This window comes from Juglans regia, chromosome 7, assembly GCF_001411555.2.
Source record: "Juglans regia cultivar Chandler chromosome 7, Walnut 2.0, whole genome shotgun sequence".
Classification (NCBI taxonomy): Eukaryota; Viridiplantae; Streptophyta; class Magnoliopsida; order Fagales; family Juglandaceae; genus Juglans; species Juglans regia.
Window position 1 is genome coordinate 24,074,881 of NC_049907.1, and position 72,089 is coordinate 24,146,969.

The 72,089-nt window shown below is 37.2% G+C and overlaps 2 protein-coding genes across 2 annotated transcripts; both read left to right on the plus strand.

Annotated features, from left to right (window-relative positions):
• The first annotated feature begins 44,068 nt into the window (after positions 1-44,068).
• LOC118348905 lies at positions 44,069-44,677 on the plus strand. The gene has a single exon (XM_035691474.1). It carries the CDS (start codon positions 44,069-44,071, stop codon positions 44,675-44,677), a length of 609 nt encoding a protein of 202 aa, XP_035547367.1.
• Positions 44,678-66,448: 21,771 nt separating this feature from the next.
• LOC108986137 lies at positions 66,449-68,176 on the plus strand. The gene has a single exon (XM_018958660.1). It carries the CDS (start codon positions 66,449-66,451, stop codon positions 68,174-68,176), a length of 1,728 nt encoding a protein of 575 aa, XP_018814205.1.
• The last annotated feature ends 3,913 nt before the right edge of the window (positions 68,177-72,089 follow it).

The window sequence follows — 72,089 nt, forward strand, 5'->3', positions numbered from 1 at the left end:
ATGTCAGCATACTAGGGAGCTCTATTAATCACAAACAGCTGCTCATCCGGAAAACTATCGTCAAGAGGAAGGCTGACATTTGAAGATGAGGATGATGTCAATCTAGAGAGGTGGTCAGCTACCACGTTTTCAACTCCTTTTTTGTTCTTAATGTTGATGTTGACCTCTTTAAGTAGTAAAATCCAACGAATCAAGCGTAGTTTTGCTTCTTTCTTAGCCAACAAATACTTAAGAGCAGAGTGGTCAGTGAAAATAGTAACAGGAGAACCAAGAATATAAGCCCGAAATTTGTCAAGTGCACAACCCACTTCAAGCAATTCTTTTTCAGCAGTGGTGTAATGGTTTTGAGCATCATTCAAGGTTCTACTGGAATAATAAATCACTGTGCACAAATCCTACAAAAAGTTTGCATAGGAAGGCACTTGTTGTATGTCATCCAAGAATGGAATATTAATATTTACTTGCTTGAAAATCTCCTGAATCTTAGTGTGATATTTGTTCTTTTGGACAGCTGCGAATCTCTGAGGATAAGGAACTATAGGTTGGTACCCTTACTAGTTTCAGCATATGCACTCACAGGCTTCTTCAGCTCTGGGCTCACTACCTCTGGTTCTTTTTTAGGTCTCTATTGCATCTTCAGGTGTAGGAGCAACTACCTGTGTGTCTATAGTCATCTTTGGTTGGGGAACTTCCTTTCCACTTCTCAAAGTAAGAACGACCTTCGCTGTCTCAAAAACCTCCCCTAAGACATTATGCACTTGCTATTGTTGTTGCCGGTATACTTAAGGATTAGGCTGAGGTTGTGCTAAGAATTTTTCTTTCTCTAGAGTGCTCAATGTTGTGCTCATCTTATTGATGGTGCCCCGCAAGTCATTTATGGCCTGAGTGTTCTAATTGTTTGTGGTGGCCTGAATGAGCATGAATTGCTTAAGTGTATTAGCCATCTGTGCGATACTGTCACGAAGAGACTTCTTCATAGATGATTGAGGCTGATAACTCTGTGCAGCTACATGAGACAGAAATCCTGGAGGTGCTACAAAAGGATAGCTCTGAGAACTCTAATATGGTTGATACTGGTGCTAAGGAGCAGCTTGATGAAATGGCTACTGAGAAGGTGGCGGAGATCGGCTAGGCTGATCATTCCTCCATGAGAAATTTGGGTAATTCCTCCACCCCGGATTATATGTATTGGAGAAAGGTTGATTTTGTGCTCTGTTTACCCAGTTCGCTGATTGCATCTGCTCAGAGCCACTCTCCTGAATACAGGCATAATAGGGCAATCTTTGGTCTTGTGGTTTGAATCAGCGCATATAGAGCATGTCTCTACTGTTTTCAGGGCCTTCACCTTTTCTATCTCCATGACTTCTAATCTTCTAGTCAATGCAGCTATTCGGGCTTGAACGTCAGTGTCCTCCTTAAGCTCATATATGCCCTCACCAGCAATGGCCCTCAATGGCTGTGCTATCAATGAAACTCGATCAGTGCAACTGTTCCATTATTGTGCGCTCTCAGCAAGATAGCCAAAAAATGGTAATGCTTCACTAGGTTCCTTGCTAAAGAAGTTTCCGTTGCACATAGTCTGAACAAACTGCTTGCATCGTGGAGTGAGACCAGTGTAAAAATAATTCATCAACCTCCAGGATTCAAAATCGTGATGTGGACAGATGTTCACCAAGTCCTTAAACCTTTCCCAGCTAGCCTGGAAAGTCTCGTAAGATTTCTGATTGAATGGACTAATCTGCTCTTGTAAATACCGAGTTCTCTAAAAAGGAAATTTTTTTTGTAAGAACTCACGTTGCATATCAGACTAATTAGAGATAGAATTAGGCCTCAAAGAATTAAACATAATCTTCGCTTTATCCTTTAAAGAGAAAGGAAATAAATAAAGTCTAATAAATTCATCAGTAGTGGCTCTATTGATAAAAGTAATACATGCCAACTCAAAATCTATCAAGTACTGATAAGGACTCTCAGAATCCATCCCGTGGAACTGAGGTATCACTGACATCATGCCATGCATAATAGAAAAACTAGGTTCATCGTCAGGTAAAATAATGCATGATGGTGTAATGGTGCAAGTGGGCTGCAAATAATCCCTAAGAGTGCGTGATGCAGGTGCAGCTATGGTTTGTTCAATTTCAATGTCCTTGTCTGTAGAAAAAATAGAAGAGCTATCTATCTCTGGGCTGTGTATACTACTCTCAGTGCTCGATGTAACTCTAACCAATCTATTTGAATTGTCCCTCATCCATAACATGAAACATCAGTCCACATAGCATAAGTAAGGTTCAAGTGACTGAGTAGTAGGTGACAAGTGAAATGTGTAATCAGAGATAAGATAGTGAAAGAAATATTTGAGATAAAAAATAAAAAATAATGAGTCTAAATTTATGTCAAGCAACTATTCCCCAGCAATGGAGCTAAAAACTTGACTCACTAAAAAATGAGTAGCACAAAGGCTATCCCAAGTGCAGGAGGATGTCACGTAATAATTAGGAATAAATTCCTAGATCGTCTCCTTAGGGAAAGTTACTTAAAATCAAACTCATTTAAAATGGTGAAAATATTCACAAAGAGAAAATACAAATGATGGCATGTGCAATTAATGGAAGAGTGTAACAAGAATGAAAAGGGCACTAGTCATGGATTAGATTCATATTTTTTTATTTTTGAGTGTCGAAATGAAATGTAAAAGACTAACAAATTGAAATTAACAATAAAAAAAAATCAACTAAACTAAACAATCTTAATTAATCTGAAAATTAAACAATAAAACAGAAAATATTTAAGTTTCAATTAAGGTTTAATTAATCTAATATGCAATGGAACTAAGAGATTAAAAAAACTAATCTAAAAATTAAACTAGATTAGAAAGTAATTGAAAAAAATACGAATTGAGAATTGAAAAGTCCCAAAATTAAGATTCTAGAGTTGACCATTGTATTCAAATCACAAATTCTCAAAATTAATCCATAGCAATTGTAATCACTGTTAAATGAAAGCTTAAAGAAGCGAGAAAAATGAATAACACAAAGCAAATAAATAGCAAATAAATTGCCCAAACTTCTTAAGCCAAAAATCTAAAAAATATTCTATAAACTTTAAACTGAAATTAAATAAAAAGTAGAGAATAAAAAGAGCAAGCTAAATAGATGGAGATGAAGATGGTAGGCAATGAAGGAGGCGGCTGGAGCGGCAATTGGACCCTGGAGGAGTTTGTCAAATGTGCGGCGCTGCTGTGCAAAAAGTCCCGAAAAGAAAATATATATATCTCTCCCGTTTGCGTATTCCCCTCAAATCACCTTACGGAAACTCCATGCTTTTCAAAATACCCCTAGCGTCAGTTTTAGTTGCGTGTGTGCATGTGTGAGTTTCTTTTTTTTTGACTTTTCTTGCTCCTTTTTTTTTTTCCAGCCTTTTCTTTTGGTACTTTTTGACTTTTTATTTCATGCCTTTTCATTTCTTGATCTATAAAAATAATAGAAATTAAAAATAAAATAAAAAAGAATAATAGAATATGAAAAATATGTTGTGCATGTGAATGAACATTGTCCAATTAAATCACAAGTTATAAAATTAAGCACAAATCATGCTATTAACCAATTTAAATCACAACTCAGATTTATTCATCATAACCATTTTTTCATCTAAAACCAATAGTAAGGTAATGAAATAAATAAAATATATTAGTTCTAAATATATAAAATATGTAATAATTTAGCTCAATCACACTCCCCAACTAGTTTTTTGCTAATCCTTGAGCAAAATAGTGAAAATTAATTGAGATGAATATTGCATAAAAATCGAAATCTAAATAGAAACAATCAAACACAATTATGAATTCTCACAAAAGTGACATGTTGCTACTCAACCCTAGGGGTTATACCCGCCAAGACTATCTCAACAATCTTTTACATAGAATTGAGGCAAATATCTCAGAACTCAAATGTGTGTGTGGAGCTAAACTGACTGTGTGTTTTTCTTTTTTTTTTCTTGTCCTTTCTTTTTTTTTTTTTTTTTTTTTTATGCATGGCTCAGTAGTCCTGCAGTTTATTTCTCCTGTGTTAAATCAGTAAACAGTAAATAAGGAATACTACAAGCGTGAGCATGTGCAAAATGTCATTCAAAATTTGCCCTTTGTTCTACAAAAATCTTATCAAGTCTAATCTCAATAAGTACAGCATCCCGATGTTTCAAGCTACACATCAACAAAATATGATGCATAAAAAATCATGCTCTATGCTTAAGCTTGAAAATAAATTTCACAAAATATTTATGCTCAACTACTCCACCAAGATGCTCAGATTTCACAAAATACTATAAATAAAGTGTGTCAATCATATGTGTATAAATGCACATTACATTAATGCAATTTTTTTTTTGTGCACACACTACCCCCCAACTAGTGAGAGACATGGTCCTCAATGAATCGAATGAAAGAAAATAAAGTGTACAGAAATAAGCAAGCAAAAAAAAAAAAAAAAATCAACAGAAAATATAAAATCAAAGCAAAATAACAAATAATAATAATAAAAAAAAATGCAAGTAAAGAAAACTGTAAAAAAAAGATCAAAACACTTCCCTGGAATCTTGCACAAGCTAGATCCCTTCGTGTGGATCAAAGATCTTCAGAAACGACTTTAGACGTTGTCCATTGATAGTGAAACTATTGTCATTATTCGGATTGAATATGTCTACCGTCCCGTGAGGATGAACCTTCTTCACAATGTATGGTCCACTCCATCGGGATTTCAATTTTCCAGGAAAAATATGTAAGCGAGAGTTGTAAAGAACTTCTTGGCTAAGTGTGAAATGCTTTGGATGAATTCTCAGATCATGTAGAATTTTCATGCGTTCCTTCGCCAGTTGAGCATTGTCATAAGCGAGCTTCATCCAATTCATTGATCTGCAATTTTTTCAACCCTGAAGCTTCATCAAATGACATGTTAACATGTTTTATAGCCCAAAGAGCTCGATGCTAAATATCAACAGGTAAATGACAAGCTTTACCATAAATTAATCGATAAGAGGACATCTCTAGTTTTGTTTTAAAAGTTGTCCTATAAGCCCACAAAGCATTAAGAAGCTTAACTGACCAACCTTTCCTATTAGGATTGATAGTTTTCTCTAAAATGATTTTGATCTCTCTGTTTGCCAATTTTGCTTTCCCATTTGTTTGAGGGTGATAAAGGGTAGAAACTTAGTGTGTGATACCATATTTCTTCAGGAGTGTAGAAAATGGTTTGCTGCAAAAATGAGAACCCTCATCACTAATGATAACTTTGGGTATGCCAAAGCGAATAAACAGAGATTGCAAAAATTTTAGGACAACACGTGGTCATTTGTTTTGCAAGCGACGACCTCCACCCATTTTGAAACATAATCCACATCTAATAAAATATATGTGTTTCCAAAGGAAACTGGAAATGGTCCCATGAAGTCTATCCTCCAACAATAAAAAATTTCTAATTTAAGAATAGGGGAAAGAGGCATCATGTCTCTTTTGCTGATGGATCCCAATTTTTGACAAGGCTCACAAGCCTTACAAAAATTATAAGCATCTTTAAACAAGTAAGGCCAGTAAAAACCACTTTGCAAAATTTTAGCGACTGTTTTCTTTGCTGAAAAATGACCACCACATGCACTCATATGACAAAATCTCAACCCAGAAGAAAACTTATCGTCAGGAATGCATCTTCGAATCAATTGGCCTGAACAATATTTGAAAAGATATGGATCATCAAAGTAAAAGTGTCGTACCTCAAAGAGAAATCGACGCTTATCTTGGGTGGACCATTCAGAAGGCATTCGCTCAGTCACCAGATAGTTGACTATGTCAGCATACCATGGAGCTCTATTAATCACAAACAGCTGCTCATCCGGAAAACTATCGTCAAGAAGAAGGCTGACATTTGAAGAGGAGGATGATGTCAATCTAGAGAGGTGGTCAACTACCACGTTTTCAACTCTTTTATTGTCCTTAATGTTGATGTTGAACTCTTGTAGTAGTAAAATCCAACGAATCAAGCTTGGTTTTGCATCTTTCTTAGCCAACAAATACTTAAGAGCAGAGTGGTTAGTGAAAATAGTAACAAGAGAACCAAGAATATAAACCTGAAATTTATCAAGTGTAAAAACCACTACAAGCAATACTTTTTCAGTAGTGGTGTAATTGTTTTGAGCCTCATTCAAGGTTGTACTAACATAATAAATTACAAAAGGTCTATTATCCATAAGGCATAATCACTTGCATCAGTCATGATTTCATAGGGAAGGTCCCACTGTGGGGGTTGCATAATAGGGGTAGTGGTAAGCGATTCTTTTAGGGTATCAAAAGCTTTTTGATACTCATCAATCCAAACAAATTCAATATTATTTTGTAAAAGAGTGCACAAAGGTTTTGCAATAGAACTGAACCCTTGAATAAATTGCCTACAAAAGCTAGCATGGCCAAGAAAAGAACAAATATCCTTAACCATCCTAGGGATAGGAAGTTTAGATATAAATTCAATTTTTACCTTGTTGACCTTTATACTTTCAGAAGAAACAATATGTCCCAAGACAATGCCCTGAGTAACCATAAATTGACATTTCTCCCAATTAAGTAAAAGATTTTTTTCCTCACATCTCTGGAGAATACGTGCCAAATTATGCAAATAACAATCAAAAGATTTCTCAAAAACAGAGAAGTAATCCATGAATATTTTACAAATATTATCAATCATGTCAGAAAAAAGACTCATCATGCATGTCTGAGAAGTAGCTGGAGCATTACACAAACCAAAAGGCATTCTAGTAAAAGCAAAGGTGCCAAAAGGACAGGTGAAAGTGGTTTTTTCCTGGTCCTCAGGCGCTACAGCAATTTGATAATAACCAGAGTATCCATCCAAGATGCAATAAAATGCATTACCAGCCACTTTTTCTAAAATTTGATTCAAGAATGGTAAAGGAAAATGATCCTTCCTACTGGCTGAATTAAGTTTTCTATAATCAATGCACATTCTCCAACCAGTAACCATTATAGTTGGAATCAACTCATTTTTATTTTATTTTTGACAACAGTTAAACCAGATTTGTTTGGTACCACTTGAGTTGGACTTACCAACTTACTGTCTGAGATTGGGTAAATGATACCCACTGTGGGCAGTTTAAGCACTTCCTCTTTGCCAAATTCCTTCGTGGTAGGATTGAGCCTACGTTGAGCATCACGAAACGGTCTAGCATCATCTTCAAGATGGATTCTGTGGGTACAAACAGCAGCATCAATATCTTTGATGTCGACTATTGTCCAACCAATTGCACCTCGATGCTTTTTTAAGACTTCAATCAAATGGGCTTTATCCTTCTGATTTAACTTTGAGGAAATCACCACAGGAAAAGTGCATTCTTCAGGACAAGAAACACATACTTTAAATCTTGCGGAAGTGGTTTCAGTTCCAACTGGGGAACTTCTACTACTAAAGATTTAAGTATATCTGGTGGTGGTTGAGTTTCAAACTAGGGTTTCCATCTCTCGCCTACAAATTGTACTTCAAGTGGTAAAGAAGAATCTGCAAAATAATCCAAAAATTCAAAGAAATTTTCATCAACATGGTCAGTTTTTTCATCAAGTAAGAATTCAGGTGTTTAAAAAATAGAATCATTATCAGAGAAAGGAAAAGTTGAGCAAATAAATTATGTTGGTGTCAAACTCTCCACAACATTCAAATCACTTGTGTCATCAAAATGTGCTGGCATCTTGCAAGCATTGAAAACGTTCAACTCAAGTGCCATGTTCCCAAAAGTAAGCTTCATAACTCCACTTCTACAATTAATCAAAGCATTTGATGTAGCTAGAAATGGTCTTCCAAGAATGACAGGAGCTTGGTAAATTGTGGAGGCTAGCTGCTGCATATCAAGAACTACAAAATCCATTAGGTGGTAAAATTTGTCCACCTGGACCAGCACATCCTCAACAATACCCCTTGGCTCTTTAACTGATCTGTCAGCCAACTGTAGTATGATGGAGGTCTTTTTCAGCTCACCGAATCCCAACTACTCATATATTGAGAATGGTAGCAAGTTTACACTACTCTCCAAATCAAGTAAAGATTTCCTAATGCGTGACTCACCGATCATAATGGAAATGTTGGGAGAGTTGGGATCTCCGAACTTCTGAGGAGTCTCACTCAATATCAATGCACTGAATTGCTCTGTTAGGAAAGCCTTTTTCTTTACATTTAACTTCCTCTTCACTGTATACAAATAAATTGCCCAAACTTCTAAGCCAAAAATCTCAAAAATATTCCATAAACTTTAAACTGAAATTAAATAAAAAGTAGAGAATAAAAAGAGCAAGCCAAATAGATGGAGATGAAGATGGTAGGCAATGAAGGAGGCAGCTGGAGCGGCAATTAGACCCTAGAAGAGTTTTTCAAATGTGTGGCGCTGCTGTGCAAAAAGTCCCAAAAAGAAAATATATATATCTCTCCCGTTTGCATAGTCCCCTCAAATCACCTTACGGAAACTCCCTGCATTTCAAAATACCCCCAGCGTCACTTTTAGTTGCATGCGTGGGTTTTTTTTTTTTTCCTTCTGAGTGTGCCATTGCCCAGTTGCCTTTTTGGACTTTTCTTGCTCCTTTTTTTTTCAGCCTTTTCTTTTATTGCTTTTTGACTTTTTATTTCATTCCTTTTCATTTCTTGATCTATAAAAATAATAGAAATTATAAATAAAATAAAAAAGAATAATAGATTATCAAAAATATATTATGTATGTGAATGAACATTATCCAATTAAATCACAAGTTATAAAATTAAACATAAATCATACTATTAACTAATTTAAATCACAACTCGGATTTATTCATCTTAATAATTTTTTCATCTAAAACCAATAACAATGTAATGAAATAAATAAAATATATTATTTTTAAATATATAAAATATGCAATAATTTAACTCAATCATGCACACTTTCGACCTAAATAAAAAACTCTATTTTTTTTTCTTTTATTGTGGATCCTACTTTTATTTAAATGATTGCACTAAACTTGCATTCATGGACATAATAGGCAGATGAAGAACTTATCTCGCTTCTTTCTAAATGTTAGCTCTAATGTCTTTGCCATTGAAATGTAGTCAATTCATTGCTCACATTTTTAATTACTTCTACTATCTTCTTGTTTTTTTTTTCCTTTTTAAAGGTACGTTTGGACTTAAAATATTTCAAAATTTTGTGAATAGTAGTGAAAGTGTTTGAGTAAAAATGTTTTATTGGGTCTTAGGAAATGAGAGAGAAAAAATTAAATAAAAATAAATTTTGTATTGGAGTTTGTGAAATTGAAAAACCAATATTAAAAAATTATTTGAATGTAATTTTTTAATATTATTTTTATTTTGAAGTTAGTAAAAATTTTGTTAATTTTTGTGTTTTGTTTTGAAGCTTGTAAAAGTTGCATTATTTCTCTGTTTTGTTTTGAAGTTGATAAAAGTTTATGATATGAAATGAATACACACTAGTACTTTGATTTCCCCAACTTATAATTAATTTCCAAACTTTGTGTTGACGTGTTATTTTTCAGATGGTCATAACGATCGAGGTCTGAGTAGATCATCTAAGGAGTGGTCGCAAAAGCACAAGTACTACAAGTTTTTGGACAAGCCTATACGCACAAAAAAGAATCTTATAGAGGATCGTTACAAGTTCTAGCTACACTATAACAAATTAACCTTTTTTACACAGTAGTTTTGTCACAATTAGTCCATATTTTTGTTGAAAATAATTTTTTCCCACCACTTCAAGTTGTAACTAACTCTCTGAAAATCTGTGGCAACATATAGTATTCAAACCCGTGAGCAAAATGTACGTTGGAAATACTCTTCCTGCAATTTTTGTCCTAAAAAAAAGTGTAAAATTTCATTGCAAAAAGTGTGCCAACCATGGTTAACAGGGGTCGAAAAAAGTAAATTTTTTTTTTCCAGTGATTTTTTTGTCAGTGGAAAATTTAAACCATAACGTTAAGAGTCTTGTTCGGAAATGCATTTTTGCAGCGATTTTAATAACCACAACTACTAATCTACCACGATGAAAATTGTCGCAAACGTATATTTGCAACAAAAAATAGTCTTTTATGAAAAACAAAATACTAGCAAAACAATATCACTGTAACACCCAGACCCAATCAAGCTCAATATTTTTTATTTATTTACTTTTAGTTCATTTTATTTTTTTTTATTTTCTTCACACGTTAATTTTTTTTATCCCACACGTTTATTTATTTATTTATTTTCTTTCCATCTATATTTCTTTTTCACCCGTAAGTCTTCCTTTCGTCGACTCCATGCACACGCACAACACAACCTTTCATCCGCACACACGTCTCCCTTGTCTCTCAAGGGTTTCAACTCACATATATTTATAGATGCATATGTTATTCCATGCTATTAAAACTACCCAAACACTAGCCGCCGCACCACCTTAGAATCGCAAGCCCAATCCCCTTGGTCTCATGCACTCCCATACCGAGAGTCACCCCACATAAACCAGCCCTCTGTCGTCCATACTGCCACCACCAGTACACCCCCTAGTAAGCCTCTGATCAACCAACCCATCTCCACTGTGTACCAATCAAAATTCACGCTGCCCTCCATACAAAAATCGACGCAACCGTACATTCATTGCATCTCCACGAATCGCAACTCCACCTCGCCGTGCGTCACTTCCACTTGACCATCACTGGTAGTCCAGCTCCTCCGCCGTATACCGTTGCAACACCACCAGAGTGCCGAGAACAACCATTTACGAAGTGATCCGAAACTCCTTTGTTTTGGGTCTGAAAAATAGAGTAGTCCTTGCTCAAGCCGTTCCACTGAGCTCCTCCGCCAGCAACTCCCTCTCCTTGCACCCCTCGGTTTTTCAGCCACGTTACACGACAGAAACCATTGCACGTAGCTCCCGACCAGTCGCACGCCTTCTTGCTGTCCCTCGGTGAGCTCTCTCCCCTTCCACATGCCATACTCTTGCATCGTGTTTCCCTCTCTCACCTATCTCTCTCTCTCTCTCAGAGCCTCACCACTGTGACCTTCTTCGCCGCATCGCACGCAGCTCCTCCCTTCGCGGTGAGTACCTCGCGCCCCTGTCCTTGCTGATGGTTGCACCGAGACTGAATGAATGCGTTTCCTTTATAGTCTACGTAAACTTAGATTTTTGCATAGCATTTGAATATGGAATTACAGTTTTACCCTTATTATTGAATGGGTTCAAGTTGAAATTTTTGGTTATATCAAGTATGTTTTTACGTGGTTTATGCAGGTGGTATAAGAAGTTTTTGCAGAAAATAAATAGGATTTCCAAATTGTACTAATGGTAGTATATTATTTTTACAGTAAGTGTGAAATTTTATTTTAACATTTTTAATTATGATTAATGAAAATCACTTAAGTATTTTCACATGTTATTAAGTAAAGATTTATTTTAAGAGTAAACAATATTGGAGTAATATTGTTTTTACACTTTAGATATTATTTAGTCTATTTAAAAAATAGTTATGGTTTATTTTAAAAATATTTTGGGATAATTATATTATCCAGTATGAAACTTTATAGTTGATTTTCAATAATAAATAGGTTTGACTTTTAAATATTTTTGTCAAAGTTATTAAATCAACAGTGATGATTTTAGAAAGTGATGATTTGGAATTTTAGGTTTTGAGGAATTTAATAGGTTATTTTAGAAGTGTATGATTGAATATCGAAATATGAGATTAATTGAAAATTTACGATAATTATGTGATTATTTTATAGGTGACAATTAATTATTGTTCGACATTTTCGAGGAAAATTCTGAAAAAGATAAAAAGTCAAGGTAAGTGGTGTTCCTATGCTAGACTTTGCATTAAAATAAAATGAGCTGAGGATTATTTTTGGAAAATATACATATTTGGTTATGAAAATAAATTTGAACTACCTTAGTTATTTGTTTTGCATTATTCATGAGATTCTGTTTAAGAAGAAAATATTTTCTATCATGATTGGTGTAGGCATAAATTATGTTGTGATATGATTTTGTTCAGTTCAGAAGATATTCTGTACTCGGATATGATCTGATGTAATTTCTAAAAGCCTTTGGCATAACATTCTATTTCTGTTTCTGTTCCGTTCTGACCTTACCATGGGTGTAAAACTATGGCCTCTGTTCGGGTTGGTACCAACTTTTTTGTTTCTAGTGCACCCACTTTGGAAACAAAGTGGTTTTCTGCGTGGTCTTTCCTATGTGCACACATGGGGCTCCGAGAATTTTTAAGGGGAAGATTCACATTTTGTTTCTGCTCAATTAGCTACCGGGGTTTGCACAACCCTACCACGGGGGTTAAACATAGTATTTGTTCTGATATGATAAGATAAGATGTGATATTTCAGTTTATGTTATGCCAAAGGGATTTTGATTATGAATATTTTCGAACTTTCGCTCTAATATTTTTAATAACATGTTCTTACGCTGCATTTTGAAAACATTATTTTGATTCTGCATTCTGAAAGAAAATATTTTTGTTCTGCATTCTGAACTGTGTAAATGCTCATGTTTACACACTAGTATATGTCCTCTGCTTACTGAGTTGTTGATAACTCACCCCTTATCTCCAATTATTTTTCAGATAATTTTGATAGTTCAGTTGGGGATCAAGAGTAGGAAGTTTTAGCAAGGTGTGATGTTTGTAATGGAATAAGTGCCCGATGGTACAAGTGCTTACTTGAGAGTCGTAGTTAGAAAACTGTTTTATTTTTTGTTATTATGATTTGATGAGTTAAGCACATTTTCAAGTTTTGGAGGGTTTTAATTTATGTTATTGAAAATTTCAGGGTTGTTCCCATGAAGGAACATAGATTTTCGAGTTGATTAAATGGATTAACATTTTATGGAGTTTTCTGGATCTTATAGTTGTGTTATTGATGTTTGATGTTAAGGGTACGTTTGGGTGTTGAAATGTGTTGAGAAGTGTTGAGAATATTTGTGAATAGTTATGAGTAGAGATTGGAGTGAGTTTGTGGGTCCCATTGAGAGTATTTTGAGTTGTTTGGATGTGTGAAGTATGTTGAGTTGTTGACTTTTGAGTAGGTAGTTGAAAAATGTGTGGGTCCCATAAATATTATAGTGATTTTATTTTTAGTAATAAATATTATAATGATTTTATTATAGTGATTTTTTAATATTAATAAATATTGAAGTGATTTTATTTTACTTTTATATATAATAATGATAAATAATATAATGATTTTATTTTTAATTTATATATAATTGTGATAAATATTATAATGATTTTATTTATATATATATAGTTATAAATATTATAGTAATGTTATTTTTTATTTATATATTATAGTGATTTTATTTTTAATTTATATATAATAGTGATAAATATTATAGAAGTTTATTTTTTTATTTATATATAATAGTGATTTTATTTTTTATTTATATATTTTAGTGATTTTATTTTTTATTTATATATTATAGTGATTTTATTTTTTATTTATATATTATAATGATTTTATTTTTTATTTATATTTAATAGTGATAAATATTCTAGTGATTTTATTTTTTATTTATATATTATAGTGATTTTATTTTTTATTTATATATAATTGGTTTAAATATTTTTTATTTATATATTATAATGAGTTTTTTATATTTAATAGTGATAAATATTATAGTGATTTTATTTTTTATTTATATATTATAGTGATTTTATTATTTATTTATATATTATAGTGATTTTATTATTTATTTATATATTATAATGATTTTATTTATTTTATTTATATTTAATAGTGATAAATATTATAGTGATTTTATTTTTTATTTATATATTATAGTGATTTTATTTTTTATTTATATTATAGCGATTTTATTTTTTATTTATATATAATAGTTATAAATATTTTTTATTTATATATTATAGTGATTTTATTTTTTATTTATATATAATAGTGATAAATATTTTTTATTTATATATTATAGTGATTTTTATTTTTTATTTATATATTGTAGTGATTTTATTTTTTATTTATATATTGTAGTGATTTTATTTTTTATTTATATATTATAGTGATTTTATTTTTTATTTATATATTATAGTGATTTTATTTTTTATTTATATATAATAGTGATAAATATTTTTTATTTATATATTATAGTGATGTTTTATTATTTATATATTATAATGATTTTTTTATTTATATTTAATAGTGATAAATATTATAGTGATTTTATTTTTTATTTATATATAATAGTGATAAATATTTTTTATTTATATATTATAGTGATTTTATTTTTTATTAATATATTATAGTGATTTTATTTTTTATTTATATATTATATTGATTTTTTATTATTTATATATTATAATGATTTTTTTATTTATATTTAATAGTGATAAATATTATAGTGATTTTATTTTTTATTTATATATAATAGTGATAAGTATTATAGAATGATTGTGAATAGTTATGAGTAGAGATTAAAGTGGGTTTGTGGATCCTATTGAGAGTATTTTAAGTTGTTTGGCATGTGAAGTATTTTCAAAGTACGAGAATACTTGAAAATGTTGAGGAATGTTTGGTACCCAAACATAGCCTAAGTGTTAAGAGCGAACTCTTCGGACCTCTGGGAACGGGGCGTTACAATCACAACCTTATACCTAAAACACAAAAAATGTGAACAATATATTATCAATACACTATGGTCATAGATTACTAAGAAATACTAGTAAAACAATATCACAACCTTATACCCTTACCTAAAACACATTAAGAATGTGAACAATATATTACAAATACACTAAGCTCGTAGATTAATAAACAATTAAAAATAGTACAATAACTGAAATAGACCCTACAAATCTCAGCCAACATCTCTTTTAACAAGCAGCTGGAGATTCAGATTGAGAAGATATTGGAATACAAACAACAATTTCTAGGTAATTTGAAAAGAAATGGGAAAAAATAAATAAGCACAAGTACTAAACCTTGGAAAAATGCCCTGAATGAGTAAAAGAGCAAAAGGAAAAACTTCTAAGTAAACAAATCAAATGCACTTGAGTAGAGCTGAAAGCAAAAGAATCCCAAAGAAGCAGTAAGTACAACACTAGTTTTCGTTAGCCTGAAAAGCTAGCCTAACACACACACACACACACACACACACAATTCACCTAATAGTTTTCTACCAGAAGACACACAAACCACATCCAATAAAGTTAAGATATTAGCGTTAGAATTAATCATCCTTAAACCTTATTGAAGCAAAAAATAAAAATAAAAATAAAAAAGAAGTCATATTTGAATGCAACAGACTATCCAATACCTTGGCATTCTCTCCAAATTCTTCTTGAAAAATTTGATCGAACTTGGGCCGCAAACATCATCGATCATTAGAACATCAATGTTTACCCAAACATTGGCTGCTAGGGACTGAACATTGAGAGAGGCACAAGAAGCCACTGATATGATCCAAAGTAGCTGAGTAGAAAAATAAGAATAATAAACAAATAATAATGAAAGAATAGAAAAGCCATCACACTGTATAAAAAAACATGTGCGCACATAAACATGAAGAGAGAGGGAGCTCCGTGGCAAAGAATAGATGCTCTGAAGAGTAATTAGCACAACGGTTAAAATTAAACTACCAAGTTCTATTGATCTTCAATGGGAAATAACTGCATTAGAAGATGACATACCCACCTCGTACTTTAGTTGTGCTCTTGACTGAAGATCTATTTCAAAGAATGTAAAAGGTTTGAACTTATATTAGTGTGATTAGAATTCTTGTTAACAGATAATTTCTTTAACAAGTTGAGTAACACCTATCAAGTTTCAATCTTAGGCCATAATTAATTTTATACCAATTTTAAGTGTCTCTCCCATTACAAGAAACTGATAATCTCTAAAAAAAGTGAAAAATAAATAAATTGATAAGAAGCCATTCCATGTTAGGAAAATACACTTATTCCATTCCCTTCTTGTCAAATAATATATCAGTTCTTGTAGTGGAAAAACAAAGTAGCCCTGACTAAATTTAAAAGTAGCTAGCTGTACTCAAACTAAAATCAATATGCAAATCATGAATTATGAACTAGAAAAGCTTAAATGTGCATGTAGAAGATAAAGTCATATATGAACATTGTGAGCATAAAAGTAAAACTAGAAAAGCTTACAAGTGCATTTTACCAAATTGATTAAGCATACATACGTGGGGATCTCTAGGTCAACAAATTAGTGATAACAAAAAATTAAAAAAAAAACACTACTCCGAACACAAATTTGATTAACGAAGTACCTTGATTACTCGCTTGGCAGACCTTGATCCCTCTCATTTTCCCACTTTGATTGCTAGCTATAGACTGTAGTAGCCCTTACACAAAAAAAAAAAAAAAAACTAGACCATTTTAATTAAAAACTTAACCACAATAGATGTAAAACATCAAAACTAGCTTTAATTTGATGTCCAATTGACATTGACCGTTCAACATCAAAGGTAAGAGAATAAAATATGGACTAATATATGAGGCATGAACATGCACAAATTAGCAATATCTAAAACCAAACAAGAGGAAAAACAATAGGCTAGCAACTATTAAAACCAAAGATTAAAATTTTCCTAGAATCTCTAGTTTTTGGGTAGGGTTCAATCTTAAAAATATGAAGGCAAGTTAATCAGTGTGAAGCAATATAAAAAAATGTCTGAATCTACTGTTGTATATTACGACATAATAACAATTAGGGGTTAGACTTAATTTGTACAAATATCATCTTCATATCTATTTTTTTATAACGTCTTCATATCTATTTTTCTTTGTCCAGATTTTTTCCTTTACAAAGCACAGTGTGCCATCTAGAACTTGAGATCAAACATCAATAGAATCAATAAGCAGGGTAAAGTATACAACAAAAGAAGTTTTTAAACAGGAATAGATCCTAAAATTACAAAGCAGCTTTTAGAAGGATAAAATCACAATAAGCAATTATGTAGAAGAAGTGCATTATATGGGAAAAAGCCAATCTTGCTTGACACAATTAATCTTGCTTATCGTAAATGCACTTCGTAGGACAAAGCAAATAGCACTTATATTTTCATAAGTACTAAGATCCTATTAGAAAGCCCAAGAACATAACCCAAGTAGATTGGACTCATTGAAGATAAATGATTGGGAAAAGCAACCATATAAAATTACCCGAGCGACAACTTTAATCACTAGGATTTTTTCCCATCCCATTCTAGATTATCAGAGCACAAGCCATCATTACAACAAAAACTAGCACAATAAGAAGGCAAATAGGAAGTGAGTTAATGACATATTCAACTAAAATTAGTCTTTCCAATGGCATTACAAGAAAAATGAATATTTGCGGCTAAATTTATTTACAACGATGAAAATTTAGTTGCAAAAAGTGTTTTTTATTGTAACGGCATTATCTTTCTAGCGATAGAGAAAGATCGCCACAAATTCACCTTTATGTTGTTGCAAAAAGACCGCTGTGAAAGGGACATAAATCACTAATTTTGCGGTGAGAATAGTGTCACCGCAACGTATTGCGGCGATTGTTATCCTTTTACGGCGATACTTGATAGCCACGAAAACAGTTTCATGCAAAGAAAACTTTTGCGGCGAGTATTGTCGCCACAAAAGGTCGCTATTTCAAAATTTGACTTGTATTTCTTCTACCCTATCCTGGCATTCTATCTTTCATTCTTGTACTCTCCCTCTCTCCCTCACGATGTGCCCAATGCTGCCCGTTCCCACGGCTGCACCGTCGCCACCTCCCGTAGCCAGTGAGTCTCTCTCTCTCTCTCTTCGTTTGCCTCTCTCTTTCTCTCCAGTGAGTCTCCCTCTTGAAACCTAACTCCTATCTCTTTTCTCTCACTCTCCTCTTCTTTCTTTCTTCCCCAATAAGATACTCTCCATTTTTTTTGAATTTTCTGCTGCCCTTTACCATTGCCACGCGCTTGCCTTGCCATCGTCACTGATGGACGCCGGTAAGTCTCTCAAGCCTCCGTCTCCCTCTCTCTCACTCTATGTCTCTGCTATTCTTTCTTATTTCCTAAAAAAACCAAACCATTGCATCTCAACCAACGACATTGGGGTTTCTATTTTCTATTTCTCTCGACGTGTTTGTAATACCCTGTATTTCTTAGTGTATTTTTTTAGTGAAGGATTATTTTAATTAATTTAAATCTTGTTTTTTTCTTGTTTTAAAATTTATCGGATTCTTCGTTGGATTTATTTTATAATTCTTAAGTTGTGAAATTTACTTTGATGTGCTTTCTTGATATTAATTAGTGTTTACTTTTAAGTTACTCATTGCTTTAATGAATAATTTTATTGTTGAACTTTAATTATTATTAATTTATTTTTATTTTCTTTTTCCCCCCCATGCACGTCTTTCTTTTTCCTCCAGATCCAGAACTTCTCAGAATTAGTAGATAATGCCACAATAGTCGAGCGAGGCCTTAAGAGAAGTGTTGAATTTTAGGAGCAGAGGAAGGGGTTGATGCTATTGGGGTTTCCCTCGAGCGAGAATCAAGGACCATGGAAGAGGATGAAGTTAGTGAACAACCCAGGCCAGAGACAGGTGCTGGACAATCAACGGAATAACTCCTGCAAGTCATGCAAGATAGTACACTTTGGGGATTGCAGAAGGAGAACTGGACGGTGTTTTCGATGTGGGAAGCATAGCCACCTCGTTAGAGACTGTCCAAAGCAACCAGATGGGAGCATGAACCCCAACCCGCCTCAGAGGACTGATTTCACGGCACGAGGCAGGAATCAACACAACGCATTGTAGGCTTGAATTCAACTCAATACAGCGTGCACAACGGAAGTGTGATTAACCCATTGGAAGTAGCTGCAGTTAGCTAAGCAGATTTCGAGGACAAAATGTTTTTAAGGGGGGGAGGATGTAATACCCCGTATTTTTTAGTGTATTTCTTTTTTAGTGAAGGATTATTTTAATTAATTTAAATATTGTTTTTTTCTTGTTTTAAAATTTATCGGATTCGTCGTTGGATTTATTTTATAATTCTTAAGTTGTGAAATTTACTTTGATGTGCTTTCTTGAAATTAATTAGTGTTTACTTTTAAATTACTCTTTGCTTTAATGAATAATTTTATTGTTGAACTTTAATTATTATTAATTTATTTTTATTTTTTCCCCCGCCACGCACATCACTACCCATGCACGTCTTTCTCTTTTCAATCTTTAGGGTTTTTTTTTTATCACCCCTACAAATATACACTTTCATCTTAGAACTTCGAAAACTACCCTGTGCCGTCCCTGCCACCAGCTCAAGAACCACCCAGCCCCTCCTAGTTCGACGCCGACCTCCATCTCCATGTAAAACTGATGCCCATTCCCTCCATAGTTAACGACCATCATCAAGGCTCAAAGCCTCACCGTGCGCCACCACCTCCTTCATGGCCTCAGCTGCTGCCACCAGCGTCCACCCAATCAACAACAAACCGAACACACCTCCTCTTTTCCACAACCCAGCCGTGGAGAGTGCTCCCTTACAGAAACCGTGAACCACCCCCACTGTCAAAGCTCCTTCACAACCAACTCACAACCGCTGGCTAGTCATCAGATCCAGCCTTGTAACCACTGTGCAAGGAAGCCACCAAGTCACCAGCAGTCACACGGTGAACCTTTGTTTTTCACCACTAAAAACAGAGCATTTCACATACTACAACTCCTCCACGCCGGTTGCCTCAGCCTCGAGCAACATCACTGCCCAGCCATCGAGCTCACCATTGTCCACCTTCGTCTAGCCTTTTTGTCTGCCGTGTGCTGCCTCAGGCTCATGGTGAGCTTCACTCTATCTCTCTCGCGCCGAGCTCTCTCTCTTTTCTACGTAAGGTTCCTCTCTCTCTCTCTCTCTCTCTCTCTCATTAGCTGGTCTCTCTCTCCAACCAGTGTGCTGCCGCCGCCCCCACCTTTGTAAGCAACCGCCTAGCTCGCCGCCTTCGTGTCCTCCATCGCTCGGTGAGTATGACTCCATACGAGTTTAAACTGTGATATAATAACCTGTCATTTTCCAAAAAGGGTCCTTATGTGTTTTGTTTAAGCCCTAAAATACCCTTATATCAGACTGATTATAGGTTTATCATGTTTTGGTTTATATATATTTGTAGGTTTTGTTTTAAAATACGAGTTTTTATAAAGGAAATAGAGAAAGATTTGAGAAATTATTAGTGATAATATATAAATTTTAAGAAGTACATAGTAAGTGCAAAATTTTATTAAGAGATCTTTTAAGAGATACTAATTAGTCTATTTTTATTAAATGAAATTTTTACTTCCTAACTTTTAATTAGTTTTGTTATAATTATGTTAAGAGAATTTTTTAAACTAGAGATGTATTTTTGTGGCATAGTTGTATTTAGTATAATATTTTTATGAAATTTAGAAATGATTAGAGTATAATAGTGAGAGGAATTAAGTGGATATTGATGGTTTTAGAAAATGATGATATTTTAGGAATTATGAGAATTTTAGGTTTAGTGGATTTAAAATAGGTTCTTTTAGTATTTTAGGTTTAAATATCGAAATAAATGGTTGATTGAAAATTTACGGGAGTTACATGAATTTTTATAGGTGACGAGTGACACTTGTTCAGTACTATTGTGGAGAATTTCTGAATAAGCTAAGAAGTCCAGGTAAGCGGGGTTCCTATGCTAGACTTTACATTAAAATAATGAGCTGAGGTGATTTTTGGAAAATATACATATTTGATTATGAAAAGAAATTTGAACTACCTCAGTTATTTGTTCTGCATTACTCATGATATTCTGTTTAAGAAAAAATTATTTTCTGTCATGACTGGTGTAGACATGAGCTTATTTTTAACATTCTATTTCTGAACTTTGAAAAAGAGAGCGAATATAAAATTTTGTGTATAAGTTATGTTTTTGTGATCTGATTCTATTCAATACTCTGTGTTGATAAGATGTGGCACTTGAAAAACCTTTGGCATGACTTTTTATTTCTGTTTTGACTTTGATTCTGATTCTGATATGGTGATTCTGATTCTGTTTTGCTCTGATATGTGGCCCTGTCACGGGATATAATAGTGACCTCTGGCCCTGTCACGGGATAGAATAGTGACCTCTGGCCCTGTCACGGGTTACAATAGTGACCTCTGGCCCTGTCACGGGATATAATAGTGACCTCTGGCCCGCCACGGGATATAGTAGTGGTTTTCTGTTCTGAGTGCAATAGCTTTGGTAACATGATGATTTATGTTATGTTTGGCTTTCCGCATGATGCACAACCCTGCCACGGGGGTTAAACATGGTATTTGTTCTGATATGATGCTCTGATATGATATGATAAGACGAAAATGTTCAGTCATGTTGTACCAAAGGAGTCTTTGAATATGAAAAGTTGGTTTCTGAATATAAAAAGTTTGAAAAGTCGCTTTGATTTTCTCATAATATGTATTTTTGAGATTTGCATATTGATACTGAAATATTTTGTTTCTGCATTCTGAACTCTGTGAAAATGCTCATGTTTACACACTAGTATATGTCCTCTGCTTACTGAGTTATTGATAACTCACCCCTTATCTCCATATATTTTTCAGATATTTTTGAATAGTCTAGCTAAGGATTAGGATTATGGAGCATTGGTGAGATGATTATTTAAGCATAGTGGATTACGCATAGAAGATTTCTAAGAAGTGGCAGATTTTATTAAGAGATTTTGTAGTATTCTGATGACGTTATATTTTGGAGTCTATAAATATATTGATGAATTGTGAGTTTTAAGTTATAGGGAGTAACTCTTCGATCTCTGCTGAACCGGGGCGTTACAGTATTTATTTTGGCTTTATGCTTCTTCTTCTGCTGTGTTTTGGTTAATGGCTTTTTGTTGTTTCACTTATTTCTAGCTTGGAAGTTGGTTAAGGTTGTCGATGTTGATGTCAGAGAGCCCACTGCACTGCCATATTTCCGCTCCGCTATCGAGGCCACTTCAACTATCCCTTAAAAATTTTTGTGGCATAGTTGTTTCACTTATGTCTACGAATCTACTGTCACAATCCCTCCTGGCAATGTTTGGTCTGCATCTCTTTAGTTGCTATAAAATGCGTAGTGAACCTTCCAAGCTCCATAAACTTTTGAGCGTACTGTTCCACTGTCATATCTCTTTGCACAAGATTGGCAAACACACTAGCCTTATGTCGCTTCATGTAGAGTTTGGAAAGAAGTGATTGTCAAACTCCCACTTAAAACGCTGCCAGGACACTGCCATAATAGTTCCAAGTTCCCTCTCAAGGAGTTCCTGCTTAGTCTCCCACCATATCGGTGCTTCTCCTTGGAATAGGTAGCCCACAAACAGCACCTTCTAGTTTTCTGTGCACCCGTAAATCTTGTAGGTCCATTCAAGATCCCAGATCCATCTTCCTACACTGAGTGGATCTCCATTACTAGAGAATCCATGGATCCTATAGGCCAAAAAATGTTCATAAGTACACCCTCGCTACTCATCCCAGGGTTAGTGATGAAAATTCCGTGGGAGGAATTCTGTCATGAGATTCAACACCCTCGTCGTGGCGTAATTTCCATCACCCCATGTTTAATCGTCCTCGGGAGCTTGACCAAAAGAGTCATCATGCTGAAACCTGGGTTGCACCATTTCTGCCTGTCAAAATGCAACCCATTACTCCATTTGTTAACTCAAAAGGATTCTAGATAATTAAAGCCTAAATTTCTGGTACTGCACCTACGTGACTTGTGGTTTTATCCAGAGTCGAACTGCTTTGATACCACCATTGATGCCCTCGACCCCCACATGTGATTTGGAGGGAGTTGCGATGCTGAGGTGTTGGCTGAACTGATCACACGCCCCAAGTGCAACGTGATAACAAGTGTGTGTAAGCATAACTTAAAAGTGTACAGTTATAAACGCAGTGGAGAAGTAAAAAGGCAGTCTAAACTGCTAATAGTAGCAGAAGTTCAAATTACAAGCTCCACAAAATAAACGAGCAATTAATATAGTCATCCAACCAGATAAGAAGTAAAGGCTAACTCAGGTCCTTTCACTCCACAGGTGGGGTTGGTCCTCCATACTCATGATCGTCCTCTACATCAAAGTCACGGGTTCGCACATCGGAACCGTATCTCAGGACACCACAATGAGATATCACAGTCTCAACATGTAAATTCGATAGAATGACACCCAAAAATACAAACACAAAATGAGTGGACATATCACAGCGTATGCAAACACAAACAATAGTTGTACCAAAATTGCACTAAGCCAAAATCCTTCTTAACAATTCCCAGAAAATTCCATGCATGCCATAAATACATATTCCCATCTATTTAGTCACTGTATGCACCACGGTCTTCCCTAGGGACCATCCGCACACCCTTACTCCCCTCGTCATCCCATGGGTAAAGATCGTGCTCGTTAATTTGTAACAAGAGATGCCCAAATTGTGCTCGGCTAATACATGATGATGCATCCTCTAGCCTCTGCCAGTCGAGAGGCCACAGAGCTGGCACGAGAGCGTTACTGTCTAATTCGAGCCCATTGTTGCCCGGCAACAACCCAGGGGACGTTAATCAGTTTTACACACTCCCAAGTGATCAGAGGAGCTCTATCAAGATAATACCCCATCTCGACATGAGATCGTGATACGCACACACCCACAAAATATGCTTTTAATCTTTTGACACCAAAACATAGTTTTTCCGGTTTGACAGTACAACCATAACAAAAGCACAAGTAATAAACTCATGAAAAGTAATAACAATAAAGATGCAAAGGCATGATAGGCAGTTATTGGATGACATGGCAATATGTACAACAAACAATGATAGGGCAACATAGAGCTTCATATATTCACAAATCACAACTACACGCGATTCCCAAAACTTCACCACACCCTCAACCAACAATTCCAAGACCACTACAATATTATGTCCCAACGCTCCATAGGTCCTTGACCACTTAACCAATCACAACTAGACTGCAACAAACATAGTTAAACAATTTATTCTGCATTAGTATTTTAAGGGTCAGCCTAGGGTTTTACTCACCACGCAGAGGAGATTTTTGGATGATCGCGGCATGTTGAGTCCTAAGCTGCCAATTGTGGTGGTTCCTCTTAGATTGAGAGAAAACAATGCGTGTGTTCATGCATGTGTCCCTGCACAGACAGACAGAGTTGGTAAGATTATTTGAACATGACAAAAAATTTAAAGTACTAGGCAAGAGGCAAAAGAGCTTACTGTGGTGGTGTCTGGAGCGGTGGCGGTAGTGGTAGCGTACGATGATAGAGACGGATCTGGGCAAGGTTTCAAGCTGACAACTAGATCCTTTTAAGGGGATGGTAGATCTGACATGGTGGAGGATGAAAGAGGGAATTCTTAGAGGTGGAGGGAAGCGGCTGGTGGCGGAGCAGATCTCAAAAAGGAATTTTGGACTAGGGTTGGGGTGGATTTGAAGGGGAATAAAGCCTAGCAGAGGGGAAAGGGTAGGACAACCATTGTAATGCTGCTAGAAGGGGGGCCCGCAATGGTGCATGACTGCGCTAGGATAAAAAAGTTTCCCTAAACCTATGGGAAGGCAAAACAGAGGGAGAGGAAGAAGGTGGGACGAGATTTGAGAGAGGGTGATGTGGTGCCCTCGACCCCAACACGAGATTTGGTAGGAGTCACGACACTGGGGTGATGTCCCCTCAGGTCATTCACCCCACCGCCAAGTGCAAGTGTGTGCAGACATGCAATATGTGTACAATTTATAAACGATATGAAAAAATAATAATAAGGTTGTCTATAACTGAGTACTAGAAAAGTTAAAATACAACCCAATAAGAAATCTTCCATATGGTTATTATAGTCATCTAGTTGGTTAAAAATAAAATAAAAGTCCATCAACCACTATTGAAATAAACTCCAAGTCATCAATCCTCAGATGGGGTCAATCCCTCATATTCCAACTATAGGTGGGAACACCACAATGAGATCTCGCAATCTCAGCAAATCCACATATTAACAACAAGGAATTTCAAACATGGTAACATACCTAACAAACATGCACAACAACCATGAAAGATTATCTCAAAATACCCCTTTTTGTAACCTTTACCAAAATTGTTTCAATTATAGCCACTCACAACAAAAATCACATTTGTACATAGTTGACATTCATTTATTACGGTGTGCACCATGGTCTCCCCTTGGGACCATCTGCACACTCTGGCTCCCTTCATCACACCACGGGTAATGACTGTGAGTGTGACTTCGTAACGAGCAATGCCCAACTCTACTTTTGGCGCATACGTAATTAGACATCCTTTGGTCATCGCTAGCTGAGGCCCACAGAGTCGTACCAAGAGCATTACCATCTTGGTCAAGCATACTGTTGTCTGGCGACAAGCTACGGGACATCACTCAGGTTTACACTCTCCCGAGTGACTAGAGGAGCTCCACCGAGATAATACCCCATCTTGACTTGGGGTTGTGATATGTTGTAGGAAGAAGTTATGGCTTAATGGTTATGTGGAAACGTGATATAAACTTGGAATTGGTCAATTTCACCCAGAGGCATATCTATCAATCTAATAGTAAGACCAAATGACAATAAACCATGTTGGTTGCTGACTTGTTTCTATGGGCATCCAGATTTGAGTAAGAGAAGGGATGTTTGGCAACTGTTAAAAGCCTTTAATCCAAGGAATATGGGGTGGTGCATCATAGGTGATTTTAATGAGGTACTGTCTCATGATGAGAAAGCAGGTTCGTTTTGAATCTTAGATCAATATGTTTAGAGAGGTTCTTCAAGAAGGGGGTCTATACGATTTGGGGTGGAGTGGATGCAAGTTCACATGGAGTAATAGGCATGAGGATTCCTCATTTATTAAAGTTTTTTTTTTTTTTGTTTTTTTTAGCCGGTAGCCACTTGCGACGTGACGCCTACCCAAGTTTATTAGAAAACCCTCACTTCTAGCAGATGAATACAGTGGTAACAAAACAGATATATGTAACAAACTAACCCAACATGGACCACCCAAAAAAAAACAAACAAACTCTCACACCTGCACACTAAACAATCCTATTTACGGAAGGATGGAAGACCCCTCTATCCAAACGAATAATCCCTTTAAGAAAAAAAGGTAACGCATGCCCCCTTCATAAATCACACTCTTGCCCATTTCCCCCTCTCTAGCAAGAAAATCAGCCGCACTATTACCTTCCCGAAATAGATGTATCACCATGAAGTTCACCTCTTCTAATTCCTCCCAAACATCCTCCCAAAAATCCCAAAGATACCAAGGAGAACATGAGCCTTTTCGCAGCCAGTCCACAACAATGCGTGAATCACTTTCAATAACCACATTCAAAAATCGAAACTGTTTGCACAACTGAATTCCTTCTAATATAGCTTTTAATTCTGCACTATTATTCGTTCCTTGCCCAAAATGACTGGAAAATGCTGCTTTTACCTCGCCACTGTAGTCTCGAATGACACCACCACCGCCTGAATTTTCGGGATTACCTCGGCAGCTACTATCACAATTCAATTTAACCCAACTGGAAGGAGGCTTAATCCATGAAACCAGCCTACCTGGTCTCGCATGAGAAATACGATTCGGCAATTGTAGTTCCCTCACAATCTCCAAATCTGGCTGCTTGAGCTTCCGTAAGGTGTTGGAGTGTTCTACCACAGCACTCACCTAGTATCTAACTTGCCTCCAAGCCTAAACCGCACTCCAATTCACACCCTCCATTCTTGCTTTGCACCTTCTTTTCCATATGCACCATGTAATCACACACGGTATCACCCCAAATAGCAGGCCTTTAATAGATGACTTCCTGGCGTAAAAAAACCAACTAGACATTTTGGTTTTCCAAGAGGCAACTTGGTGAAATGGGATCCCCAGCAGAGCTCTAGCTCGACGCCAAACAACCGCAACAACTTCACATGTAGATAAAATATGATATAAATCCTCACGACACCTCTACACACAGCAGTCACAAGTCGAAGCCAACTTTATTCCTTTAGTTTGCACTTTGTCATCCACAGCCAAACATCGAAACCATACTTTCCATAAACAAATGGAGATTCTTTTAGGCAGCAAAGGTGCCACAGCCAATGATGCCAAACCAGGTTTTCTCCTCTACTACGCACTACCTCCCAAGCTGATTTCATTGAGAACTTCCCATCAGGAGCTGGCTTCCAAATGCCAGTATCCACACCTATTTTACCAACCTGGACATTTTGCACAATTTCTACTATTTTTTCAGCTCCAACCAACTCCATTAAAACCTTTGAATTCCAAGAATTCTGCTGCTAGCAGTCACAGATGCAGAGCTTCATATTAGATATCACCTCTATGCTTATCGACAATGGGCCCGAAGCTAGCCACCTGTCAAACCAAAAAGGGGAATTCCCACCTCGCACCAATATTTTCATATTATCCATAACTTTCGGCATAGTAACGAGCATAGCTCTCTAGAACCTTGAATCAGCTGGCCTCTCCATCCGGGCAAGAACATGGTTGTTCCTACCATATTTGGCCCTAAAAAAATCCGCCAATAAATTATTAGAGGTGAGTAACCTGAACGCAAGTTTCATATGTAGCGATTTCTGAACTTCCTTGAGGTCTCTTACACCCAAACCCCATTCCAAAGTTGGTTCACACATTTTCCCCCAGGAACACCAATGACACTTATTTTTCCATTCCATCTCTCCCCACCAAAAATTGGCTAAAAGATAATTAATACGATTGAAAATGCCCAACGGAATATTCAGAACCGACATCAAGTAAATGGGCAAACCAGATAGGACATGCCTTAGTAGCACCAACCGTCCACCCTACGAAAGCAATTTAAATTTCCATCTAGCGATTGTCTTGTGGGTCTTATCTACCAACGGTTCCAATACACGTGACGTCAATTTGCCAGAAACCAATGGAGCACCCAAGTATGTAGCTGGGAAATTGCCTTCCGCGAAACCTGTAATACGTAGCAAACACCTTTTGTGAGCGGGTGAGATATGCTTGGATAAAAAAATTGCAGATTTCGCTTTACTGATTTTCTGCCCCAACCAATTCTCATACAACTCAAGGACCTTTATCAAATTTTTTATTGACCTCTTCCCATCATTAGCAAATATAAGGATGTCATCCGCATATAATAAATGAGATACTAAAGGTGCCCCAAGTGGATGATAAAATTTGTCAATACGACCATCCTCAAAATTCCTCCGTAGTAACCTTGTCAAAACCTCCTCCATAAGGATAAATAGTAAAGGGGAGAGGGGATCCCCTAGCGCAATCCTCTCGCTGACTAAAAAAACCCTTTGAAGTACCGTTCATCATGATCGAAAACCATGGACCTCTACACAGTTCATTAGGATTTTACAAAAAAAATCCGAGAAACCATAAGCTCTCAACACCTCCAAAAGAAATCCCTAATGAACTCTGTCATAGGCCTTAGCCATATCCAGCTTAACCATCACATTACCACCTGTCCTTTTCTTATGCAAAGAATGAATCATTTCCTGTGCAAGCAAAATATTCTAAAAAATGCTACGCCCCGGAATAAAAGCCCATTGTTCATGTGAAACTAACTTCTCAACAAAAGTTATGAGTCTGGAAACAATAATATGAGAAAAAATTTTATAAGCCACCGAGCACAAGCTAATGGGACGAAATTTATCAAAACTCGAAGGATTATCCACCTTCGGAATTAGAACAATAAATGAGGAAGAATAAAACTTGGAGAGATGAGTACCCTGGAAAAACTCCTGTGCTACTCTAACGAGATCCTCCTTAACAATATCCTAGCAAGCCATATAAAATTCTGATCCAAAACCGTCGGGCCCCGGACTACTCTCTTTCGGAATCAAGAATACCACTCTTTTGACTTCCTCCTCCATTGTTACTGCACACAAGAAAATATTATCAACCTCTAAAATTGCTGATTTATTAAATCTGAGAGGTCGTTGGTCACGATGGGGGAAGTTTCTGCTAGGAGCCTTCGGAAGAAATTAGCTGCCCCCTCATGAACCACCTCCGCACCTTCCAAGTTCCTTCCATCGTCCAACACCATTTTGTCTAGTCAACTCTTCTTGCACCTCTGATTTATTACAGAATGGAAAAACTTGGAATTCTGATCTCCCTCAGTTAACCATTTGTTTTTTGCAAGCTAACCCAGGCTAGTAGCTTCTCTTTTCTCCCAGACATGCAACTCCAACTTCATAGACAAATAATCCACTTCATCCTCCACTAAAAATCCAGCTTGTAGCTGGCTTTCCAGGACATCTAGGCTTTCCTGTAGGGCTTGAATCTTCGCCCCTACCCACCCAAATATGCCTCGATTCCACGCCCGCAACGCTATTTTCGTGTGTTTCAAATGTGAAGCCAGTTTAAAGAGTCCCGATCCAATGTCCATCCTACACTAGGCGTCCTTCACACACGACAAAAAGTTTCATGCGATGACCACATATTCTAAAACCGGAATGGAGGCGGACCATATAAAGATAACGGCCGATACACATAGACCACCATTAGATAATGATCCGAAGACTTCCAACCCAGATATTTGAGATAAGCCCAACCAAACGATTTGAGAAAGTTGAATTAATAAGAGCTCTATCAAGCTTCGCCTAGCTACGCGACACCCCTTCATGTCCGTTGCACCATGACATAAGTTGGCCTGTACTTGATAAATCAACAAGCCCACAGTGATGAATACAATCATTAAAATCCGCCATCGATACCTAAGGCCTTGGATTTCCACCAATTCTTTCCGCATCCCTTCAAATGATGTTAAAATCACCTAAAACCAACCAAGGAGCATCCAAAACTTGTGTCTCTACCAGACACCTCCATAGCTCTCTTCGATCTACATACGAACACTTCGCATAGACAAAAGACACCATGATCCTTTGTCCATCCTTACTAAACCAGCCTGACACCATTTGCGTCGTCATTGAAACCACCTCAAAGACATTTAAATCCTTCCAAAAAATCCACAATTTACCACCCTGACTTTCATTAGAAAGAAAATGTTGGAAACTCAAAAAAGAACCTAGTGTTACCATATGATCCTCAGCTGCAAACGGCTCTAATATAGCAAACATCTCCACTTTAAACTTCTTAATTAAATTCTTTAGCCTTCCTCTAGACCTGCCCAACCCTCTAATGGTACAGAAAAAAATTGTATCTATCATAAATCCAACTTATGAAAATGGATATGAACCCTCTGGGACTTCCTCCGCACTTTTTCCTCCACATTCTTTTTGGATGATAGGCATTGGTCCGTATCCGAATCATACAGTTTTCCTTTGCCCCTTAACCCTGAGATTTCACCTACTACCCACTCAGAGGAAAAGTCTAACGACACCTTCTGTTGACTACCGGCCCGCTACCCCTCAATGGCCTGATCCAGACAGATCTCACCCTTCTCTTTCATGCTCACCAAAGACTCATCACATGAAAATCAAATATCTTCATCGCACCACACTTCCTCAACATCCTCTTCATCACTTTTCGATTCTTTGGCACTACCAACTGGCACCACACTTTTATTTTGTTCTTCAGTATTCACCATGTCAGATGGTCCCTCCTCTGAAACAAAAAACCTTATTGGAACCTCGGGGCAGTTTGGCGGCTGAATCTCCTCCACCACCTTCTTATTATGCTCACCACTCACTACTACCACCTCTGAAGGAACTATCTCCCCCTCCTCTACCCGAACAGTTTCCTCATCCCTCTCACTCCCCTCATTTCCCACCCCCTCATGCACTACTACACCCTTTAGCTGAAACTCTTATACAACAGCCTCTATTTCACTCATACCCTGATTTTTATCATCGGACGAAATCCCACTTGCCTCCTTCTGCCCCACTTCCTTCCAAACATTCTCCACACGCTTCTTTCCTAGTTCTCGCATCTCATCCTTTTTACCAATATTAACCCGTGCTCTATCCTCCAATAGGCACACAATCGTCGTATGCCCTTGTCGAAAACAATTCTGACAGTAAAAACCCCTATTCTCATAACTAACTCATTGCCAAAGCTGCTTCTTCCCAACCAAAATTGGAAAACCATCAACTGGTTCATCTTGAAGATCCACTTCCACACTTATTCTTGCCCTAGTCACCCGAGTACGATATAATGTCGCATTATCATAACCAAGAAATTTGCCAAACCGAGAAGCCAAACTCTGCAAACAGTCCATACGATATTAGTGCAACGGCAAGCCTGGCAAAAACATCCATTGTGGCGCAATAAATGGTTCCTTATTCACATCGAAATCCACCGACCAGTTGAACAACCGGAATTGGCAGCCTGCAAGCATTCTACCTTCCCTCGCCCAAGCATGTAGGTAGTCTTTCTCATTAGCCAAATGCAATAACACATGAACCTCATCCATAAAACTAATCATTGGCACCTCAATAAATCCCCAAGTCTTGATGATTTGAAGCCGCAGAACATCAATAGAAGGCCTCTTTGACACAAACTTTAGTACCAACGGAAACTTTAGTTCCTCCGCCACCCTATCCATCTCTACATCCGAGAAAATGAATCCCCAAACCCCATTAATCAGTTCAGATTTTCTCAGAGGCAATCTGAATTTCACATTCGGTATAGGCCATTGAAGGGCCTAAGCGAAAGAACGTCCACTCCCCCAAGACTCCCCCCTCCGGCAGCCACCAAATGGCCACACGGTTGGGCCATGAGGCGCAGCAACGCCCCCACACCAACATGAAAACCCTAGCAGAGAAAAATAAATCACATGCCACGTCACCCTCGTATGATTCACCATAAAAACCTCGCATGGTTTTTATGGTGTTAAAGTTGAAATATTGAGTGCTTTATGTTCAGATCATTGACCAATTGTTTTTGAATATTTACACAGCAGTGGCCCAACAGTAAGATTTCAACCTTCTTTTAAATATGAAGCGAACTGTTTAAATGAGGTGGGTTGTAAGGAGGTCATTAGAGCTGCTTGGTAGAAGGGGGAAGGGAGATTAAACAGTTGGAATTGGTGGAATGTGTTGAAAATATGCAGGCCATTAAAAGAACTCAAAAGGAGCAAGGAATGTTACTGGATTTAGAGGATATGAAATGAAAACAACGTGTGAAGTCTCATTGGTTGGCCAAAGGTGATAGAAATACTAAATTCTATCACGCTTGTGTCAATCAAAGAAGGAAGAAAAATATGATTAAGTACGTGGAGGATGGTTCAGGGCAGACTTTGGAGACAAAGGAGGACATAGCAGCTGGTTTTGGAACCATTTTCACCAAGTATTTCAATCTTCTCATCCATCCTTAGTTTCCATTCAGGCATGCTTGCAAGGGGTCGAATAAAGAGTCACTCTTGATATGAGGGAACAACTGGACCGAGCTTTTGTAGAAGAAGAGGTTGTTATTGCTTTCAGACAAATGTCTCCTTTCAAGTCACCAGGGTCAGATGGCTGTAGTGCAAGTTTTTTCCAGGATCATTGGGATGTTGTTGTTGCAAAGGTTACTAAAGAGATATTAAGCTTTCTAAACAATGCAATATGCCATTAGGCTTGAATCACACCCTTATCACTCTGGTTCCAAAGGTCAATTCCCCAAACATAGCTAATGAATTTCGACCTATTAGTTTGTGCAATGTATGGAGCAAGCTTATTTCTAAAGTTTTAGATAATAGGTTGAAATCAGTTTTGACCAAGATTGTCTCTTGGAACAAAAGTTTCTTCATTCCTGGACTTTTGATCACTGACAATATAATGATTGCTTATGAGCTTCTCCATTCAATGCATGCCATAAGGAAAGGTAGAGAAGGGTGCATGGCCATTAAGTTAGATATGTCAAAAGCTTATGACAGGGTGGAGTGGGGTTTCTTGGAAGCAATGCTAATTCAAATAGGATTTGGTGATCATTGGACCAAGTTGCTTCTAACTTGTGTCAAGTCTGTCACCTATTATGTTGTGGTAAATGGAGTGCCAGGAGATGTGATTGTGCCTTCAAGGGGTCTAAGACAAGGACACCCGTTATCTCCTTTCCTGTTGTTACTATGTGCAGAGGGCCTTATCAATTTACTTCAACAAGCAGAAATGAGGGGACTGATCAAAGGGGTGGCTGCTTCTAAGGAAGGCATAAGGATCAATCATCTCTTTTTTGCTGACGGTTGTGTGATTTTTTGCAGGTCTATGGAAGTAGAATGGTTTAATCTACTCCATATTTTACATATGTTTGAGTGACTTATGGTTAGGTGCTAAAGAGATAAAAAAACTTCAATCCTATTCAGCTTTAACACAAGGATAGCTATTAAGGAATGTATTCTCCAACATGTTGAAGGAGTTATTTGTGATAATTATAATAAATATCTAGGTTTACCTACTGTTGTTGGAAAATCTAGATATGATACTTTTAAAGGGCTCAAAGGCAAACTTTGAAAGAGGGTCACAAGTTGGAAGTAAAGTCACTATCAACCGTAGGCAAAGAAGTCTTGATTAAGAGTGTTCTTCAAGCAATACCAGCATACACAATGAGTGTTTTTAGACTTCCAAATGGGTTAATCAAGGAAATTGAGCAGCTGATTACCAATTTTTGGTGGAATCATAGTAAGGATAGCAAAGGGATACACTGGAAAGGTTGGACAAAGCTAGGAGCTATAAAGAGTATGGGAGGTTTGGGATTTCGTAATCTTAACTGTTTTAATAAGGCCTTGCTGGCAAAACAAGTCTGGAGATTCATTTAAGACCCTTCATCTTTGGATGCTCGGGTCTTCAAACAAAGACACTTTCCAACAAGTCATGTACTAGAGGCAAAAGGTGGGTATTGCCCCTCACACATACAGAGGAGTTTCTGCTTAGTATTCAATTTGGTAAAGAGGGTGTATGTTTAGCGAGTTGGCAATGGAAAGTAAATCAAAATTTGAAAGATAAGTGGATCCCAATTCCATCCACCTTTCAAATTCAAACACCAATATCCACTCTGGATGCTGAGTCTACTATGGATGAGCTAATTGATGAAGATTCTAAGACCTGGAAGAAAAAGAAGTGTTGTATTCAGTATTTAGTGGATAAATGAGTGTTTTCTGTTAAATCTGCCTATTTTGTTGATCTTGAAAAGAAGAACCAAAGCATAGGTCAAGCCTCTATATGTTCAAATGATGCTAAGATGTGGAAGAGGGTATGGAAGCGGGACTGTACAGGGAAGGTAAAACAGCTGCTGTGGAAGGCACTAAACAATATTTTACCTACAACAGAAAAACTGTTCAAAAGAATGATAGTTGAGAATTCAATATGCCCAATATGTCAGTTAGTTGAGGAGTCTGTGATACATGTTATGGGAAATGTCCTATGTCTATGGATGTTTGGGGGGAGACGATTAGTCCTATACAGAAGTGGAAATAAGATTATTATGATTTCAAATCCTTATGGTGTGATCTGGTTTCCAGATTAGATGATGCCACTATGAATAGAGTGGCAACTGTTTTACATTGTATTTGGAAAAGGAGGAATGAGTATGTGTTTAGTAATAAATTTAGAAGCCATTCTCTCCTGTTTCAATTGGCAACTCAAGATGATGAAGTTCTTTGCATACCAAGTTCACAGGTCTCAAACGAAGTCAGGCAGGAAGAAACAGGAATGACAGATGCGGTGCAAGGTTGGATTCCACTAGAAATTGTGTTCCTAAAAGCAAATGTTGATGCTGCTTATGTCAAAGAAACAAAGAGGTTGGGAATTGGGGTTGTAGTAAGGGATCATTGGGGTGAAGTACATGCAGTATTAGTGGCCTCTAGAAGTGCTATCCAATCTGCTGCCATAGCAGAATGCTGGGCTCTACCTAGAGTTGTAACTCTCTGCAATGACCTTGGTTTGTGGTGTGTTCAATTCGAGGGAGATGCAAACATGGTTGTGGATGCTGTCAACAAGAACTCATCTAATTATTTGTGGAATGGTCAATTCATTGAGGATACAAAAAGTACTTTGCTATCTCACCAACATTGGACCATTCAACATGTGACTAGAAATGGAAACAAAGCAACTGATGATGCTGCTAAACTAGGATTACTGTTAAGTTTTTAACAGATTTGGATGGAAGAGGAACCATCTGAGGTTACTCCTTTTATTATTCTTGTCAAATCATCATGTATTCTTTGATTTATGAATGGAAGTTTCATTTAAAAAAAAAAAAAACCCTTATCATTTGGGTAAAGACGATTTATTTTAAAAGAAATATTATTATTACGAAATTACAATTTTGAAAACATTAATAAGGCCGTTTGTAAGAGATAAATAGTTTAATTTAAAAAAAAAAGAATTCGTAAGAGATAAATTGTCGAAATCACAATCAAGGAAAACAAGTAACTAAGCAGTTAAAAAAAAAAAGTGAAAAGAAATGAGTTAAAAAATAATCTTTTAATAGAGTAGAGAAAAAATTGAGAGTGAGATGGAGAAAGTTTTGGGAATGCGAGTAGTTAAAATATGAAAAAATGATTTTAGAATAAAATTTGGAAAAGATTTTAGGGAGCCCGAGTGTGTGCTGTCAATGGGATGCCAAGGGGTGCGAAATAATGCGAGTTTGTTGTTGGTTTGTGCCTAAATATGATACTGTTTACACATGAGCTCCTTTTTGGGACTTGGCTTTGAACTTTCCGTACAGGAAATGTGGTTTCCTTTTTCCAGCTTGGTTAGGCCACGATGTTTATTTTTTCGTGAGTATAATTTAGCTGTGCCCAAATTGTTTCTAATTTGGTACTAATACTGTCTCCTGGCTTACCGCAGATCCTTGGCCTTAAGTTTTATATAATCACATTAATTCTCATCAACCATTCGATTAATTCTCATTTAATAGACTTAAGAGTTGATAAATAATATCACATCGAACAATATTAAGAGATCAGCAGTTCCACTTAGGGTATGGTAGATAATATTATATTAATAATAATGTATTTCAGCAAATTGCTTTTTTTTTTTGTACAACAGATCGAATGAGTTGTCGCTGTATGCGTGTGATCTACCGAAGCTGCGTTTGGATATTGAATTGAGTTGAGTTGAGTTGAATTGAGATGATAAAATATTGTTAGAATATTATTTTTTAATATTATTATTATTTTTTAATTTAAAAAAGTTGAATTGTTTATTACATTTTATGTTAAAATTTGAAAAAATTATAATGATGAATTAATATAAGTCTTTTTTTTACTGGGTGCTTCTATGTACGTATAACCTATAGGCCCTAGCTAGGTATACCACGAGTGGCAGACGCATCGTGCATGCCTTTAGGACAATTGGTAAAGGGATAATTTTTTGTAATGTTCACAAGCTATATACCAACGACTCTGCGCTAGCTTACATATGTAAGTTCTTTTTTTTTTTTTTACACCGAAGAGCCGGTAGTCCCAATTTAGTAACTTCGTCCCAAATTTATTAAAAACACCCTCGCTTATGGCGGAGGAATATCGTGATTACAACCAACATATCTAGGAGTTTATAATAAGAACTAAAAGTTCCTAAATACAAACCAATCAACCAATCAAGAAAATCAAATAAAAAAACCCCAATAAAAAACAAGCCTATAAGAACAAACCAAAGGAAACCAAACAAGCCTATAAAAAGTAAATAAATCTAAGCATGCCTAGAAACAGCCAAAACCAGCAACCAAAACATCAAAAAACTTAAACCAATTAAAAACAAAACGTAGGAAGTCCCAAGTAATCCATTCGGACAATACCTTTTAAACACCAAGGCAATCTTTGAATGCTATCATATATTTCATTTTTCCCCATTTCTCCGCCTGTTCCTAAAAAATCCGCAGCATAGTTGTCTTCCTGGAATTGATGTGTAACCACGTAATTTAGCCCTCTCAACTCCCTGTCAGAATATTTACTCTTTCATTCATAATCAATTACAATCGGTTGTTACAATATATACAACTAGAATAAATCTTCTATTTTAGGCTATACAGAACAGGTTGCTATAATCACGTTCTTGTGTGGAAAGAATTTTCCATCCCCCTTCCTATAATTCCTCCTACCTTCCCATATGTTAGAACTCATGCCAACACTCCCCCTCAAGTTGATGCATATGGATCCCTTATGCACAACTTGACTAGTGAGTTGCAGAATTCTTTGCTGGACACGGCTTTGGTAAGTATATCTGCTAGCTGGTCTTCAGATTTGACAAATGGGAATCGAATTGTCTTTGTCTCAAGGTTATGTTTGATGAAGTGCCGATCCACCTCCACATGTTTAGTTCTATCATGCTGAACTGGATTATGAGAAATATCTATTGCAGCTTTATTATCACAGAAAAGACTCATTTCTGATGTGGGAACAAAACCAATCTCAGTTAGCAACCTTCTCAGCCAAAGGAGTTCACACAACCCCTTGGCCATCCCCCGGAACTCTGCTTTTGCACTAGAGAGTGCCACTACTTTCTGTTTCTTACTTCTCCATGTTTCTTACTTCTCCATGTCACAAGGTTCCCACCAACAAATGTAAAATACCCTGAGGTTGACTTCCTGTCTGAGATGTTCCCGGCCCAATCTGCATCTGCATAACCCTCGACTTCCAAGTGATTATTCTTAGAAAACATGAGCCCTTTCCCTGGAGACGACTTCAAGTATTTCAGTAGTTGAGTTATCGCCTCCATATGTTCCTCACTCGGACAATGCATAAATTGACTCACCACACTCACGGCATATGCAATATCTGGACGCGTATGTGATAAATAAATTAGTTTGCCAACTAACCTTTGATATCTCCCCTTATCAGCTGGTTTCTGGTCCGGATAATTCCCAAGCTTGTGATTCTGGACAATCGGGGTATTTACTGGTTTGCACTCCAATAATCCAACCTCAGATAATAAATCTAGGATATATTTTCTTTGGGATAGAAAGATGCCGTCGTTTGATCTAGCAACTTCGATCCCCAAAAAATACTTGAGCCCACCTAGATTTTTCATTTCGAATTCACCAGCCAATTGCCTTTGGAGCCGTGATATTTCTTCTCTATCATCTCCTGTTATAATCATACCATCGACATAGACAATTAAAGTGGTTACCTTGCCCTGTTGTCTTTTGAGAAATAAGGTATGATCTGAGTTGCTTTGTTTGAAACCATATTTCTTCATTGCCAAGCTGAATCTCCCAAACCACACCCGCGGCGATTGCTTTAATCCATACAAAGCTCGCTGCAATTTGCACACCTCATTAGTTCCCATGGTCACAGAGTAGCTTGGAGGAATGTCCATATACACCTCTTCTTCAAGGTCACCATGAAGAAAGGCGTTCTTCACGTCAAACTGATGTAGTGGCCAATCTAAGTTAGCTGCAAGAGATAACAACACTCGAACAGTATTTAATTTTGCTACTGGTGAGAAAGTTTCTTGATAATCTACACCATATGTTTGTGTATACCCTTTTGCCACAAGTCTCGCCTTGTACCTCTCTATAGAACCATCAGCTTTGTATTTGATAGAGAACACCCACTTGCACCCAACTGTTTTCTTTCCTCTTGGTAATGGTACTAGGTTCCATGTCTTATTTTTCATCAAGGCTTCCATTTCGTCTTTGATGGCTTGAGTCCACTTCGGGTCTTCCATGGCTTCCTCCACCCTTGTTGGAACATGCTTGGTGGAGACGTCATGCATGAAGGTCTTGAGAGGTTCGGTCAGCCCTTTTGTGGACACATAGTTGACAATGGGATATAATGATCTTCTTTTTTCAATATCTGGTGAGTAGCGGCTTGGTGGTTTGCCACGATTGTGCCTGTGAGGTAATACATAACCACTAGGAGATTCTATAATATTGTCGTTCAAAGAGCTTACCTCAGGATCATTCTCAGGAGTTGGGTCTTCGGGTACTACAGAGGGGGAAGAAACTGCAGCTTCATGATTGACTGCCTCGGGATTGACTTCTTGATGATTAACTGTTTGATGCTCAGGAGCTTGAGAAACACCTTTTGATTGCATCGGCTCCTCATGTGCTTCAGACAAGCCTGGCCAATCTCCCCTTGAAGAGGAGAAGTGGGTGGGAAGAAAGTTTTGGTTTCCTTGATGGTGACATCCATGGAGATATAGGTGCGATGAGAAGTGGGGTCATAGCATCTATAGCCTTTTTGGTGAAAAGCATACCCCAAAAATAAGCACCGACGAGCACATGGATCAAGCTTTGTCCGCTGGTTCTTATGGAGATGGACGTAAGCAACGCACCCAAACACACGTGGTGGAAGCATCAAGATTGTGGGCAGCGGAGTATGTGCCGCAAGAGCTTGTAATGGTGTTTGAAAACCCAACACTTTAGAGGGCATTCGGTTCAGAAGATGCACGGAAGTGGTAATAGCATCTGCCCAATACCGAGAAGGAGCATGGGCACCGATTAAGAGAGCTCGGGCAGTCTCAAGAACGTGTCGATTTTTTCACTCAGCAATATCGTTTTGCTGAGGGGTTTGGGGGCATGAGGTTTCATGAAGAATGCCATGATGTTTGAAATAATCCCGAAAGTGGTGATTAACATATTCACCACCATTGTCTAATCGGAACACTTGAACCTTAGCAGAAAATTGGGTGTTTATCATAGCATGGAATGACTTAAACACACCAAAAACTTCATCTTTATGTTTTAGCAAATAAAGCCAAGTCATGCGAGTACAATCATCCACAAACAACATCTAGGACGTGTATTGCCATACAATGCGAACTAGAGCATAGCTTGAGAAAACATGAGATGCAGACTATCTAGAATCATGAGAGCAACATACACATTTCGATGCTAAAGCCATTCTGCACTATTGAATTCTATCATCAAGTAGTATTTTGTTATGCCATAGTTTCCAAACAAATATATTTACTTTTATGGGGTATTGCATATTGTTCCATATAAAATCGGAAGGAGGAAAGACGGGACAAAGGTCTCTCAATAAGTTCCATGTAGACTTCAAAGTAAAAAGGCCATCTAGAGTAAGTTTCCATACTCTAGTGTCTATTCCTTGTCGTAGTCTAATGGAGAATTCGTTTACCTCATGAAGCAAAGCTGTGTTATTATTGAGTGCTTAAACCTTTGGGATGCACCATCCATTGGTTGAGCATAGATCTTTGACCTGTAAGTAAGAACAAGTAATGACAAAACCCTTATCAACCAAAACGGATCCGCGGCCGGATCAAAACGGATTTGGAACCCAAATTGCAAAACCCGGACTAACATGGTCCGGGTACGGGTTAGGGACTCAGGTCTTTTAAAAAAAAAAAACAGGTGGAGTTTAGAAAAAAAATTGGGGCCTTTGGGTTCCAAATTATTTTTAGGAAAAGCAAAGACTTTAGAGAGTTAAGCCAGGTTCAATCTAGTTTCAGACTTTAGAAGTTGTAGCCTTCCGCTCGTGATCCATTCCCATTGCATGTTCTGGTTCATTGACCGGGTAGTTCTGTTTAGGTGGGAAGATCTACATTGACTTACATTTTTTAAAGCTTCATGTTTCCGTCAAGCTGATTCATTATCTTTGGTGAAGCAGCTAGTCCTCTAATCACGTTTCTATATTTAATTGTGAATATCTATTACAGGTTTCAACCTCATGCATTTATTCTTCTAGTTAAATATCCACTTTGAGGGCAACTTTTGGGATCAACAACAATTTCTTCAGGGTCATGGTACTACACCAACTATTTGAACTATAGTTTGTATAAAAATACTTGAAAAAAAATGTTTGAAATTGCATGCTTCAATGAAACAAAGATGGTGTGCATCAGTCAGGTTTTGTTGCATGCTTCAATGAAACAAAGTTGAGTACGTACTTGCATAAGTACTACTGTATTAAGCATTTTGATATTCATATTGTTAAGCGAGTGAGGACAGAGACAATGTGTAGCTTTTTGATAATTGAGTACTACTCGGTTTTATGTACTTGTTTATTAATTTTGCTAAGAGAAGCGGCTATGGATATGTATTTGAATGAAAACTCTACAAAATATTTGTTAGTGTGGGTGTATTTGGAAAAAAAAAAGAATCCATTCTCATCTTAATCTTTAATTTATTAAGTGGAATTTGTCTTAATCCTTGTATATAATCATTGTTCAAAACTGTGTGTTTTGCAGGATCTCTTAGTCAAATTACTTGAAGTTGCTATTTGGTGTGGAGATTAAATCATTGATGGACATGTTACTGATTTTGCAATTCATATATTGCAATTTTGTATATTGTAATGTAATGTATAAATATCAAATAATGTAATATGTAATGGATTGAATTGTGATGCATGCATGGATGAATTTATGCATTTAGTATTTAGAACACATTATGCATTCCAACTTGACTTCTTTTAAAAAACTTTTTAAAAAAATAAAGGCTTTTGAATAAAAAATAATTATGGTTTGAAATTTTGTGCTTTGCTAATTGAGCTTTTAGAACACAAATATTTTTAATAAAATAAAGGCTTTTCCTAGTAAAAAAAAAATCTAGGTAAAACCCGGAACCCGAATTTTCGAGTTTCAAAAACCGGATCCACCAGGGTTCCGATCTGGGTATACCCAGGTTCCTGGGTCAAAACTTGGATGAACACCCCTACTCTCGAATTATTGTTGAATTATGAGCAGAATTTGCATATAGTCTTCCATGTTGGTGAATGGAAGCTCTTGATAGTAAGGCACTCCACTAATGCTTTTCCACCCAATCTAGGTGCTTTCCTCTACGAAAAGGAATGGCACAGTATTTCCAATCAGTTAAGCTACTTTAGCGATTTTGAAAGTCTCACCCGCCCAGTAGTCACGTCTAAACAAATAAATGGAAAGGAATAAACTCCAAAATAAACGGATGCATGATTTCTAGCTTTAGCACCTATTACAGCAGTGGAATGGAAGAAATTCTTCAGACCACTAAGCCTCGTTTGGTTGCACAGATTAGATGAGATAATATGAGAAATATGTGAATAGTAGTTTGAATTAAGATGTTTTGTGAGATTTTGAGAAATGAGAGAGAAAAACTGAATAAAAAATTATGAAGTTAAAAATGGTTAGAATATAATTTTTTAATATAATTTTTGTTTTGAGATTTGTAAATTTTGAATTGTTTTTATGTTTTGGTTGGAAATTTGAAAAAATTGTAATGATTAGATAAAAAATTTGAAAATTTGACAATTTGAAATTAAGAAGTGTTTGTGTTTGAATGTTACTTGAATGTTGAGATAAGATGGGTTGAAAGATTTGTGAAACCAATGGGGCCTTACATTAATCCTATTAAAAAATCATATGTTTCGTACATCCTCCTTAATGACAGAAGATAATCTTATAGAATCCTCCAATCTAATTTAGTGGAAAGCTTCCTTTGTCTTAGTCGGTACATGTAATATTTTAATAGAAAATAATATAAAATTAGTGACACTTTCTTTTGTTAGAAATAGACTTCATTTCATTCAATAAAATCAAAATCATAGCTGTGACTAATCAATACCTGAAAAACCCAGATTATCAGTCAAACTACTCATCTATTAGGGGCTCCCCCCGCCTACAAATGTATTTGTGATGGACCTTGTCTTAACGTCTATAAACTTTCTCCTGACAATAGAGAAAGCGCTCTGTTAAAATAGAACTAAACGACCTCTCTTCCCAAAGAAGAGAGGTACAATTACTTAGAGCACAAATTTGTACTATTGTCCGAGAATATATGTTCTGATCTCTCTATTCGTATTAACAATTAAAAAGCTTGCATTTTTTTCTATTTGAAATTTCAGTTAAAATTATTGAGAATTTATATGCTTTGTATTAGGAATAGATACTTGTACTGCTTCTCTACAATATGAGCTCGGATAGACTCTCCACTCGTATTGAGGCAATTGAGAGAAAGCTTCTTGGTTTGACTCAAATTACTAAACTGCATTGTATATATAAAGTGCATGAGCGGTTACGTAACGTGAACAAGAAGGCTTACAAGCCCGTGCTGCTTGCCATTGGTCCTTACAAGTTACAACGACCATAACAAAGTTGGCCAGGGGTTTATGAAAGAGCATAAATTGTGCTATCTAGAACAAATGCTTAAAAGAAAGAAAGAGCTCTTAAATGTTGTGGAGAACACATTAGCCAGACCTCAGATGATTTTGTAGAAATGATGCTACTTGATGGGTGTTTCATTATTGAGTTGTTCCAGAAGTATGAATTATATTGCAAAGCAGGAGATTGTCAAGATGACCCAATCTTTAAAATGAAGTGGATGCTTCCTAGAATAGCTCGTGATCTACTGTTATTTGAAAATCAACTTCCATTCTTTGTTCTAGCTAAATTGTTTGGGATGAGTCAGAGTAACAACACACTACTTCATAACAGATCCAAAAATTTAGGGGAACACGTTATCGATATTGATGAGGAGAAAGATGGAATTACTCTTGAAAGCTCAACCTCCACAACTAAGATTCTCTTGAGACGACTTAATGATCTTGCCCTCAATTTTTTATCTGGCATTTTACCATTTGAATTGAATGTTGAGGTGTCAAGTTATAATTCAACCGAAAAGATTAGGCATCTACTTTGTTTGGCACATGAAGCTCTCACCCCTTCACTGCTAGACATGGTATGACAACATTTGATGGTCGGGTTTAGATTCAAGAACGTAGAGTTTGAGCATCTCCTTGGTCTCATACATACAACCATTTGTATTTCATTACTTGATATGGAAATAGATCATGCCAGAGAATGTCAAGAGGTAGGAGTCAAACTCAAGAATGCAAAGATATTTAAGCGCCTTTTTTGATCTGATTCGTGAAGCTATCATTCCATTACTTGCAAAAATGGGAAATATGAGGAAGGCAATTTCTTACACTAGCGAATTTCAGAAACCTGGATTCCAAGTCAATATGGCAGAGATTGAAGACTAGGAATCAATTCCATATGGCTCAGAGTTTCAGGAGGCTGGAGTTGAATTCATTATGGCAAAGAAATTTAAGGATGATATATATGAGATTGACTGCTGGATAACAATACCTTATGCCATTGAACTTCAAGAGGCTAGAATTGAATTCAACATGGCAAAGAAATTTTAGGATCTACATGATCGAAATAGGAATGAAGACCGGAAGTCAAAACCGTGTGAAATAGGGACGCAAATGGATGGAGTCGAATTAAAAATAGTAGATAAATTTAAGCGTCTACTTTGTCTTGACAAGATTGAAAATTGGAAGTCAGTACCTTACGGCAAAGAGATTCATGAGGCTAGAGTCGAATTCAACAAGGCAAAAAAATTTAAAGCGAAATTTAAGTGTCTACTTGCTCTTAGAGAGATTGAAGACTGGAACATACATGGCACCACAGAGCTTGCAGAAGCTAGAATCAGATTCAAGAAGACAGATAAATGTGACATGTTTTCCATAAAGTTCAACAATGGGCTAATGGAGATTTCACCTTTGAGCATAGGAGATCAAACAAAGACTTACTTACGAAATCTAATTGCATATGAGCAATATTGTGATCGTGACAATGGTTTTAATTACGTCAGCAACTATGTGCGTTTCATGGATGATCTCATTAACACTCCAAAGGATGTTGAATTACTCCATCGAAGTGGAATTATCCAAAATTATTTGGGTGATGATGAAGTTATTTCCACCATGGTTAACAAGCTTTGTGACAATATCAATTTTTCAACCACAAAGTCCATTTATGCTAGAACTTCCATGGATGTGAACATGCATTGCAGGAGACACAGGAATGTATGATGGCAAAATGAAGGCGGGGTTATTTCAACAGTCCTTGGGCCTTGCTTTCATTTCTGGCGGCTGTCTTATTGATTGCACTTGCAATTACACAAACCATATTTTCCATTATTCATTAGATTTTTCATGGAGTGTGTTAAACTTGATGTGTGTTCTCTTAGTTAATGTAATAAATATCGAGGAATAACTAAGATTTTACAAAGTAAGAGTGGCTCCAAACCATATCTTTTGTTGAGCTATATATGAATCATGCTTTATTGAATGAAATTGATTGGGACACAAGCGAGTGCAGGCTCAAACACGAAATATGCTAAATTAATGGATAGACTGTCCGTTCATCCATTTTAGACAATTCTGTGTTTTAACCCGTACCCTTGTCCTTGCAATTAGCACTGCTCTTGAATAACAATGTGGAATGAAATTTATGATTGCTTAGACAGCGCATAGATTATGCTACTTTTGAGGTCTTCATGTATTGTACTTTTTCTCAAGAACTCTAGTTAGTACCATCTTGTATATGCTAAATTTCTGTTTGCTCGCTTAGAAAATTTGGTGCGTTCTTGAGGGGTTGATGGGCGATGGAAGCACATAATGTGGTGTGACCGGACTAGAATTCTTGGTCATTCACCTAGCCGTGTGGACCGGAGGACTCCTTCACATTTTCTAAAATTCTTCTTGGATTGTATTGGATCGGTTTTGGCGTTGAAGTTAGAAAAAAAATGATAATTGATCACGGGTGAGTGATCTTGAACATGATGGATTCACCATGGGTGCAAAGGCCAATATTGAATTTGAAGGATGGATCAGAGATATTGGGTTTGGCGTAACTATAATTGAAATACGAATATTTTCGATTGGTTCATTGAAAAAACATTTTTTTTGTTGGGAAGTGGGATACGAAATGATCCACCCATTATTTAAAATAAATAAATAAATAACTGAGCGTCAACATGAATTTCCCTTTGTTTTCATAGAGGTTTGAGTTGATTCCATGTCAAATTCCCACCTTTTTTTGTTGTCTATCATGGAAAGTGCAGTCAAATATTCAATGCTGATCATCATGATCATGTTATTTTACCCTTGGTATTTATTCTTTCCAGTCAATAATCATAATTTCATGTGCAGGGACAGTATTCCACTCAAAGTTTAGCCACTTGTAATTTCTGTACTAACCCATTAACCAAAATTATGTAATTAATTCCCAATCAGAAATACATATAACTTCCTACTCGAAAAATATATGGATCCATCTTTTGACCAATTATATGGTCTGCCTATTCGTAGATATTGCTATATAATTGGCCCTAAATCTCCATATCTAGTCTGATCTATTAATTCAGAGATGAGGACTTTGATCATGAGTAGCAGCTACATGGTTCACATGAGGCCCTCTATGTTCCTGATCTTCATTTTCCTATTATTAATTTCGAATGAATTGGCTCCATTGGAAGCCAGAACAAACATCCCAGCCAGTTTGTGTCATTTTCAGTTACCATATACGAAAGCTTAAGAGTCTTTCAATCTACTTTTTCTTAGTTAAAAGTATTGAATAACCATATATAGTTTGTTTGTTGTTGCAGAACTAAAGACAAGATACTACAGAGAGTTCAATGATCATAAAATCCGGGGTTCTGATCATGGTTCTCCATCTGATGGAGATAGTCCACCAGCCAACAGACATGATGGCCGTAGTGCTCAACATCGCTGGGGAGGCGGTCGAGTCTGAATTATGTGGAGCACTAGCCTAAAGCATCAGCTGATCCATGGCCGCGGCTTATTTTGTGTGTGTGTGTGTGTGTATACATGAGTACCAACGGTGATCTGGTGGTAGTCTTATCTCTCTGTTTTAAAAGCTGTGCTTTTGACTGAAATAAAAGGCCGCTGGGTTTTTGTAGTGACAAGAAGCCAAGCTTATCAAGAAATTATAAGCTTAATTATTTTGATGCGTGCCTAAAATAGAACTCGTCCCAGCGACCTCCCCCATACGTTTCTTTATTATTTTACAATCAATATATTTTTTGTATAATAAATTTTTGCAAATCTCACACACACATGCACACGTACACAACCTCTTAAAAGAGAAGGGAGAGGTACCGTGCCTGTTTATAACTACAAGTATCCCTGCTAGCTCTTCCATTGAATCGCCGCAAATCTCCAACTGAACAAGAAGTCCGATATACATAAGATACCAAAAACAAATATATATCCTGATCTTGAAAGGAAGAACGTCTGATGTTAGATGCCAGAGTTTACAATGAAGATTGCACAAATGCGTGGATCATTTCCCTTATTTAATTTATTCCCACATTAATAATGAAGAAAGGAAAAATAAAAGAAGAAGAAGAAAAGGCTAAGGAATATTGATGATAATACAGGTCGAAAAAAGGCTATATAATTAACTTCATTACTCAAATGCCATGCAGCCATGTCAGCTCCGGGCGATGCTACGGTTTGCCTAAAAAGCAAGAACGCAGCCTACAGAAACCTTTCCCGTGAACGACACACGAGAGTAGTGTAGAAGGAAACGCCACACCTGCGCAGCCCCTAAAACCAAAAGTACCGGACCGTGTTTTTTTTTTTTTCTCCAGTAAAGCATTGTGCCTTTCTCTTGGAAGCTGGGGTTCTAGCCATGGTCCTCCTGTTGCTTAACTGAAGCTCAACCATGGCTGAAAAGTTAATTTATATCATGGAAATGAAAGCTCTGGAAACAAACTCAGAAAGCCCAGCAACCAGCTAAGGGAAAAAAAATCTGAATGTGGGGGAAGGTGGGGTTTAGAGTATTTATACGGTCTCCGATACAATTGTAAAGATTAGCTGGCTTTAGAAATGGGGGCGATGAACGTGGTCAGCAATAAATTAATTGTACGAATGTCATTAAAATTCGTAACCTGGCCTAAACGTAGTTTACTGAAAAGGAGAAAGGATTGGCTTTCGAAGTGAGGGAGTGTAGTTGGTCGGTTGGAATTAAATTAAAAACAAGGCAAGTTCGTGGAAAGTGGAAAGTGGAAGTGGAAGATTCTTCCACGTGGATTAATTAAAAAGAAAGCAATTTATTCATGTTGAGGTAATTAAAAAGAAGAATAATGTTAAAATGTTTTCTTATTTTATCTTTTTATTTTGACGGTTCATATATTTATTTATTTTTTAATTTTTTTTATTTACTGATTAAAAAAGTAACTATTAGTGTATTTATATTTTTTTATTTTTTAAAAATATTTAAAGATGTTAAAAAAATGTGAAAAGAAAAAATAAAAAAAAATAAATTTTGTCTAGGCTTCAAGCCCAGCGATCACTCTAAAAGTAAAGTAATTTCATTTGAACTTCGTCTTTCCATTATAGTTTTGAAACTGTGAATAATAGTGAAATAATTTGTGAATAATATTGAAATAATTTAAATTAAGATATTTTATTGAGTTTTACATGGGAGAAGAGAGAAAAAGTTGAATAAAAATATTATAAAGTTAAAATATTTTTATAATATTATTTTTGTTTTGGAATTTTAAAAAAAATGAATTTTTTTTTTCTTTGTATTTTGTTGAGAGATTTGAAAAAGTTGATTAGATAATGACTAGATGAACAAGTTAAAGATTTGAAATTGAAAATTGTTTGTGTTTGAATGATGTGAGATGAGATGATTTGCATTCCCAAATGAACAAGCTTGGGGAGTGAGATGAGATGAGAATTTTGTGAATAGTAGTAAAATAGTTTATGAATAATAATAAGATAGTTTGAGTTGTTTTATAAGGTTTTGGGAAATGAGAGAAAAATTTGAATAAAGAATATTATAAAGTTAAAATATTGTTATAATACAATTTTTTAATATTATTTTTGTTTGGGGATTTGAAAAGTTAAATTGCTTTTTTATTTTTTGTTTAAAAGTTTGAAAAAATTGTAATGATTGGTTTGAACGTTTGTGTTTGAGTGATGTTTAAGAATGAAATGAGATGAGATGAGAATTTTTGGATGGAAACTTTTTTCAAACATGCCGATTTTACAGTGGTGCACAAGACATTCATTAAGGTTTTGGTCAACAGATTATCTCCACATTTTCGGAATTTGATTTCCAGAGAGTAAGAAGCTTTATTGAAAAATCATAGCCTATTACCCAATAATTGGTTCATGGCATAAACAAGAAGGTTAGGACCTGCAACTTTACAAAGTAAATATGGAAATATCCTATGATAGATTAGAAGAAGAAGAAGAAGAAGACTAGAGTGGAACTATTAAAAATTTTGGAGGCCTTTGTTACGGGCTCTATGGGATGGCCCAGAGGAGTACCAGAGAGTCTCCGTAGTTGGAAGGAACAAGAGTGAAGTAGCTGAAGTGAAGATGAACTGTCGAAGAGAAGGGAACTAGGGTTATGGCATGGAACTCGAAACGTACCGTATGAAGGAAGATCAATGTGCACCGTTTCAATAAGCAAGGAATGCAGCGTTGGGAGGCTCAGAAGATGAATGACTACATGATGCTTTTACTTGTTATGCTTTCGTTTATTATTAAGTCCTTGTCGTTTATGTACTTGAATTTAATCACTTTCTATTTTACATTTTGTTATGTAGTTACACGTGTATCACTGCCATTTGACCAGTTGGTTAGTAGTGCTGCAATATGTACGCAAGAAATGGCAGAGAATAATCATCTGGAAACTTGAAGAATTGGCTATTGAATTTGGAGGTTAAGGGGCCCTCGAAGAACCCTGTGGCAACTTGCATTTCTCAGTTGCTTTTTATCAAACACCTGCATTTCCGTCTCTTCTATTACATTTTTCTGTTGATTTTGTTCTTTCCATTCCACAGAATTCCAACTCAACCTAAAAACACCTTCCATTAAACCAGAAATCCATACACAAACTCAAAGAACCCTTACAATTGGTATCTAGAGCCTACGCTCATCATGGCAGAGTGTGACGCCCCCAGATTCCGCTTGGGATCGGACGGACATCTGAAGTGTCGAGACATGCAACACGAGGTTACCTGTCCCCGTTCATGACATATAAGATGCAATGTTCCTAACATGCATCTAGCATTATGCAATATTCGCATCGGATAATTTTTTATTTTTTTTTAGCAATACTATGCAACAAACTTATAATATCTCAAATACTTAAAACATACTTCATACATAAAGATATACTAAACAACTGAGATTACAATACTAGTCTAAAATGGTTGTGAACAAAAGAGTGCTGAAAATTGAACTCCACAAAATACAAGTAGTAACCTAAGGCAACTACATCTAAGTTGCACCATTGCTTAGTTGACCGTTTCAAGTTGGTCAATTCCCGGTTCTCTTTTAGATCCTGTAACAAGATCTCTACCATTCGGAGGGATTGGTAGTTAGGACTACCACAGTGAGATTTGATTACAAATCTCAGCAAGTTAACAAAAAAACCTTCACACAAGTTAATGATTCATGCATGACAATAAAGACATGAATGTACAATCAAAGTCAATAGTAAACATGACATAACATGTCATGAAATAATAAGCATAACATGACTTGACATTACATGGCATGAAATAATAAGCATAACATGACTTGACATAACATGGCATGAGCTGACATAACTTGAACTGAAACTGAAACTAAAACTTAGCTTGATGTGACACAAACTTGAAACTTGACATGAACGTCAACTTGAACATAACATAACATGAAACATGACTTGAACGTGAAATATATGAACTTGGAATCTTGCTCAGTAGACTTAATTAAAAAGTGACTATACGGGTGCTACACAGGTCCCCTTGAGCCTTGTGTCCCTGCCGATTACCACATCACAATACAAGTGTCTATACCAGTTGTGAGTGTGTTAATACGTACTCCACAATTTTTGTGGTCCCACGTATTCTACGTGTTACAATTGTTGTGTCTCACGTAGTGTATGCTCCACAGTTGTTGTGGCTCTATACTTCATACTCCACAGTTGTTGTGGCCACATGATTTATTTGTGCCACACTTGCTGTGGACACACAAAAAATAAAGTGGCTTCATCGGTGTTAGTGTCTGGCGTGCTCAGGTGACCAACTAGTTAGGCCCCATTCTCAACTTGTTGACTGTACTTCGTCAACCCAGAAAATTTCACACCTATTTAGACACTCCACATGAATAAAGGAATTCCACTAGGATATTACCCTATCCTAACGCTTAGTGTCTTGATTGAAATGAATAACTAAACAAGATTGTTCTTGAGGTACACAAATTGTATTCGAGACGAGATGACATGATTACGAAAAGACAAAAATCTTGACGTAGCATACGTGACATGAACGAAAGACGACAAACATGACATATGTCAAGACATGAATGAAACAGACAACATTTCATAACATGACATGCTTGTAACAGACAAAATTTTGTAACATGGAATAACATGTAACAAACAATATTTCATAACATGACATAACATGTGACCATGACATACATGTAATGGATGGCATACATAATGTGACGTACTTGCAACAGATGTAACATGAGACAGAATATATTATGTAACAGATAAGTATTTTGTGACAAGAATAATTCGTGTAAAAGATAAACATAGGATGACATATCACGGCATGGCATATAAAACAACATACGAACATAAATTGTAGTTTCCTTGCCCATCACACATATACAGTAACCTGATAGTAAGTTAAGAGCTAACTTACTTCGATAGTCGCGTTCTACGATAATAAGCGTGAAACACGAGGAACTGTAAGAGGGTATTCTAAAAGTTAGAAATTAATTAATAACAATTACAAAAGTGAAAAGAGGCAACTTAGATTAAAATTACCATTTTACCCTTTACATGTGAGAAAATTATCAATTTACCGCTAACTTAAGTATTTCACATCCTAACTCCAAAAGTTACCAAAATTTACATTCCTCATATAAATTTTATCCTAACCTCAAATATCAACTCAGAAAATTTAAAACCATTCACTACTATGGAAAACTCACTATGGCCGAAACCTACATAGGCCATTTCTTTTGATTTTGGTTCAATTCTTTCAAAATTCAAAACTCATAATTAAACCAAAATTTTGTAACAAAGATCTTCCTATTCTAAGTTTAAAAACACACTTAAAATATCCATTAAGAAAAATATAATCATCAACACCAAACTTTTTGTAAAAAGACGCAAACGTTTTAACAAAAGTAAACTTTTCAATCACAAGTTTTGACCTTAATAAAAACATCTCCAAGAATTCCAAAAATAGTAAAATCTTACTTCTAACATATTCATAACATCATCCTAAGATCAAACATGCTTTAAATCATCAAACAAAGTCACCAAAAATCACAAAGCAACACTTGAAGTTCTTGGTTTTAAACTTAGTCCAAAACAGAAACTTTCTCTCAACTAACTTTGATTAATCTCTTGATCCATTGCTTAAAGACATGTGATATTCAAAATAAAATAGTACATGGTTTAACAATGTGTCCTAAAGAAGATCCAACAATCAAACTTAAAATCACATGGCTAAAATTCAATAAAAGATGCATCTAACTCAGAAACATCAAATTCTTAGGCCTAACCAAAATCCTCTTGCATAGAAACTTCTATCTTTAAAAATAATACTAAATATCTTCGAAATAACATCCTAACATGTATATAAGAGGCTTAGGATCATCATATAAAAATATCAAAGCCTCTGGAATAAGATTAAACCACGAAATATTATAACTTTCACAAAACAAAAACTATTTTTCCACTTCCAGTTTTTAAGTTTCTAAATCTAAAGAAATCTATCATCAAAAGCTTTAGTCATGCAATAAAACCTCAATGCACATTCCCAAACATAAGATAACAACACTCCATAAAATGTTTGGACCAAGATATGTCCATTAGCTTGGTCAAAAGTTCCAAAACGTAACATACTCTCCAGTTTTACTCCTAGAATGACCTTTCCATGGTTAACAATACTTTTGACCAATCAAATGAGCATGGAATGAGACTAATAAGATATCCACAGAAACTAAACTCAAAGAAGAACAACTTATGTGAAGGAATCATCCCGCTCAAATACTTACAAAGGGTAAAAAATAGCCATGTAAAAAGACCCAGAAATCTACCCGTGAGAGCTCTTTTGGGTTTTCTCTCTAAGAACGGGGTGAAGAAGAGATACAATGGAACGAAATGTGCCTTGCACGGCTTTAGACTCCTGGAGGGGGAAGTTGTGGGCTTGAATGACCCTTGATTGGAGTTGCCTATATGACATAAAGTAGAGAATAGTGAGAGGCATGGACTGTCTGCAGCAGCTGTGAGAGATGGAGGTTGATGGAGTGGATTTCTCTTTCACATCATGACACTATTGGGTGCAGCCAATGGCAGTGGATGGTCTGCCATGTGGAGGAGCAAACTTCTCCAAGAAACTTTGCCAAGGTGGCCAATTTCGTGGGCCTTGGTGGGCCCCAACTAAGTGGGCTTCAATTGGGGGTTTAAAGAGGGTTTGGTTCGGGTTTGAGATGCTATCAAGCCCAAAACTAATTTTTATTGGCCCAATCAAATTTCCAAGGTTTAGAAGGTTGAATAATGATGTCATAATAAGAATTTTATTAATTAATAGCATGTGGAAGTGATTTAATCAAGTGATTAAAAACAATGCTAGAAATCGGGTTAGAAAGGGTTTGGATGCCAACTTTAGGGTTTGGGGAAACCGTTTAGGGTTTCAGTTTCAATCAAGCTTTTGGGGTTGCAATTGGTTTCTAACCATTTAGGGTTTTTTTAGGATTGAAACCTTCCTTGGTCTGGCACAATCTGGCTGAACAGATGAAACAAAATTTTGCTAAGGTGGCATGATCTCACACATTGATTTCCTTCACCAATCTATCTAATGGTTCCTTTTTGTGCCAAGTGTCTAATACCATTCACTATTTGTCGCTAAGATCTTGCCAAGTGTCCAAATAAAACTTCACTAACCTAATTTGGACATTCCACACTGTGATTTTGAAATCACTGTACTAGGTGCGCTTATCGAGGTTACTATTCACTCTAAAAAAAAGCATAATAAACTTAGTAATGAAACATTCTAAATATTTATATTAACTTATAGTGAAAATCGTTTACATAAATTCAACCCCGGAGTGCCCCTAAAAATAATTTCACAATTTCCAACAGACGTTTTGTCCGGAATTATGAAAATAGGCTATTGCGTCATAAATCCTAAATAATCCACTGAGTCTAATGGCGTAGACCATAATGCATTTTGACACTTCTAACCACCTCAAATAATTAAACTCATAAATGTAGCACCATAGTGAGTGATAACACTAATTATGATGACAAATTGAGCGATTGGTTGATTCGTAAAAACTTATAGGGTTTTCACGAGGTTCCTAAGGTCAGTAGAAATTCGAGCGGTGAATTTCTTGTGGGCTATTACACAGAGCACACAAGATCTAGCAAACAACAACAAGAAATGCTGGCTAATCACGACCAAAGCATACTGGAATTAAGAAAGCAGATGCAACAAATGAATGACATGATGAGGACTATTCTTGTTACCCAGAACCAGATCCAAACTTAGCTAGCACACCGTGAACCTTGTGCTAAAGCTGAATAAGAACACCAGCAAAATCGAATACCCTTGCCCAGGGGTATGAAATTGGAGTTTCCACATTTCGATGGACAGGATCCAGCAGGTTGGATCTTCAAGGATTCCCATTGCTTTGAATTTCACCAAACACTCCTTGCCCATAGATTTCTCATAGCTTCCTACCACATGAATGGGGAGGCTCTCATCTGGTACCAGGATGCAGCTGATACAGAGCAATTTAATTGCTGGCAAACATTCACACAAGCTTTGCTACTCCAGTTTGGACCTACAGCCTATGATGACCCCATGGAGGCCATCACACGACTCAAGCAAACAACCACGGTTGCTGCCTACAAAGGGTAGTTTGAAGCACTCTCAAACTGACTGAAGGGGCTGCCAAATTCTCACAAGTTGAGCTGTTTTCTCACTAGTCTCGAGGATGAGATTAGGCTTCCTCTTCGATTGTTGAATCCCATCAACTTAAATGCAGTGTTTGGCCTTGCAAGAATCTAGGAAGAATATCTGCTTAGTTCCAGGAGAGCAGTGAAACCATGGGGAGATAAAAGCAGTTCATTACAAATTACTAGGAGCCAAAATCAGTATTCAGGGGACATTCGAACCATCAAACCAGCAAACTCACCAAAGAAAGTGTATCCAATGCAGATGGATGAAAAAAGGAAGAAGGGGCTGTGTTTCCATTGTGAAGAAAAGTGGAACCCCTCACATATTTGTAAGTCCCCTAAAATCTATTTTATGCATGCTACGGATGACCATCAGAATGATAAGGGAGAGGATGTGTTTTATGATTCAAATGACTTAACTGATAATGCTCCTGCCCAAGTTATTGAGATTAACCCAAAAATTTCATTAAATGCTTTAACTGGAACCCCATGCCCTAGTACAATGAGATTGATGGGAAAAATTGGTACCTCCATGGTGGCCATTTTGGTGGATTCAGGAAGTACTCACAACTTCTTGGATCCCTCCTTGGTGACAAAGAATAAACTACCTATAGATGGGTCTGGTCAACTTAGAGTTAAGGTGGCAAATGGTGAAGAACTGCAACGTGAAGGGTGTTGTACAGCGGTGCTCACGACTATACAAGGTATTAAATTCTGCCCTTCTTTTTATGTCTTACCATTGGCTGGTTGTGATGCTGTGTTGGAGATACACTGCCTCAAAAGTTTGGGGCCCATAACCTGGGATTTCTCAAGTTTAAGTATGCGGTTTAAGTGGGTAGATAAGTGAGTAGACTTACAGGGTGTTTAGCCTAGTGAGTCCACTTTTACTAATGAGCGTAACAAGTCTCTAGTGACTGCATTTCACAAGGTTAAAGGGCTTTTGTTGCAATTAATGGCCACTGAAATAGAGGCACCTCAAGGAACTTGCAATCCACATATTGACCAATTGTTAGCATAGTTTGTTCAGGTTTTTCATGAACCAATGGGGCTTCCTCCCATGAGGTCTCATGACCATAAAATAGTATGGAAGGATGGCACTAATCCAATTTCTATTCGCCCTTATAGATACCCTCACTACCATAAAACCGAAATTGAGAAAATTGTGATGGAGTTGCTCTCTTCTGAAGTAATTAGACCTAGCTCCAGCCCTTTCTCATCACCCGTATTGTTAGTGAGAAAACATGATGGCAACTGGTGCATGTGAGTTGATTATAGGGGCCTCAACAAGGAAATTGTGAAGGTCAAATTTCCCATTCTAGTAATCGATGAATTACTGGATGAACTACATGGTTCTCGGATTTTTTCTAAGTTAGACCTATGGTCTAGCTATCATCAGATATGGGTGGTCCTAGAAGATGTTCCTAAGACAGCCTTTCGTACTCACAAAGGCCATTATGAATTCTTGGTAATGCCCTTTGGGCTTACCAATGCACCCTCCACATTCCAAGGGCTGATGAACACGATTTTTAGACTTTTTTTTAGGAAATTTGTCTTAGTTTTTTTTTACGATATCCTCGTATACAGCTGTAGCATAGAGGACCATTTCAAGCATTTACAACAGGTGTTAAGCACCCTTGTTTCCCACTGCTTATATGCAAAAAGGTCAAAATGCTCTTTGGGATATTTGAGGTTGAATATTTGGGGCATATTGTGACTAATAAGGGAGTTAAGGCTGACCCTAAGAAGGTGGCAGCTATGTTAAGCTGGCCTGTACCTACAAACACCAAGTCCTTGAGGGGATTCTTGGGTTTGACTGGTTATTATCGTAAATGTATCAAGGGGTGTGGTCTTATTGCTGCACCACTTACTGCACTACTTAAGAAAAACTCCTTTACATGGAATGACAAGGCTACCAAGGCCTTTAAAGAATTAAAAATGGCAATGACCTCACCACCTGTACTAAGACTACCTGATTTTTCCCAAACCTTCACTGTGGAGTGTGATGCCAGTGGAGATGGCCTAGGGGCTGTTCTTATGCAGCAAGGTCAGCCCATTGCATTTTTGAGCAAGGCTTTAAAAGGAAGGGCTCTAACCCTATCAACTTAAGAGAAGGAGTTCTTAGCCTTAGTCACTGTAGTTCAAAAATGGAGACCTTATTTATTGGGTCAAGCTTTCAAGGTTAAAACTGACCAGCAAGTTTTAAATTTCTGTTGGAGCAAAAGGTGGGTACTGTGGCCCAATAGAAGTGGATCACAAAATTATTGGGCTATGATTTTAGTATCGAGTACAAGCAAGAGAAAGAAAACAAAATGGCGGATGCCTTATCAAGAAGACATGAAGCTGACAACTGTATTGAGGGCTCATTGGCAGTTATTACCTTTCCAACTCCCATTTGGATTGATGAGCTAAAAGGCAGCTATTCAGGTTTTGTGGAAATGCAAGACTTGTTGGCTAAGTTCCAAGCCAACCAAGCCGCACCTAAAGGTTATACCCTTCAATAGGGGTTGCTGCTGAAAAGGGCAGATGTGTTATTGATGCACACTCAGCCTTCAATGTAACACCCTGTATTTTAGTGTATTTTTACTGAAGGATTATTTTTATTTATTCAGAAATTTATTCTCGTATTTTAAAATTGGTTGGATTTTTAGTGAGTTTATTTTTATGATTTCAATTTGGTGAAAAATATTTTTATGTGTTTTCTTAATATTTATTTATTGTTATGCATTTAAATTGCTTTTAATATTTAAATTAATTACTGTGGGATTTAATTATTTCAATTTGACTTTACCATTACGTTTAAATTATTTTATTTAACTTGTGATTTTGAAATCGTTTCCGTTGGATCCTTTTTGTGACCCAAGTTATGAGGATTGGACCTCATTTATTTTTCCTCTATTTTTCTTTCATCTTTTCCTTTTCTCTTTCTTTTCTTTTCTTCCTTATTTCTCCTTCGGTTTCCTTCTCCCGCGCGAACTGCTCCCCCTCCCTTTCTCTGTCCGTTTCCTTCTTCACCACCCAGCGCCGCCGTGAGCCGGCGGTGGCTGTCACCGCCCAGCCTGTTAGCTTCCCCAGCCGCCGGCGACCCTACCCCACCAACCTCAGCTCCATTCGCGCCGCCGTTAGCCACCACGAGCCCATTGAAGCCGCGACATTCTTTCCGCCGCTGCGCCGGCGTCTCACCACCATTGGCCACCATCTTCACACCACTTCATCTTCGACTTCTTGGCAACCCATTGGACCCAACCCCACCTCTGATTTGTCACCGGTGAAGCACAACCAACCCCATTTCCGTTTTGGGTATTTTTGGCCTTAAACCACCCCTTGTGCCGTCACCCACTGCCAACCTTCACCACCACTAGCTTCACCGTATCATTTTTGGGTCTTCGTTTGTCTCCGTTGAAAAGTAGGAATCTGTGACCCACGGCCACAGTGTATTTTACACTGTCCTACAGCTGTTTTTCCACTTCTGGCAGCTTCGTGATCCTTCAAAAATTGTTATATAGCACTGTAAGTATTTTCCAAAGAATTCTTGTGAATTTAATGTATTTTTGCACTAACACATTTCACTGCATTTGAACTGTTGATTGGTTTTGCCGGACTGAGTACGAGGAGTACGGGGGTCGGATGGATTGGTGATTGGAGTTGTTTGGTTGGATTTGATTGGGTTGGTTATTGATGGTTGTTGATTAGTGTCGGTACATGTACATTTCATGATATCATGCATGATCATGTTTGTAAAGGAAAACTGGGTTTTCGTGTATTGCATTCATGTTCATGTGTTTATGAAAACTGGATTTTCTTGTGAGAATGGAATTCGAGTGCGTGTGTATCATGACCCCAAGCCGAGATGCGGCATTATCTCGGTGGAGCTCCTCTGGTTACTCGGGAGCGGAATATACTAAGTAACGTCCCCTGGATTTTCGCCGGGCGACAATGGGATCGGACGAGAGATTCGTGCCGACTCCGTGGTCCTTTTGCTGGCGGGGACTAGAGGATGTCTGCCCATGAACGTGCTGGGCGCAGAACTGGGCATCGCTTGTTGCGTAGTGGGTGCTCGGCCATGAACGCGCTGGGCGCGGAACTGGGCATCGCTACGAAGCCAGGACGTGCGGATGGTCCCAAGGGGAGGCCATGGTGCATAGGGTAATAACGGATTAATTGGCTATTTTCTGGGAAAATAGTGTGTGTTGGATTTTTTGTAAACCATTTTCTAGGAAAATGTTTTACGGATTATATTTGGGCCAAACGGGGTTTTGGCGTGTGTTGGAAAATCATCATTTTCGGGAAAAATGACGTTTTGAGGAAAAATGCATATTTCATCATATGCATGCATGTTGGTTGCATTAAATGCATTTTACTCCTAAGGATTATTTGGGTTATACTTACCTGCAGTACGATTTTGTGGTAACGCAGACTTTGATGCAGATGAAGATGAGGGTGAGCCTGAGGAGTCGGCTCCGCCCGATGAGTGATTTGGGATCACTCATTTGTATTTTGGGACATGTGTCAAACTTTATTTTTGGATGACTGTATAACTATTTAAACCCTTTTACTGATGTTTACTTCTATTTAAATTCTGGTACTTAGTAGACTTAAATATCCGCTGCGTTGTTATTGTACACTGTCGCATGTACACACACTTGGTACTTTCGTTGGGATGCGTGACCATGTTGTCATCATCCCGGCATCTCGATTCCCGTGTTTCCTTACATGGGGGTCGGGGGCGCCACATTCAAAAACAAGGTTCTCAAGTTTATTCATGAGGACCCACAGGCTGGTCACTTAGGATTTCTCAAAACTTATCAACGGGCCAAGAGAGATTTTTACTGGAAAGGGATGAAGAAAGATATAAAAAAAACAGTTCGAGAATGTGATATTTGCCAAGTTAATAAAACAGAAAATGATCTCTAACCAAGACTCCTCCAACCACTTCCTATACCGAGTCATGCTTGGGAAGCCATTTCCCTTGACTTTGTGGAGGGTCTACCTAATTCCCAAGGAGCCACAGTCATATTGGTTGTTGTCGACAAGATGACCAAATATGGCCATTTTATAACACTATCCCACCCTTATACAACAGCTAGAGTGGCTCAAAAATCTTTTCAGGAGGTGTTCAAACTCCACGGTCTTCCTAAAACTATAGTTTCTGATTGGGATCCCATCTTCCTCAGTTTTTTTTGGAAGTCCTTATTTGAGCTCCAAGGCTCCACTTTACATTACAGCTCCGCTTACCATCCTGAAACGGATGGTCAAACAGAGGCTCTTAACAAGACCTTGGAAGGTTACCTACGGCGCTATGCAGGGACTAACGCCAAGAGTTGGGCTTAATGGTTGTCTATGGCAGAATTTTGGTACAATACCTTTTACCACACGGTTACAAAAATTTCACCATTTGAGGCCCTCTATGGTTATAGCCCTCTTAAACTACTTACATACATACTAGGAACAGGATCCAACAACTTAGTTGACACTCTACTGCAAAACAGAGAACAACTCAAAGCAGTACTTAAACAAAACCTAGAAGCTTCTCAAGGAAGGATGAAGCTTTATGTGGATAAAAGAAGAACAAAGTGGGAATTTAATGAGGGGGACTAGGTCTACCTCAGGCTTCAACCATACCGCCAGAAGTCTATGGTTACTCATCAGAACCTCAAACTCTCACCGAGGTTTTATGGGCCCTTTTGCATCCTCCAACGCCTGGGGAAGGTAGCGTACAAGTTGGATCTACCGACTTCATCAAAGATCCACCCAGTTTTTCACGTTTCATGCCTGAAACAAAAACTAAGGGATCAAATCAGCCCCCTGCCACAACTTCCCCCAATGAACTCGGAGGGGAAATACTTCTTGAGCCCGAAGCGATTGTGGATAGAAGACTGAAACAACATGGCTACAAGGCCATCACAGAGGTTTTGGTGAAATGGATTGGGGCTTCTGATGAGAATAATACTTGGGAGTCTCTCCGGAAATTGCGAAACATATACCCACACCTTGTGGGTAAGGTGCTTTAAGGGGAGGAGATTGTTACGGGCTCTATGGGATGGCCAAGAGGAGTACCAGAGAGTCGCCGTAGTTGGAAGGGACAAGAGTGAAGTAGCTGAAGTGAAGATGAACTGTCGAAGAGAAGTGAACTAGGGTTATGGCATGGAACTCGAAACGCACCGTTTGAAGTAAGATCAAAGTGCATTGTTTCAATAAGCAAGGAACGCAGCATTGGGAGGCTCAGAAGATGAACGACTACATGCTATTTTTACATGTTATGTTTTTGTTTATTCTTAAGTCCTTGTCGTTTACGTACTTGAATTTAGTCACTTTCTGTTTTACATTTTGTTACGTAGTTACACGTGTATCACTGTCATTTGAGCAATTGGTTAGTAGTGCTGCAATATGTACGCTAGAAATGGAAGAGAAGAATCATCTGGAAACTTGAAGAATTGGCTATTGAATTTGGAGGTTAAGGGGCCCTCGAAGAACCCTATGGCAACTTGAATTTCTCAGTTGCTTTTTATCAAACACCTGCATTTCCGTCTCTTCTATTACATTTTTCTGTTGATTTTGTTCTTTCCATTCAACAGAATTCCAACTCAACCCAGAAACACCTTCCACTAAACCAGAAATCCATACACAAACTCAGAGAACCCTTACAGCCTTTGGTTTCTTGGCTCAAATGGACATCATTGGTCTTGGATTGCATTCCCTCCCCTTATCTGCTAAAATCTTTGGAGGCCTTTGAAACACATGATACAGGGATTCCTGGCTAGGTTTGAATACAAAAAGCATTTCATCTCATTTCATCTCATATCATCTAATTGTTATAATTTTCCTAAATTCTCATACAGAATACAATAAACAGTTCAACTTTTTCAAATCTTAAAAATAATAATAATATTAAAAAATAATATTATAACAATATTTTATTCAACTTTCAACTTTCTCTCAACTCACTATCAAAACCTCCCAAGTGGTAAGATAAGGTGGTCCTTTGTTATCCTACCTACTTATCCTAATAGAAGAGGTACAGAGAAGAAATTTAAACTGTGTTCTTCACCTGTTCCCAGGCTTCTAAATGAAGAAAAGCTATGGTCCTTAATAACGCGATTGGCTTGAAGGAAGCCTCATTTCCTTGGCAGTTCTCCGAACACTAGTAGACTACTGTCCTTTATCCTCTCTATGAGAAGTTAGTCTACAATGAGTTGTTACTTCTGTAAGCTGAGACATGATAATTTACTGCGCTTTTTTTTCAAGGAAAAAAAAAAGGTTATGATTGGACGAAATAATGAATCTAATCCAGAACACACGCTTGCCCTTTCATAGAAAAGTTTACTCCTCTTTTCTAACAAGGACTAAGGATTCATTTTCCGGACTGAATCTTATCCATTGCATCCCACTGAAACGAGGTAAGGTACATACGGTCAAGTATACAAGCTGAACCAAATGTGTATGCTTTCTCCTTGATTCCATTGTATTTCAGATATATTTTTTAAGAATAAAATATGTACACTTGAAGCAAGATATATAGGTATCAAACAAGTAAAACTAAGAAGAAAACAATATTCTCTAAGCAGAAATTAAAGATTCAGTATCAGACAGCCTAGATATGTTGTTACAATGGCATATTATCCCCTCTGACAGGAGAAAATATATCCTTCATGTGGGTATATCATTGATCCACAAGCCAGAACTATTCTTTGCATAATCCTCAAGAACCATGGCAAAATTTACCCCGCAAAGGTTTTCTGTCAGAAAAGACTTGCTTGAGCCAACCTTCTTTGCCCCCGAGCAACGAGCAACTCATAATCCTGCATGTATTTATTGATGAGGACTAAGTAGAACATACAAGAAAATTTGAAAACTCAAACTGGGTTTGTCTGTTTCCATCTTATTATTTTAACATTTAGGAGGAGGACTCTGAGGCATCACTGTGAAAATAATGTTTAAGCCCTAGTTTTTAACATTTTAGGGGACTCAATAGGAGCCAGAGAACCCCTTGCTTACCTCTAATCCATCTGCGCACTGTGCTACAACAGCTTTTGCATCAGAAAACTCATTGATAAGTAATTTGACCTTATGACAAATATAATCTTCCCTTCTGCTATAATATATGCAGTTTTATGGGATGATTGACACAAAACAAAGGAAGAGACTCCTTTTGAGTTACCTAGAAATTGAAATACAGACACACACACGTACACATGATATACGAAGTAAAAAATGAAATGCATCATGGAGTGAAATCCCTGATTTGAGCTAGGTAAATATAAATGGAAAAAAGATGTTTCCAATTCATCAAAATCAGAAGCTTTTCTACATATATATGATCCGCTAGGGTTATGGAACAAGTCATGTACATGTTAATTATCCACCACTTAATTCTATAATCCATGGAGGGAAAAACTTTGGCAGAAGTTCTATCATAATTCACTAAAATCAACATTTCTCCAACAAAAATAACCATATCGTATTAGCTTTCACCATATTTATAATCAAATTACCTGTACAATAGCTTGAGCACAAAGCTTTCCTCACAGAACAGCACCTTCCATTGAAGCCAAATACTTTTGCTTTGTCTAGTCACCAACTAAGTAGAAGCCCTTAATACGAGATCTTTGTAATTAGGGACGGCAAGGTTCACAAATAATTTGGGACATTTTTGTAAACGGACCTTAGAAAATTCTCAGTTAGATTACATTAGGGAAATGGAGTAACTTAAAGGTTGCATGGAAACAATATTGCAACTTTGACTACAGAATTCAATTCTCCAGATCAATAATATATACATGCTATAATCATATAAAGGGTACTAAATAAATGTCCATTATTTATTTTAGAGAATCCAAAAGACTCCAAGTTTCTGGTCATTTTGTCATACCTTTGTGTTTTAACAACATGGTACTTTACAATCTTTGCTTTGCTCTGATCTGTGGATATTTCATCTGGAAAGAGCTTTGCGAGTTCCTTCATTGTAGCATCAATAATATCAGCATCACTGCTTGAAATCCATTCTTCTGCTGGCGCAAAAACTAATTCCGGCATGGATTCGTTTGGGTTATAATATTCCTGCACAGCGCAAAATATTCTGTTATTTCCCATTTTCCCAAAAAATAAAATGTCTGATTTCTTCTTATTGTAAGAAGCAAGAATTCCGATTAACCAAGAATTCCGATTAACATCCCATAGATTGGTATTTATGTGGGCTTAAGGACGTGACATAAAAATTCGAAAAAACTAAAAAATCTAATCAGTTTTTACCTTACATGTTACTATTGTGACACACCATATGATAAGGATATGGGTAGGTGGTGTATGGGATCTCACATTACTTGGGATGTAGATGTTCTTGCTTTATATAAGGTTCTAACGGGGCTCCAATTATATCATTAACTAGTCCTTTTCGAGTATAGGCCATGTGGTTTTGGCCTTCCATTAGGACATTACAGATGGTATCAGATTCAATCTCAACCAGAAATACGGGACTTGAGCCATGCTACCTACGATGGATTGGTACTTAAAAAAAATTCAAACACAAAAGGGTAGAGATAACCTAAAATTTTAGTCTTCATCTTTTTTGTTTTTGAACTCCCTTTTGTTTTAGCCAGTATCCCTCATCTTTTATTTGTCCTTTTTTTGGTTTACATAAATTCCTAATTATTTTTTTGTTCAAGTTGTTATTAAACATTTAATTTTTTTTATTAAATTATCTATTTTTTTAAAATTATTTTAGAATTCTTCTTATATTTTTAGGACTAGAATCAAATTTTATATTTCTTTTCTATCAAACTAATTAATGGAACGTTAATAGATTTTAAAAAAAGTATTTAACAGGATACTAATTAATTTATACTTGTGGGTAACATTAGGGTGTAATTTGTGGCTGGAAGATATGCTTAAAACTAAATTTAATAAAATAATAATAGTTAAATAAATGGGAAAAGGCTCCACACGGCCAAGGGAACAAATCCAAGCCATCTCTCGTTAACGAGAAGATGAAGGATGGAGCCATAGTTAGCAACAAAGTCTATTCATAGTACTTTATTTCCTAACCTTGCTTTATCTTTGGTGGTCCGTCAATATTTCCATGTCAGAAGATCGAGAGTTCTCTATATTTTTCACTCTGCCCTGTACAGGTTCCCACGATCGGAATGTGGCCGAGTGATGTCAGTCAAGTTCATCCCATCATCCAATTGATTACTTTTCCTTGTAGGCGCGCCTTGCTTCATGGACAATCTTGGATCCTGCAACCGGGTATCGGGCTAAGGCCTAGTGAGCTTGTGAAGTGGGAAAAATTCCCTTACAGATGCTATCAATAAAGCCAGCTGAGAATTATTCACAGACTGATGTTTGTAGAGGCGGGTTCCTCCTAAACGACTACGTTCATCCTTTCACAAAATTAATCAACATAGGTAAAGCATGCAAATACGATCCGGCATCTTTTCCAATTGACACACCAGTTACTCGTTCCGTTTCAAGCGTTGGTAACATAAAGATACTAATTTTTTTTTTCATTAAAATGTTGTCTAATATTTGTAATAACAACTCAATTACACGTAAGTATAACAGAAATGGAACGTACTTGCTTTGTTTTGTTGTTCAACCCACAAATGATTGTCTTCAGCTTAACAGAAATGGCCTAAAGTACATATCATATAGGAGAAAAGCTAAATCCGTTTCTGATATATTATTTTTTTAATTATTTTTTATTTTGTGATTAAGAAAGTATTTTTTAATGATATTATAAATTTTTACAAAAAAATATTTAAATATATAAAATAAATTAAAATAAAGAATACCAAATAATCTTGTCAGAGTCATTCCCGAGGATGTAGCAGATGCAACAACCTTCTTCTACACCACAAATGTTAATATTGATATCAAAAAATGCTCAAGAAGATGCAGAGCATCAGAAAAATATTTATTAAAGTGAGATTGTATGAAATGAATTACAATTTATATATACTAACTTACAAATGCAGGAAAGATAAAATTGAAATATCTAACTAACTCTAACAGAACCTCTATAACAGAATCAAATGAAACTATATTATCTCTAATTACAAAATTAGAGCGAACAAGTAGACTCTAGTAGGCCTAGTCAGCAGTGTGACATTTCCCCGTGGACAGATTTATTTAAGACGTAAAGTGTAAACAAAAATATAATAAAAAAGAGTGGCGCTACGTAGAGTCCACATAATAGGACTCCTTTGCAGTCCAAATATAGGAATAGATTAAAAGGCCCTCATTTTTATCATAAAGACCAAAACAACCTTATTTCTAAATAAAGAAAAAGTCAGAAATCTGAACTTTCCCTCTCCCTCTCTGTGCCGTGTGTCTGGGTATCTACAATGCATCTGGCCTCTGGGTCCTTGTTACACGACTTAGACATGGAGGAGAAGCAACATAGCAGATGAAGGGGTGTTCGTGGGAATGGTCGTGCAAGTGTTCGAGAGAGAAGAAGTCTAAAGTGTGAACTTGGTCTGATGTCGTGGGTAGCAGAGAAGGATTAAAGAGAGGTGGGCTCAGCTGGGCCATGAAGAGCCTTGGGCTTGTGTCTCCTGGAAGCATTAGATTTAATATTGCTTTGTAATAGTTAAGGCCCATAGGCCCTTTTTAGTTAATATGGACAGTTTACTATTTTACTCTTTCACTATATGAGACCTGCAAATGATGTAGTTAGTTATCACGAAGAATATTCTGGATTGTTTCTATTTTGGAGGAGCCTCCCTCGAAGCAGGCGCACTTATTTTCTATTTTCAATACATCATTCACTCGATTTCATCTTCAAACCATTTCTCTTCTTTTTACATTACAATCGGGTTGTTACATGGTGGTACCAGTGCCCCCGATCCTCTCAATCCATGGCTGAAGGAACACATTTGTCCCAATTGCAAGATGGATTGCAGTCCTTCATGAAATCCACTGAACCGCAGCTCACCACCATTGAAGTTGAAATGCAAGCTATGCGACGTCAAATGGAGGCCATGATGCACCAGCTTTCTTCCTTAGCAATAGAGATGAAAGCTGCAAATTCACAAAAATCATCAGGTTCAGGTAACAATGGCAATCCAAACACAAATGAACAGATGGTTTTACACACTGGAGAGATCCATCCAAGAGCTATACGCTTGGATTTTCCCACATTTAATGGAGGAGATCCACATGGTTGGTTGTATAAGGTGAATCAATTTTTTTCCTTCCATAATACCTTACCTCAGCATCATTTGAGATTGGCATCTTTTCACATGGAGGGCAAGGCCCTCGTATGGTTTCAGGGCCTAGATGAATCAGGTCTCCTGACTTCATGGGAGGAAATGGTGAAAATAATGTTAATCAGATTTGGACCCTCTAGTTATGATGGTCCTATGGAACAATTAACTAGACTAAGACAAGTGGGGACAGTTGAAGAGTATAAAGCTCACTTTGAAGCTTTATCAAACAGGTTGAGGGGACTCTCAAATCAGTACAAACTGAGTTGTTTTCTCAGTGGACTTAAGGATGAAATAAGGTTGATTGTACGCATGTTTAACCCAAACAACCTCATATTTGCCTATGGCCTTGCCAAAATCCAAGAAGAAAATATTTCCCTACATAAGAAATACACTCCCAGAAATTTTAACCATCACCACATAGAACCAGCATCTCTTAAATTCCAACCCACCCAACCCAACCCTACAAACCAGAAAAATTATGGGACATCAGTAGTACCTGTCCAGAAAATTAGTCCCGCTGAGATGAAAGATAGGCGTACCAAAGGTCTTTGTTACCATTGTGACTCAAAATGGCACCCTAGCCATAGATGCCAAACCCCCAAACTCTATCTAATTGAAGAAGTGTTGGATGATGTGGGCTTGAATGAAGTTGACCCAGGACCAAACACAGATCAAGAAGAGTGCTCAGACGGGACTAACACTAGGAAAGAACATGAAATATCATTACATGCTATCATAGGAACTATCAATCCTAGAACTATGCATGTCATGGGGAGAGTGGGCAGCCAAGCAGTGACAATTTTAATTGACTCGGGAAGTACACATAACTTTCTCGACTCAGCTTTAATGTCTCAGCTACATCTACCAGTTTCCACTCATGAAATAGTAAGAGTAAAAGTTGCTAATGGTGATCAGCTAGAAAGTGATGGGAAGCATATGGGGGTCAATGTTAATATTCAAGGGGTATTCTTTCAAGTGGATATGTACCTGCTTGAGTTGGCAGGCTGTGACATGGTTCTTGGAGTCCAATGGCTACAGGGATTGGGCTCCATTCTTTGGAATTTCCAAGAATTAACCATGCAATTCACTTACAATGCTAAAATTGTTGTTCTAAAGGGGTTGTCTGCTACCAGTTGGCTGGAGGAAGGACCTATTGACAGGTCAAACAGCTCTGAAACTAAGGGTCTTTTATTACAATTGATTGAAACCTCACCCGATACACAAGCCCAAACCATACCTATTCCTATACATGAACACCTAGACACTTATACCGACATCTTTGCCACCCCAAAAGGCCTACCTCCTATACGCACCCATGACCACACTATTAACCTTCAGCCCGGCACAAAACCAATTTCAGTAAGACCCTATTGCTAACCTTATTTTCAAAAGGATGAAATTGAGCACCTTGTTAAGGAGTTGTTGGAATCCAGGGTCATTCGCCCTAGTCATAGCCCCTACTCTTCCCCGGTCCTATTGGTGCGCAAAGCTGACGGTACGTGGCGCCTATGTGTGGATTATAGGGCTTTGAACAGCGCTACTGTCAAGGATAAATATCCTATTCTGGTTGTAGATGAGTTGATGGATGAATTACACGGGGCCAAGATTTTTTCTAAACTTGACTTGCGGTCAGGCTACCATCAAATCAGGATGAGACCGGAGGATATTCCTAAAACTACGTTCAGGACGCATGAAGGCCATTATAAGTTTTTAGTTATGCCTTTCGGCTTAACTAATGCACCCTTAACCTTCCAAGGCCCCATGGATAAGGTTTTTAAAACTTTTCTCCGTTGTTTTATTTTAGTCTTTTTTGATGATATACTAATCTATAGCAGCGACATGGAGACGCATTTAAAACATTTAAAGGCCACTTTTGACATCCTTAGAGAGCACCAATTTTATGCTAAAAGGACCAAATGTTGTTTTGCACAATCTGAAATTGCCTATTTAGGCCACTTGATTTCGGGACAAGGTATTAAAGCCATGCTGAAATGGCCTGTGCCTAAGTCTATTAAGGCTCTAAGAGGTTTTTTAGGCCTCATGGGATATTACTGGAAGTTTGTAAGGGGGTATGGAGCCATTGCTGCCAAATTGACGGAGTTGCTAAAAAAAGACAGTTTTAGATGGGATGCCCAAGCTCAAATTGCCTTTGAAGAGTTGAAGCATGCCATGACTCAACCTCCAGTTTTGGCTTTGCCAAACTTTCAGTTACCATTTGTTATTGAGTGTGATGCTTCTGGAGAAGCAATTGGGGCTGTACTGATGCAACGAGGTCAAGCCATAGCATTTTTCAACCAAGCATTAAAGGGTCGAGGTCTAGCGTTGTCAACCTATGAGAAAGAATTAATGGCACTAGTCTCAGTTGTGCAGAAGTGGCGAGCATACTTATTGGGTCACTCCTTTGTGGTCAGAACAGACCAACAAAATTTAAAGTTCTTGTTGGACCAAAGAATAGGGACTCCTATGCAGCAAAAATGGATACTTAAGCTGTGACGACCCGACCCTATATTTTTTTTAGGGATAAAATTTGAATAATTTTATTAAGGCTCTATCAATATTATTATTATTATTATTATTATTTTTTAGTCCAAGCCCTTGAATCCTCTTCTTAATACAACTCCTCTTGCCGGATTTTTTTTTTCTTCTTCTTTGAATTTCAAACAATCCACTCACATGCATGCACGTCTCTTCCTTTATTTTTTTCTCTAGGGTTTTCCACCATGTTTTTCTTTTATATACGAGAACTTTGATGGTTGCCGCAATAGCCCTCCATCACGTAGACTCCTCTCGGTGCTAGAATTCTATGCATGCACGGCTTCATCCGTTTTCCTCCACATTCACGTTTCTCATCCTAGGGTTTTTCTCTTGGCTCTCATTTGGCTAGGTTTATAAATAGGTTAGGCCCTCCTCTGCATGAAGGAGATAGCCGCTGCCACCAACATCTAGAGACACTCATGCACACAGAGCACTTTCTGCAATCCTCCTCCCCTCAAAACTGCAACACACGTCCGAGAAGACAAGCTCCACCACCTCCCTCAAGTTCGTCCAGCAGACCACCTCTCCCTCCACCGTAAATCCCAAAAAAATAACTTCACTGCCGTGTTGGTCCACATTCTTCCTCCACGCACAGAACCACTGCACGCCACCGGGAAACCGCAACACCACCTTGCCGAAGCCAAGCAAACCACGTCTCAGCTCCTCCCTCTGGCCACCTCGTAGCCCAGCTAGCAGAACCACCGCACGGCCCGCCCTCGAAAAAGCCATAAACCCGCTGCCATCCTCCCCTGTTTTAGCCCTCAAAAACAGAGCACTGAGCTCTTCGACCGTAAGCCACAGCCCGGCCACCCTCAGCCATAGAACTCGCCGACCAGCACAACCCTGAGGCACCCACTCCATCCCGGTAAGCCCACGACCGTCGTCGTCCCCCTCTTTCTCTCGGTTTGTTTGCGGCTTGACTGAACTCCTGCTCTCCTCCTCTCGGCGTCAACTCCCACTCTCCTCCTCTCGGCGTCATACCACCACTGCCCAGAGAACCCAGTCGCGTCTCCGGTCCTTCCCCTGCCACCCAGAGCCGCCGTGCATCAGCTTCCTCTCTCGGTGAGCATCGCAGCCCCCAATCCGATTGCATGCAATTTTTTCCTTTCATGCAACCCGTAAATCAATTTTTGTTTTTTGGTTAGTTAACTTACAAAAATGCCCCTCCATTTTATTTTCCTAAAATGCCCATGTACAATATGTTATTTTCCAAAAATATCCTTGCTTATTTAAGACTAACGGGTAAGGCTATTTTAGCGTCAGGAAGTGTTTAGGTTTAGAAAATATAGACTATTTCAGTAGTTAGGTTTTTAAATAGAATCACTTGTTTAATTAGAAATTTATGCAAAATACGTGTTTATTTTTATAGGCAACCGATTTCGTGCCGAAAATAGTGGATTAGCATTGCAAGGTAAGTAGCATGATCATATCCTTACGCTTATGTACAGTGAGCTGTTTGTCTTTTTATAAAAGATATTATGCATGTATGCCCTTTATTGGAAACCCCTTTTTACGTACCCAAAACATGATAAAATTATGAAAAAGTCATGATTTTATGTGAAAGATTATTCATAAAATTATTTAAGAAATGCATGATTTTATGAGAGAGTTATTTCGTAAAATATTTATGAAAAATCATGATTTTATGCGATGAAACATGTATCACGATGTTTATGAAAGAATGCGATTTCGTTTGAAATCTATGATACGATATGACAAGTATGTATGTGATTTCTTTTGAAATCTATGAAATGACAAGTATGCAAGTATGATTTGATAAAATATGTAACGGCCTATGTTATGATATGAAAACGGTACCTATGTTATGGGCATATTGCATTGCCAGGTCGTGCATGCTGGTAGTGCACCCAGTATTGTCTTCCTTATGTATGGATTCCACAACCCGCGGCCACGGGCGGAATCGGAATCTATTTAGATTCGCTAACCCTAACTCACGGGGGTCAACAGTGGGTAACGGCCTATGATAAGTGAAAGATAAGTTAATGTTCATGCTCATGTTATTTATGCATGTATTTATGAATATGCACGCTTTTCAGGACACCTTATGTTTATTATGTTTACTGTATGATGTGTTGCTTATTGAGTATTCGACTCATTTTAGTTTGTTTTCATGTTTTTAAACCCCCCAGGTGATGACATTTATGAAGATGAGACTGCAGGACAGGACTTGACTCCGGGAGGCAAGGTTGAGGCCTAGACAGATTTTGTTATGACTATTTCTATGGTTTAAAGTTTAAATAAATTATTTTGATAAGCACATAAGACTTCTGTATTCTTAATAAATGCTTCCGCAGACTTTATTTTGGATTTTCAATATTTATTGAAATTTGTTATTTTATAGAATTCTTTCTTATCTGGCGCGTTGTTAAAAAGGAAAAGCTTTTATATTTAAGTTTAGTAGTAGCACACTGGTTCCTCGAAAATTCTAAAATGTCTTTATTGGAGAGCGGGGTGTTACATAAGCTTATGGGCTACGATTTTCTGGTTGAATACAAGAAGGGCAGGGATAACGTAGTGGCAGATGCGCTGTCCAGACAAGGAGCAGAAAATGAAATCTCGGTGGCTTTAATCTCTCTGCCAAGTTGGGATTGGGTCACTGACATCAAAGCTTGCTATGATACGGATGGGGAGGTACAAACTCTGCAAAAACAGTGGCATCAAGGGAAGCTACCGCATCACTATGCTGTAAAAAATAATATTCTGTTTTACAAAGACAGAATTTATATTCTTGCCA

Coding starts and splice junctions, on each gene's coding strand:
- LOC108986137 (XM_018958660.1), top strand. CDS start 66,449: ATGGCTGAAGGAACACATTTGTCCCAATTGCAAGATGGATTGCAGTCC.
- LOC118348905 (XM_035691474.1), top strand. CDS start 44,069: ATGGATGGAGTCGAATTAAAAATAGTAGATAAATTTAAGCGTCTACTT.